The sequence below is a fragment of the Eriocheir sinensis genome, chromosome 32 (assembly GCF_024679095.1).
Source record: "Eriocheir sinensis breed Jianghai 21 chromosome 32, ASM2467909v1, whole genome shotgun sequence".
NCBI lineage: Eukaryota > Metazoa > Arthropoda > Malacostraca > Decapoda > Varunidae > Eriocheir > Eriocheir sinensis.
This window is the reverse complement of record NC_066540.1, coordinates 13,359,300-13,419,299: the sequence shown is the minus strand read 5'-3', so window position 1 is coordinate 13,419,299 and position 60,000 is coordinate 13,359,300. Positions and strand designations below refer to the sequence as shown.

Here is a 60,000-nt window from a genome sequence, read left to right as displayed (position 1 = left end):
TAGGCTTGTTTGGAGGGGCCTGATGGTATGGCCCAGCCCGTTGTGGCGCAGGCAAGTGTTTATAGTGGCGCCATCTTGCATTGGCTCATGCTGCCCTCCCGGAGCTCATCGTTAATCCTAGAATCTAGAGTCCGGGTTGATAGGTGGTCTTCTGGACAGCATGTGGGTAGTCTTAAGCCACTCGGCGGCGGCTGAAAAATCCCACCTTAGTGTCACCGGGCGGGGCGCGAACTCGCGTCGTCCTGAACGCGGCGCCGTCACGCTATCCACTCAGCCACCGCCTTTTAGCGGTTGGTGGGGGGAGGGGGGCTAAGGCGAATGTCGACCTAACGAGTTGATTAGAAGCTGAAAATATAGAATAGCGAGGGAACAGACAGTGAGAACGAAGATACATCGGCAAAAAAAAAAAAAAAAAAAAAATCATCTGAAAAAGAATGACTAGGCGGAGGAAAAAGAGAAGGTCACGGCTTAAACTAATTAGTGAGCCGCAGTAATTGATGAGAAAATCTTGCCTCAGTGTGGGAAGAAAAGGAAAATGTTGCTGAAAGAAAAATTGTCCCTAAGAGGAAGAGGAAAAAAAAAGTTAACAAGACGAGAGAGAAATTACAAGGGTAGGAATGAGAGCAGGACGCTGAGAGTTAGAGGTCTTCTGTTTATGTATTTCTGTCGTTATTCTTTTATGCCACTATACAGTACAAAGGATTCTATGTCTTCTCTAAAACGGAAAGGTTTCGTATATCATATCTCAAGAAGCGTAAACTACTTGTGTGTGTGTGTGTGTGTGTATTTACCTAGTTGTATTTACCTATGTGTGTGTGTGTGTGTGTGTGTATTTACCTAGTTGTATTTACCTAGTTGTAGCTTTACAGGGCCTGGGCTTACGCTCGTGTGGTCCCGTCTCCGTATCTGTATTTGTCCAACTTTTCCTTAATGTGTGTGTGTGTGTGTATGTGTGTGTGTGTGTGTGTGTGTGTGTGTGTGTGTGTGTGTGTTTCATTTCTAGCAAGTATGAAAACTGGAAGCTATTAGGCAGGTCGTCGTGAGTCTCGGCGAGGTTAGGGGGACGGGTGAGGCATTCCCAGCACTGCCTGACGGACGTAAATACCTTCCGCTACAAAGGGCTACATTGGGTTGGAGCAAGGAGGTTAGATTTAATCAACAAAAATATAGCAGGAAACGGGTAAAAAATCATCAGCATCAACGAAAGATCAGCTAAAATCATTATCAAGCTAAACAAAATATATATACACACACACACACACACACACACAATAAGGAAAAGTTGGACAAATACAGATACGGAGACGGGACCACACGAGCGTAAGCCCAGGCCCTGTAAAGCTACAACTAGGTAAATACAACTAAGTAAATACACACACACACACACACACACACACACACACACACACACACACACACACACACACACACACACACACACACACACACAAGTAGTTTACACTTCTTGAGATATGATATACGAAACCTTTCCGTTTTAGAGAAGACATAGAATCCTTTGTACCCACTTGAAAGACTTCAAGCTTATTAATCCATTTCAACTTGGAGTCTTGGAGACTTTAACGCCAAGGTCAGTGAAACATCAGTTGGCCACCATTGATGCATCATTAATTCACTAAAGAGGCACTATAAAAGACTTAAGGCATTACCACCCAATTAGTTTTGTCACTGCAACCTGCAAACTCTTCATTAAGTCATCAGTTCTAACTGCAACGCTATAATATAAAAGCAAACCATCCAAGGTAGTGGTAGTAAATACTGACCACTCCTCGCCATTCATCAAGCTGTCGAAAAATCTACTGAGTACAATAAACTGCTGTGCATGGCTTTCGTAGACTGTGAGGAAGCATTCGACTGACTTAAAGCCTCAGTACTCATGCAGGGACTCAGAATGCAGGGCGTGGATAATCCGTGCATGAATGCGTTGGAAGATACAGATAGAGACAAACTACCAACCATTAAATTTGAGAAGAAAAGCGAGAAAATTTCTATAAAGAATGGCACTACGGAGATGCATACAAGGGTTGAAGATAATTTATTGACTAATATGTAAAGTGATGAATGGACTTGGGCAGGTCATATGCGTAGAGCTGAAAACGGATGGACAACGAAAATACCAGAGAAGCAACCCAGAAATTTTAGAAGTCAGGGCAGACAGGGGGTGGAGACACTGAATTAGAGCATTTGCCGTGGCAAGGGGAGTATAGTAACGTCAGGCAGAGAGAGGTGGATACTGTTAAGAAAGGTCTTTGGTTGGTATTCTCAGATGCTTTCGTTTCTTATCAACTATTTTCAAAGGCCGAAAATGAAATCAGTCGGGTTCTAATGAGTTTTGTTTTAAATTCATGGTCCAGAGGAAGGGTCAAAGTATACCACCAGGGTCATAAAACTACCCCTTGAAATGCCCAAAACTCCTACGAAAGCCTTGTCAATATTTATGTTTGGGCACCGAATTATTTAAGAGTATGACACTTTGTCTTGCGATGGACTAATAATGGCTGCAGATGATGTAAGTCAGGCGAGATATGAAGGTGAACCGCTGAGCTGCACAGCGTCGAAGGAGCGGGTTAATCAGTCCTTCATTTCACGGCCACATGCTCTCGTCAGCGATTATCGTGTGTCGTGGTCGCTCTCGTAGAAGCTCCAGAAACACGCATTCCAAACTCAATACACGCGTCTTTCAAGTGTTGTTGCTAATGCCAAAGTCTAATCATAACAAGTCTGTTCACGCGCAGGAGAGGCGTGGCAAAGAGGTGGCGTCATACTGTCTCGGTAGGTCCGAGGCATGGAGGTAGAATTGGTGGAGTCGACATGGCCCGCTAATCCCATTCATTGTGGTGAAGCCGCCGAACTGTCATTTATAAGGGAAGGGTAAAGGAAGGAAAGAAAAGGGAAGGGAAGGGGAGGGGAGGGAAAGGAAAAGAAAGGAAAAAAAAAAGTGAAGGGAAAGGGAAGGGAAGGGAAAAGGAAGGGAAGGCAAGGATTTCTTCTCTTCCCCTTGTATTTCATTTCCTTTCCCTTGTCTTTCGTCCACAATTTCCCTTCCGATTCCTCCCCTTCTCAACGCCTTCAGGTCCTGCCCACATCTTTCTCTCCCCTTCCTTATCTCACTTCCTGTCTCTCGCCGGTCCATTCTCTGCCTTTATCTTTACAGCTTAAGGCGCCCGTTCCACATTATCTGTACTATTTCTTCTTCATTATATCCTTCTCCCCTCTTTTGTTGCGTAATCTTAACTGACCACACACACACCACGTCAGTATCTCATAATATTCGTTGTCTCCCAAAATAGTGACACCATGGGGCAGCAGGCATTTCAAATCGACCGCGAAGTAAAGATGTCAGATGAAAGGTTGGACCACGCTGGGGCAAATCACGGCTCTCATATTTTCCACGAAGATAATAATATTGGTGTTTTATTCTCTCAGTTCTATTTTTTCACGAAGATAATATTAGCGCTTTTTTTTATTTCTCAGTGTAAAAGGAAATTATTATAGCGACGCCTCGTTTCAGACATCTTTCAGACATTTTTTCCTTCCATTTCCAATTTTTCACGAAGATAATATAAGCGCTTTTTTTATTTTTTATTTCTCAGTGTAAAAGCAAATGATTATAGCGACGCCTCGTTTCAGACATCTTTCAGACATTTCTTCCTTCCATTTCCAATTTTTCACGATGACAATATTAGCGCTCTTTTTTATTTCTCAGTGTAAAAGCAAATGATTATAGCGACGCCTCGTTTCAGACATCTTTCAGACATTTCTTCCTTCCATTTCCTATTTTTCACGAAGATAATATTAGCGCTCTTTTTTATTTCTCAGTGTAAAAGCAAGTGATTATAGCGACGCCTCGTTCCAGACATTTTTCAGACATTTCTTCCTTTCATTTCTATTTTTTCACGAAGATAATATAAGCGCTCTTTTTTATTTTTCTGTGTAAAAGCAAATTATTATAGCGACGCCTCGTTTCAGACATCTTTCAGACATTTTTTCCTTCCATTTCTGCTTTTTCACGAAGATAATATAAGCGCTTTTTTTTTTTATTTCTCAGTGTAAAAGCAAATGATTATAGCGACGCCTCGTTTCAGACATCTTTCAGACATTTTTTTCTTCCATTTCTATTTTTTCATGATGATAATATTAGCGCTTTTTTTTATTTCTCAGTGTAAAAGCAAATGATTATAGCGACGCCTCGTTTCAGACATCTTTCAGACATTTTTTCCTTCCATTTCTGCTTTTTCACGAAGATAATTTTAGCGCTCTTTTTTATTTCTCAGTGTAAAAGCAAATGATTATAGCGACGCCTCGTTTCTGACATCTTTCAGACATTTCTTCCTTCCATTTCCAATTTTTCACGATGATAATTTTAACGCTCTTTTTTATTTCTCAGTGTAAAAGCAAACGATTATAGCGACGCCTCGTTTCTGACATCTTTCAGACATTTCTTCCTTCCATTTCTATTTTTTCACGAAGATAATTTTAACGCTCTTTTTTATTTCTCAGTGTAAAAGCAAATGATTATAGCGACGCCTCGTTTCAGACATCTTTCAGACATTTTTTCCTTCCATTTCTATTTTTTCACAATGATAATTTTAACGCTCTTTTTTATTTCTCAGTGTAAAAGCAAATGATTATAGCGACGCCTCGTTTCAGACATCTTTCAGACATTTTTTCCTTCCATTTCTATTTTTTCACAATGATAATTTTAACGCTCTTTTTTATTTCTCAGTGTAAAAGCAAATGATTATAGCGACGCCTCGTTTCTGACATCTTTCAGACATTTCTTCCTTCCATTTCTATTTTTTCACAATGATAATTTTAGCGCTCTTTTTTATTTCTCAGTGTAAAAGCAAACGATTATAGCGACGCCTCGTTTCTGACATCTTTCAGACATTTCTTCCTTCCATTTCTATTTTTTCACGAAGATAATTTTAACGCTCTTTTTTATTTCTCAGTGTAAAAGCAAATGATTATAGCGACGCCTCGTTTCAGACATCTTTCAGACATTTTTTCCTTCCATTTCTGCTTTTTCACGAAGATAATATAAGCGCTCTTTTTTTATTTCTCAGTGTAAAAGCAAATGATTATAGCGACGCCTCGTTTCAGACATCTTTCAGACATTTTTTCCTTCCATTTCCATTTTTTCACGATGACAATATTAGCGCTCTTTTTTATTTCTCAGTGTAAAAGCAAATGATTATAGCGACGCCTCGTTTCAGACATCTTTCAGACATTTCTTCCTTCCATTTCTGCTTTTTCACGAAGATAATATTAGCGCTCTTTTTTATTTCTCATTGTAAAAGCAAATGATTATAGCGACGCCTCGTTTCAGACATATTTCAGACATTTTTTCCTTCCATTTCCAATTTTTCACGATGATAATATAAGCGCTTTTCTTTATTTCTCAGTGTAAAAGCAAATGATTATAGCGACGCCTCTTTTCAGACATCTTTCAGACATTTCTTCCTATTTTTTCACGATGACAATATAAGCGCTTTTTTTTATTTCTCAGTGTAAAAGCAAATGATTATAGCGACGCCTCGTTCCAGACATTTTTCAGACATTTTTTCCTTCCATTTCCATTTTTTCATGATGACAATATTAGCGCTCTTTTTTTCTCTCTCTGTGGAAAAGGAACTGATTATGGTGACGCCTCGTGCCGGACATCTTTTTAATTCAGTCGGGTGTGCAGTGAGGCCGTGAGGTAAGAGAGATTGGGCGGTAGTGGCGTGCGCAATGTGATGTATTATAATTATTAGCGGCGGATAAGTCCACTCCTCGCCTCTAATAACGATGTCGCCGCGGAGGTACGAGGGAGAGTGTGCGTGGGAAAATTACCTACCGAGAGAAGTGTGAGACAGGGTTGGCTTGGCTGACTTGTGCTTGTCTCAGAGTAAATTTTAGGTGCATAAGTAGAGGGAGAATGCACAGTGAAGGAAAATAGTAATAAGTATGAGGAGGAGGAGGAGGAGATGGAGAAGGAGGAGGAGGAGAGTAGTCTATGATTGGTATTATAAGACACTCGGTTCTCACATCAGCCATTTCTAAAGGTCAAAGAGGGGGTCAGTCGGGTTCCAGTGAGTGTTTCTTCAGGTTCATGGTACAGAAGAAGACTCACACTACCACCAGGGTCATAAAACTACCCCTGGAAATGCCCACAACTCCTACGAAAGCCTTGTCAAATATGTGTTTCTTCAGGTTCATGGTACAGAAGAAGACTCACACTACCACCAGGGTCATAAAACTACCCCTGGAAATGCCCACAACTCCTACGAAAGCCTTGTCAAATATGTGTTTCTTCAGGTTCATGGTACGGAAGAAGACTCACACTACCACCAGGGTCATAAAACTACCCCTGGAAATGCCCACAACTCCTACGAAAGCCTTGTCAAATATGTGTTTCTTCAGGTTCATGGTACGGAAGAAGACTCACACTACCACCAGGGTCATAAAACTACCCCTGGAAATGCCCACAACTCCTACGAAAGCCTTGTCAAATATGTGTTTCTTCAGGTTCATGGTACGGAAGAAGACTCACACTACCACCAGGGTCATAAAACTACCCCTGGAAATGCCCACAACTCCTACGAAAGCCTTGTCAAATATGTGTTTCTTCAGGTTCATGGTACGGAAGAAGACTCACACTACCACCAGGGTCATAAAACTACCCCTGGAAATGCCCACAACTCCTACGAAAGCCTTGTCAAATATGTGTTTCTTCAGGTTCATGGTACGGAAGAAGACTCACACTACCGCCAGGGTCATAAAACTACCCCTGGAAATGCCCACAACTCCTACGAAAGCCTTGTCAAATATATGCACTTGGGCTGCGATATGTCTTGTAATACAATCCTAGGCTAGTAGGTATTTTCGACTTTCGCTGCGACCTCTTGAAGGGAACCGCGGCAGCTCAGGAGTCATCGTTTTCTGCAGCAGGTCACAGGGGAAGCCCAGTTCGCTGCTCGGTCCTGGCAGATACCCGAACTACTCTGAGGGAGCCTTGGCGAAACTAATCGAGAAGAGAATCCGTTTTTTCTTTCTCCCCCGTCTGTAACTTGTCGAAAATGCCCCACCAAGGAGTAGTAGTAGTAATAGTAGTAGTAGAAATAATAATAGTAAGGGAAAACAGCATTATTAATTTCCCATCCAGTCCTCCTTTCTCGCTGAAGCTAATGATCTCGACGGAAGAAGGCGTGAAAAAGCGAGGAAATGGATAGACGACCCAGAAAGAGAGAGAGAAGTGTATGAATTAGTTATTATGGAGATGTGAAACCCTCCCCATTACCTTGGTCCTCCTCTCTCTTTTTTTTTTTTTTTATTTAAACATGTTCATTACATTAGTACATGGCAGTATTATTTGTCTATGCTAAAGTTCCCCGACCGTTGGGGAGCTATTTAAAGCTTCTGCCGATTATATTATACAATTATATACATGTTTACGGTGGGTGTAGGAGTAGCCACCTGTGGGACGCAACCTTCATCTGCTGAGTGGACAGTTGTGTCACATCCACATCAGCAGTGAGGTTGTTCCCACACCACCGCTGCGATGGAGAAGGCACGTTGGTGGGTGCTGGAGCGGGCCATTGGCACTTCCAGGAGGAGGCGTTGCTCAGCACCGTTCTCGTGCTGCGCTCAGACCTCCTCCAGGTAGCCCTCAGGTCCGTCAGGTGGGGCACTAGGCCCACTTGTGCCTTGTGTAGCACCGTCAGGGCAGCGACGCGGCGACGGTGCTCCAGGCTATTCAGCTGGTTCGTGGCTGGTCTTGCCCTTCCTTCGTGTGGGTGTTGTTGTTGTTGTTGTCGCTGTGTCTCCCACTGGCTCGGTCGGTGGTGCTGGGTGCCGTTGATGAGGCGTTCGGCCCTCCTCTGCACCTTGTCTAGCAGGTTGAGGTGGCAGCGGGCGCTGGCCATCCAGGTGAGCGGTGCATACTCCATCACTGGACGGACTTGTGCCTTATAGAGGGTGTTCAGGCCTTCAGCATCGAGGAGGTTCTTCATGCGGCGCAGGAGGTTCACCTTCTGGGAGGCTTTGTGCGCCACCCTTTCAAGGTGACGGTCAAACCGCAGCTGGGAGTCCACCTCCACGCCCAGGATGTCGACGCTGGACTGCAGAGGGATGATGTCATTCCCGAATCTCAGTCTGCCGTGGAGTTGCCTCGCGTCCTCCCGAGAACGTGATATTACCATGGCCTGGGTTTTGTCAGGGGCAAACCTGCTCTCTCTCTCTCTCTCTCTCTCTCTCTCTCTCTCTCTCTCTCTCTCTCTCTCTCTCTCTCTCTCTCTCTCTCTCTCTCTCTCTCTCTCTCTCTCTCTCTCTCTCTCTCTCTCTCTCTCTCTCACACACACACACACACACACACACACACACACTATTGGGTGATATGTAAGTTGTTAATATCTTTTACTTTCTTTTTCTAGGTAATGTAAGACACGAATTGTTACAAGTGCAGATAGGCAACACAGGCGGACAGGTTGGAGCACATTACAGGCTTGAAACGAACACAAACAAACAAACAAACAAGCAGACAGCGGATCACCTGTGCACACCTTTCCTCACAGTAAGTACTCCGTATAGAACACATATCAATATAACAAAAAAAAATATGTGCGAATCCATAATAAGGAAAAAAATACAGGTGTGTGTGTGTGTGTGTGTGTGTGTGTGTGTGTGTGTGTGTGTGTGTGTTAGTACTAGTGTTAGGGTGAGTGTGTTTGTTTACTTGCTTATTAGTTGGCTGATTAGTTTGTTAGTTTGTTGGTGTTTGTATAATTCACGATCTAATCACACGCTGGACTCGCGGACTCCACCCAGCCAGTACCCTCTTCGTTATAATCTTGGCGCTTCATATTAACGGGTGTATGGGTGTTGCCGGGACCCCACACTCCACGCACCCCGTTCCCCACGTTTAAAGGGAGACAGTACCCGCGTCATGTCATATGCATAGGGGAGATAGTAATCGTGGTCGTAATGCTGAGGTGGAGGTGATGGTGGAGCTGATAATTTGCTGGTGGTGAATGGTGGTAATTTGATGGAGGTGATAACTTGCTGGTGGTGGTAGTGGTGGTGGTGGTAGTGGTGGTGGTGGTAATTTGGTGGTGGTGGTGGTGGGATTATCCTGATGAGGCGTGTTGGCTAAGCTGCTACGAGTATTTAGCTCTTGAAACGCATTTGTATTAATTAATTGATGGGTAAGCTTCTCAACAATTCCTTCACATCCTGCCAGGTGCGTGTGTGTGTGTGTGTGTGTGTGTGTGTGTGTGTGTGTGTCTGAGGTGGGACTGGAAGGAAGGGAGAGGGGAGGAGGAAAGAAGGAAGGAAGGAAGGAAGGAAGGAAGGAAATTTGAGAAAGGAAAGAAGAAAGGAATATATAGATAAGGAGTGAAGGAAGGAAGGAAAGGAAGGAATAAAGTAAGAAGGAAAAGAAGGAAGGAAGGTATGCTTAAGTTACAATGTGTGTGTGTGTGTGTGTGTGTGTGTGTGTGTGTTTATGGGAAAAGAGACAACCAAGTGGAAATAGAATATAATGAAAATGGAGAAAAAAAAAATGTTCGCAACTAGATATAAAAAAAAGACTATTACCCCGCTTCTGAGGTGTCTACACACACACACACACACACACACACACACACACACACACACACACACACTTCCACCACCCCCTCCTCCCCTCCCTCCCACACACAAGTAGCGTATCCTTTGTGAGGGCGTTGGAACAGTGCAGGTTTGGGGGATCTCCGCTGGCAGCTCAGACCTCAGGAACGACAGCTATGCGGCGAGTGTGCTCAGGCTTTGTGTGGCGCGGACAGCCTGTCATGCGAGGAGGGGGTGGGGGTGGGGGGTGGGGGGGGTGGGGGGAGAGAGAGAGAGAGAGAGAGAGAGAGAGAGAGAGAGAGAGAGAGAGAGAGAGAGAGAGAGAGAGAGAGAGAGAGAGAGAGAGAGAGAAGAGAGAGAGAGAGGCTTCTTGCAGACTCCTTATGTTCTTATGTCTCATGTCCTTTGGTTAGTGGAACATGTGAGCGTTGTGCTGCAGGAAGGGTTGGTTGTCTTTCCTCTCAACATGAACCTTGGCCTTTTCACTGGAGGCGCCCTGGACAAGTGTGACCACAACCCAACATTTGCTGATGCACATAACTTTCCATGGAACTAGCATATCACTCTTCCTGTTTCCAACTGAAGAAATACCTTGAACTGACGGAGTTGTAATGTTGCTGGACTCAGTTGCACCCATTGAAGGCCACGGCAAGTCTGCACTGCTCCCAGATGCTTACACAGATGCCCCACGCAGAAAAGGCCTCCACCAAGCATCATCCTCGGCCTGAAGTAGCCAGTCTTCAAGATGAAATGCTCTATGAGGAAGTGAGACGCATCGTTAGTAACATAAATAAATAAATATATAAATAAATAAATAAAAGGCCAACCCAACAGATTCTCTCTCTCTCTCTCTCTCTCTCTCTCTCTCTCTCTCTCTCTCTCTCTCTCTCTCTCTCTCTCTCTCTCTCTCTCTCTCTCTCTCTCTCCACTCTTCGTCATGAGGTTGTTTCTGAGGCGAGTATCGGGTTGGTTCGGTAATCATGAGGGTCGGCTCTGGCTTTGTGCGCTCGCCGGGTGACCTTTTTGAAGCGTCACATGAGTTCGCTTTTTTCTCTTTGCCTCGTTTACACTCCTTTGCTTGCCTCCATGGTCATTAAAATCGATATTCCTGATACTTGCCTGCTTTGTGCCCACTCGCCGCCCGCCACTCGGATGCAAATGACTCGGTTGCCTCGTCTTGAAATTAGGTTACGCTTTTTTCTCTGTGCCTCGTTTACACTCCTTTGCTTGCCTCCATCGTCATTAAAATCGATATTCCTGATACTTGCTTGCTTTGTGCCTACTCGCCGCCCGCCACTGGGATGCAAATCGAAATGCACAAACAATTAGCTCGAAAACGGAAAGTAAGAATATTTTAAAAGATCTATAATGTTGGCTCCAAAAGTATCATGATTTTCTTGTTTTAAAAGAGAAATGATAGGCGTCGGGAGGTCCGGTCAGTTTTTACAAGCGAGAAAGGTGAAAAATGTAACAGAAAATAGAAGGATGTAAGGAAATTTTAAAAGACAGGTCATACATGCTCCGTAAATGATCAGGACACCTCTCCTCCCGAAATTGACCCCTCTTTCGGCCACCTCTTTGGAATCTTTTTAGGAGCAGCGAGTAGCGGGCTTTTTTTTATTATTGTTTCCTTTTTTTTTGTGCCCTTGAGCTGTCTCCTTTGTTGTAAAAAAAAAATTGAATGAATGAATGAATGAATGAATCAGCCAGTCAGTTAGTCAGTCTAGCAACGAAGCACTTATTATCGGGGAAGGTGAGTGTCGTTGAGGTATTTTTCTTTTTAAATCAAAATGCAGCACAAACAATTAGCTCGAGAACAGGGAAAGTAAGAACATTTTAAAAGATATATAATGTTGGCTCCAAAAGTATCATGATTTTCTTGGAGGGGGAAAAGGGGGAAGAGGAGGAGGAGCAGAAGGAGGGCGAAAAGGGGGAAGAGGAGGAGGGAGGAGGAGGAGGAGGAGGAAGAGGAGGAGAAGGAGAAGGAAGGGGAAAAGGGGGGAAGAGGAAGAGGAGGAGGAGGAGGAGAAGGAAGGGGAAAAGGGGGGAAGAGGAGGAGGAGGAGCAGGAGGAGGAGGAAGAGTAGAAGGGGAGAGAGAGAGAGAGAGAGAGAGAGAGAGAGAGAGAGAGAGAGAGAGAGAGAGAGAGAGAGAGAGAGAGAGAGAGAGAGAGAGAGAGAGAAATGGGAGGCGAGGAGGCGAGAAATCGGAAAAAGCATAAGAGAAAGGGAAAGAGAAAAAAAGGAGAAAAAGGAGGAGGAAGAGGGAAAACATCATCATCATCAGCATCAGCAGTAGAGGCGGATATGCTGGCTATAGACATTTATTGGTAAGAGGATTCCTGCTATTTTTCTGCCCCGGCGGGACGCGAGCCTACGCACTCAACCTAGGCACATTGTCCTAAGCCGCGCCGAGGCAAACAAGCGTCCACCAGGATGTAGGTAATGAATTGATCTAGACGACCTCCTTAGACTTTATTTTTAACTCAAGGGGACCAAGAGTTTCAAGGATGATATACGGATTTGTGGATGAGATACGGTTTTGTGGATGAGATACGGTTTTGTGGATGATATACGGTTTTGTGGATGATATATTTGTGGATGATATACGGTTTTGTGGATGAGATACGGTTTTGTGGATGATATACGATTTTGTGGATGATATACGGTTTTGTGGATGATATACGGTTTTGTGGATGAGATACGGTTTTGTGGATGAGATACGGTTTTGTGGATGAGATACGGTTTTGTGGATGAGATACGGTTTTGTGGATGAGATACGGTTTTGTGGATGAGATACGGTTTTGTGGATGAGATACGGTTTTGTGGATGAGATACGGTTTTGTGGATGATATACGGTTTTGTGGATGATATACGGTTTTGTGGATGAGATACGGTTTTGTGGATGATATACGGTTTTGTGGATGATATACGGTTTTGTGGATGATATACGGTTTTGTGGATGATATACGGTTTTGTGGATGAGATACGGTTTTGTGGATGAGATACGGTTTTGTGGATGATATACGGTTTTGTGGATGAGATACGGTTTTGTGGATGATATACGATTTTGTGGATGATATACGATTTTGTGGATGATATACGATTTTGTGCTGGTGAATAAGAAGCTCTGTGGTCGGGCGTGTATATATTTGACTTGCGGAAATCCAGCTTTGTGTTGATCCGTGTTTAGCAAAGTTAGCATAAAATCAGCAAGGTGACCATATGTGTTTATTTAATTGCCAGAAGACCAGTTTTGTGACCAGCAGTGTGTACGTAGGTTGTCCGAAAATCAGTATTGGATCAAGGTGTGTGTGTGTGTGTGTGTGTGTGTGTGTGTGTGTGTGTGTGTGTGTGTCCCTTCCCTTCCTTCCCTTCCTTCCTTCCCTTTCTTTCCTTTCTTCCTTCTCTTCCTTCCCTTCCTTCCACCCTTTCCTTCCTTCCTTCCTTTCTTCCTTCCTTATGTGTGTGTGTGTGTGTGTGTGTGTGTGTGTGTGTGTGTGTGTGTGTGTGTGTGTGTGTGTGTGCAACTATAAAAAAAAACACATCCCATTGGTTGCTTGTTATTATTTTGTTTCTCGAAGCGCCGGCTAATAATTTGTTTCCACATTTCAAGATTGGGAAGGAAAGATTAGAAAGTGTTTGAACTGGAAAAAAATCGTGAGAAAATGGGTGGAAGATATGAATCAATAATAATAATAATAACAATAAAAAAATATATATAAAAGGTAGGAGTAAATGATGAATTAAAAGAAGAAAATAAGAACAGGAAGAGGAGGAGAAGAAGGATGAGAGTGGTTGTTGACAGGAAGGAGAGAGATTTTTACGACTCCTTAACTCCTTGACTGCGGATTTCCTACAAGAAGACATCGCCAAGCTACAGGAATGGATCAAAAAGTGGCTGCTTCAATTCAGTGAAGAAAAGTATAAAGTCATGTACCTTGGGAGGGGAATCCAGCATACCAATACCACATGGGAAACACTCCACTATCCACCACAGAGGCAGAGAAAGACCTGGGAGTGTATGTTACCAGACTACCAGTGAAGGGATATCCAGCATACCAATACCACATGGGAAACACTCCACTATCCACCACAGAGGCAGAGAAAGACCTGGGAGTGTATGTTACCAGACTACCAGTGAAGGGATATCCAGCATACCAATACCACATGGGAAACACTCCACTATCCACCACAGAGGTAGAGAAAGACCTGGGAGTTTATGTTACCAGACTACCAGTGAAGGGATATCCAGCATACCAATACCACATGGGAAGCACTCCACTATCCACCATAGAGGCAGAGAAAGACCTGGGAGTGTATGTTACCAGGCTACCAGTGAAGGGATATCCAGCATACCAATACCACATGGGAAACACTCCACTATCCACCACAGAGGCAGAGAAAGACCTGGGAGTTTGTTACCAGGCTACCAGTGAAAGCCAAATCCGTGCCAATCGCAGCGGACGGGTTAAAGCCAGCGTTGTCAAATTATCGTACTCATCGCATTGCATTTTCGTAGTTTCTGACCAACAACGAATGCAAAAACAAACAAACAAACATCAATAAATAGGAGCTTTAACGCTAACTTCAATTTTCTATCGTTATTTGTGTAGGTACGAGAGTTTGAGGCTTAAAAGTAATAAAGACGAAGTGGTGAATACGATAATCTGGCAACGCTGGTTAAAGCTTGAGCGGCGTCCCTTACCGATGTCTGCTGCTTATCGTGGACTCTCATATTATCGTGCAAGGAAACACCGTGTAAGTAAATTGTCGTTCAGTTTTATTTGGTATGGTTTAAAAATCAAAGTACAGTATTTTACATCACATTGAAAATTGGAGTAGCATCGTAACACCTCGAGAAGAAAAAAAATAGGCTTTAGTTTCCTTAATTTATTTCGTACAGCTGATGGCTACCCACGTGTTGCCGAGGAGAGCGTTGCTGGCGCGCCTCTGCCGAATGGGTCTACAAATATAATTCTCGCGGCCAGCCAGGTGGAGGGGAGGAGCAGGTGCGCGGCTCCTCAGGTACACAGAAGCTCAGAAAGAAGGGAGAGGATAATCATATATAGACTCCATTAAAGCCTTTCCAGCGTAACACAGGATAATCCTTCCACCAGATACAACATAATGCGCAAAAGAGGAGACATTTCAGAAATAACAAAACCCCCCACCACAGTTATAATCTCACGCGGAGAGAGATAGAGAGCGCTAGACAGACAGATATTTCGAGAGTGGAACATAATGATTCTTCCTCCCTTCTCTTTCTCTCTCTTGACGACGATAGCTGCTGGCATTGTTCATGTTGGTGTCTTGATGTCGGTGTTGTAGCTGGCAGTAGTGGTGGAGGTGGTGGTGGGGGCGGGGGTGGAGGAGGAGCGTCACTGGAACGTCACCCCGCTGGTCAACTACTGCTGGGACCGTCCGAAGCGGAGGAACACGTGGTCGAGGTCCTGCCGTTTGACCTCTGGCTCGTTGACTCCCATGCTGTTCTTGATGGCTGCGAAGAGAGAAGGAATGCGTTAGTAATGGTCTACAACAGGGGTCCTCCAACGCCGGGTCGCTGAAAGAATGGATGAGAGTTTGAACCTTAGTCAGTCATTATTGGTCGTACTAAGGATAAAAAGTATTGCCATAGGATTGATACTAGATTGTTGGTCTTAAAAGGAAGTATCCGTGTTGTTTTTATTCCTGTGAGGGATGTAGGAGTAGTGAATAGCGTTTTTTTTGCTCTTGGACTGTTTCCTCTACTGTAAACAACAACAACAACAACAAAAAAAAACAAACAGATGGATGCTTCGAAAGATTGGATGGTCATAGAGTGAATTAGGGAGGGCAGAGTTATTTCTTAGTCGTAAACACTGAAGAAGAGACGTCGAGTGGTTGAAAGATGGAAGAGTTGACGGGCATCGGAGCTCACAGTTATTTGTACGTCTGTTACGGTAAAGCATGAACGCAATGAGTAAATGAAGATGAAAATAAAGAAAGAAAAATAAAGATAATTCTACCTTACTGTTCGCATTAACATAACAACCATGATATAATAACCGGTTTGTTTCGCTAAAAAGACACTACTGCATCAATATGGTTTTAGGCTGTTTCGCTAAAAGAACATTGGATCGTTAATAGGATATATAGCAATGCACAGTGCTTAAATGGTATCAGTTTGTTTGGTTTGACATTTACTACCGTGTATAGATGAACTAACTATTGTTTTATGTTCTCTCTCTCTCTCTCTCTCTCTCTCTCTCTCTCTCTCTCTCTCTCTCTCTCTCTCTCTCTCTCTCTCTCTCTCTTTCGTTTTCTTTTCTACCTGAGTTTTATTAATTAGTTTCGTCCCGCCTTCACCTTCGTCTCCTCAGGTGCGCTCTCTTCATTCTTATTCAGTTCCGTGATTATTTTTTTTTATGACATTTACCTTTTTTTTTTTTCATTGCGTTGTGAATCTTTTGCTATTTTCATTCTCATCCAACTTTTTCTTTTTTTTTCCTTCTCCTTTTTCCTCTCCTTTCTCCCTTCCTCTTTTTTCCTCCTCCTTCTCCTTCTTCTTCACTTCCTTCTCCATTTTTTGCTTCTTCTTTTCCATCCTTCCTCTTTTTATCTCCCCCTCGTCCTCCTCCTTCTTTTCCTTCCCCTTTTCCTCTTCGTCTTTCTTTTCCTCCTCCTCCTTCTTCTTCTCCCCCTCTTCCTCTTTCTCCTCCTCTTCCTCCTTTTCCTTCCCCTGTTCCTCTTCTTCTTTCTCCTCCTCCTTCTTTTCCTTCCCCCTCTTCCTCTTCCTCTTTCTCCTCCTCTTCCTCCTCCTCCTTCCCCTGTTCCTCTTCTTCTTTCTCCTCCTCCTTCTTTTCCTTCCCCCTTTCCTCTTCCTCTTTCTCCTCCTCTTCCTCCTTCTCCTTCCCCTGTTCCTCTTCTTCTTTCTCCTCCGTCCTTCTTCTTCTTCTTCCTTCTCCAAGTCTTGCTTCTTAATATCCTTTACTTTTTCATTTTTTTCCTCCTTCTCCTCCTCCTCCTCCTTCTCCTCCTCCTCCTCCTCCTCTTCCTCCTCTTCCCTCCTTTATCAGCCTGTCTGTGCACTGCCATGGCCTGTCAGATTGGTCCATGTGGAGATTCCGGATCAGCCAACACAGAGCTCCAATATACCGTTAGGGAAGTGCATGCAACCTCCTCCTTCTCCTCGTCCTCGTCCTCGTCCTCGTCCTCGTCCTCCTCCTCCTCCTCGTCCTCGTCCTCGTCCTCGTCCTCGTCCTCGTCCTCCTCGTCCTCGTCCTCGTCCTCCTCCTCCTCCTCTTCTTCCTCTTCTTCTTGGTTCTTCGTTCTTTCTCCGTCTTCTTCTTCTTCTTGTTGTTCGTTTTGTTTTCCACCTGTTTCGTTTTTCTTCTTTTTTGGGCGTTCGTTTTGTTGTTTTTGTTTATTGTTGTTGTTGTTGGTGGTGGTGGTGGTGATGGTGGAGTTGTTGTTGTTGTTGTTGTTGTCCTTTGTATCTTCCTCATCCTCCTCTGTCCCATACACACACACACACACACACACACACACACACACACACACACACACACACACACACACACACACACACACACACACACACACACACACACACACACACACATATCCAATCACTCTTGCAAGTCTTCCCAGCAATAATATAATCAATTGGCTCTTATTATTGTTATTATGAGATGCCGAGAAAATCAAGGTAAAATGTTTTCAGTTAAAGGAAATTACTGAGAAAGAAAATAAAAGGTTTCGGCAATTAATTCACGCTTGTTTAGAATCAACGCCAAGATTAGGTTTTTGTTGTGTTTACCCTTACAGCAGTTTTTATGGTAGTAGTAGTAGTAATAGTAGTAGAAGTAGTAGTAGTGGTAGTAGTAGTAGTAGTAGTAGTAGTATGCAATAACATTATAAAGGACATATTTTCTTAACTATATACGTGACTGATTGGGTATTTAAACCAGACTGAGGCATTATTTGAATGTAAAAGAAATTAAATGATTATCCGTTAAAAAAAAATGCAGCGTGTGTGTGTGTGTGTGTGTGTGTGTGTGTGTGTGTGTGTGTGTGTGCCGTGGAAAAGCGAGACCCAACGACAAGGCCTGCACTGAACCCCGGGAGAGATGGATGGAAAAAACACGATAAAACAACAACAACAACAACAACAACAACAACAACAATCCACTTTATATATATTTACGTGCACGCCGACCGCCGCCAAATGGTCTACACAGCGATTCAGCGTTAAGGGGCTCTTTCACTGGGCAAATTTTCCGTGGATCTTTAGTCAAACCACGATTTCCGCTGGCGTGGTTCTCATATTTCCGTGGTTTTCTGACGGGTCCACGATCTTCCAAAGCCACGGTAGATTTCACTGAAGGACGACGGTATTACTCATCATCTTCATCAGCAGCAATAGCAACAAACAACTGAGAACCACGTTAGCGGAAATCGTGGTTTGACTGAAGATCCACAGAAAATTTGCCCAGTGAAAGAGCCCCTTAACGCTGAATCGCTGTGTAGACCATTTGGCGGCGGTCGGCGTGCACGTAAATATATATAAAGTGGATTGTTGTTGTTGTTGTTGTTGTTGTTGTTGTTTTATCGTGTTTTTTCCATCCATCTCTCCCGGGGTTCAGTGCAGGCCTTGTCGTTAAGGCGGTGTCACACTAGCACTTTTTCCGTCGATTAATGCGATTTCCGTCGATTTTCCATCGTTCCGCATGAACTTATCGCATGAATTTGTCAGACGATCAGGATCGTTTCCGCCTGCAAATTTCCGCCTTTGTTTACATTTCCAAGACCAAGACCGAGACTTTCCGCGTGGCTTCAACCTGTCTCAAACGCTCTCCTGCAGTGACAGGTTTCCTCATCCTGGTGTCACTTCTGGCAATGAGAGGTGTCACTAACGCCAGAAGTCTGTGGTACTGGCTCTTGTCCAACCTGATCCAATTCTTCAGAGTCTCATGATCCTCTAAACTCAGCTCTTTTAACAGCCTGTGGTACACATTTTCTCTTTCCCGACGAGCCAACCATGAGCGCATCCATGCACGCTTTTTGGCTTGTTTAGCTCGTCTAAGTCTCACAATACACAGTATTAGGTTCAGAGCAGCGTATCTTTGCCGCAGCGTGGACTCCATGTTTGTTTACACTCCTTGGTCTGTGCCGACGGAAAGTTTCAGACGAAACACCGTTTGTGTGTGACAGGCCGCAGCCAAGATATCGACGATTTTCAGAAAAACGACGGAAAAAGTTGACGGAAAAAGTGCTAGTGTGACACCGCCTTTAGTCAGCCCGCATCGAAAGTCTGAACTCGCCGCTTCGCCTCACGCCGCGCCGCAATGGAATACAGAACAATGGTGATCCGCTTAGATTCCCGGCCGCTGGATGGGATGAAGAGGAAGCGAGCCAGCCAGCCAGCGAGTCAACACGTGTAGCCTCAATCTGTCGAGCCACGCCTTAACCGAAAGCTAACACATAAAAGCTCTCCGCCACCGTAAAAGCGAAGTGTCCGTTGAGGATAGCACCTGAGTATAAACTTTGCTCTTCAGTCTACACGCGAAACTTTCCTAGTGCTGAGAAGCCTGAGATTCGCCAACGGTATATAAAACACATCAATGCTGTCTCTCCGCTACCATAAAAGCTCTCCACTACCTTCGGATGCTTGCGTTCGTTGATGATAGATAGCACCGGAAGTCTAATCTATGCAACGGAATGGAAATAAACTACCCGTAATAATGAGGTGGCCTTTCTCTTTGTGTAATTAACTAAATCCATCCACACTGCATATTAGTTTTAAGGGGATCAGCTCATTCTCTGCATAGCTTGAAACACTTGAAACACTTGAAACACTAAATGAAACGCTAAATGAAACGCTAAATCTCCACCAGTGTAATGCATAGAGGCCCCGACGGACGATTAAATTTTCTTCGATTCACGACTGATCCAGGAGACTGATATGGGCGTACTTGCATCTCGTAGAACAGTTAGTATCTAAGGTAATGCTCTCGTTCTCTGGGGCAGCGTAGCCGTTCACTCCCCTACCCCCACCCACACCCCACCCACACCCACTCCCTTCCACATCCACCCGCACTCTCACACCTACCCACACACCCACACCTACACACACACCCATACACCCACATCCACATGAATTCACCCCCCCTCGTCCCCCCATCCCCCCCCCCCCACACACACACGAGTCACACCAAGTCAGCCTGAATTATAAGTCGCCTTTGTTTCTGCGCCCAATGTGTCGTGTGTTGTGGCACTTGCAGTCGAGTGCCGGCGCTAACACAGACACTCCGCCCCGCACACACAGACACAAGTGCTCGGCTTATTGTCTCCGCCGACACCCGATGTTCAATGCAGACCTCCAAGCTGTTCTCCCTCCCCCCTTGCCCTGCCTATCCCTTCCCTCTCTCCTCTCCCCTCCTGTACCTTCCTTCCCTTTCTCCCGCCCTCTCCTGCTTTCCTTCCCCTTTCCCTGTGCTGTCCCCTCCCTTTCCCTCGCCCCCTTCCCCTCTCCTCTCCCCTCCTGTACCTTCCCTTTCTCTCGCCCTCTCCTGCTTTCCTTCCCCTTTCCCTGTGCTGTCCCCTCCCTTTCCCTCGCCCCCTTCCCATCCCTCCCTTTCCTCTGCTGTCCCTTCCCTTTCTCTCGCCCTCTCCTGCTTCCCTTTCCCTTCCCTTCTTTCCTCTCCCGTGCTGTCCCCTCCCTTTCCCTAGCCCTTTCCGTTTTTCCCTCTCCCCTCCTCCCCCACACCAAGAAACAACCTCATCCCCCCTCCCACAGGCACTCACACATGGGACGTAGCAGCGTTGCTAAACTGTCGTACTCTGAACACTTCATTTACCGTTTTTATGCTCCAAGATTGTCGTAAGCACACAAATAACGACAGAAAATTAAAGTTATCGTTAAAACGGTTAAATACAGATGGTTTTCGTTCTTTTTGCTAGTTATAATCGGTCAGAAACGACGGAAATGGGATGCGATGTGTACGATAATTTGCCAACGCTGGGGAGTAGTAGGGAGCAGGTAGGGGGGGGAGGGGTTGTCTGGGCGGGTGGGGTGGGGGGGGGGGTCCTACCTGTGCCTGCCTATCCCTACCTGCCCACCTGCCGCAACTCTTGATTAGCAAAGCCGTCAATTTCCTGCGATTGGACCACTAATCGGACACGGGAGGAACGACCAATTTTGTCAATTTCTCCTTTCAGCCGACGCCACTTTATTCCACATCCTCCACACCCTCCTCCTCCTCCTCCTCCTCTTCCTCCCCTTCCTCCTCCTCCGTTCTTCCGCTCCTCCTTGCCTCATAATTAACACATTTCCCAAACGTTGCGTGGTCATAGATTTATTGGTTCGTCTGAGGTCGGATTATTATTTTGTTTGTGTTTGTTTTTTCTCCTTCCAACCTGACACATTCGCTCTACCTGCTTGGCTGTTAATGTGTTGATGCTTTCTGTTAACCCCTTGAATGCGGATTTCCTACAGTTAGACCTCACCAAACTTCTGGAATGGAGCAAAAAGTGGCTGTTACAATTCAATGAAGAAAAATGTAAAGTCCTGCACCATGGGAGGGGATATCCAGCACACCAATACCACATGGGAAACACTCCACTATCCACCACAGAGGCAGAGAAAGACCTGGGAGTATGTTACCAGGCTACCAGTGAAGGGATATCCAGCATACCAATACCACATGGGAAACACTCCACTATCCACCACAGAGGCAGAGAAAGACCTGGGAGTATGTTACCAGGCTACCAGTGAAGGGATATCCAACATACCAATAACACATGGGAAACACTCCACTATCCACCACAGAGGCAGAGAAAGACCTGGGAGTATGTTACCAGGCTACCAGTGAAGGGATATCCAGCATACCAATACCACATGGGAAACACTCCACTATCCACCACAGAGGCAGAGAAAGACCTGGGAATATGTTACCAGGCTACCAGTGAAGGGATATCCAGCATACCAATACCACATGGGAAACACTTCACTATCCACCACAGAGGCAGAGAAAGACCTGGGAGTATGTTACCAGGCTACCAGTGAAGGGATATCCAGCATACCAATACCACATGGGAAACACTCCACTATCCACCACAGAGGCAGAGAAAGACCTGGGAGTATGTTACCAGGCTACCAGTGAAGGGATATCCAGCATACCAATACTACATGGGAAACACTCCACTATCCACCACAGAGGCAGAGAAAGACCTGGAAGTATGTTACCAGGCTACCAGTGAAGGGATACCCAGCATACCAATACCACATGGGAAACACTCCACTATCCACCACAGAGGCAGAGAAAGACCTGGGAGTATATGTTACCAGGCTACCAGGGAAGGCCAGATCCGTGCCAATCGCAGCGGACGGGTTAAGGCCTAGCGAAGCGCCTCCGTGGTGTAGTGACTAACACGCCTAATTACGAATCCGCAGACCCGGGTTCAATCTTGACTTGGGTAGTCGGCGCGCAGCTACGCAGTTATTCATACTCTCGTTCGGGATGGTCGAGAAATGGGCTTCTCTATATTTCTGTGTCTGAGCTGGAGACATGTTTGAACTTGTTACATAAGGGTCTCTATTTGTGGTAACCCAGATGCTACAGTTAATTTGTTTTCCACACATTCCCGTGGTGCAGAGGTCAAACTTTTGGCATCCCGGTAGGCCGAGGGATGGGGTGAGGTGGTGTGTGAGCAACGTTGCCAGATTATCGTACTCTGCCACTTATATCGTACTCAGCCACTTATATCGTACTCAGCCACTTATATCGTACTCAGCCACTTATATCGTACTCAGCCACTTATATCGTACTCAGCCACTTATATCGTACTCAGCCACTTATATCGTACTCAGCCACTTATATCGTACTCAGCCACTTATATCGTACTCAGCCACTTATATCGTACTCAGCCACTTATATCGTACTCAGCCACTTATATCGTACTCTGCCACTTATATCGTACTCAGCCACTTATATCGTACTCAGCCACTTATATCGTACTCAGCCACTTATATCGTACTTAGCCACTTATGTTTGCCGATTTCCGACCCCAAAACTGTCTCCTCCACCCCTGTAACTGGCTTCCTATATAGTTATTGTAAGATGGTTAATTACTGGTGTTTCTTGGGAACAGTTATGTCAGAAACTGGTAAATACGATGCTCTGGGTACGACAATCTGGCAACGGTGTGTGTGAGGTCCCAGATTTGACCACGGGTAGGCTAACGAGTCCCAAAGCTCTTCGGGAGGGTAGTGGCTGGCAATCACGAGTCTAACACGTGAAGGCCCCGTGAGTGAATTACACATTTTTTCTTGTGTGAATAAGGTAATGTGTGTGCCACTCGTGTATGGACAGGACGTGGGACTGAATGAAGCATGTATCATCGTTGTTTGGAGCTTCGAATCGCGGCGTCGCCCCAGGGATCACGGCCATGGTCTCGCGCCGCTGTATACTGGCATCAGCACAGCGTTGCCAAATTATCGTACTCACCGCATTCCATTTTCGTAGTTTCTGACCGATAACTATAGCAAAAAACATAAACGTCGATAAATAGCAGTTTTAATGCTAACTTTGATGATTTTCTGTCGATATTTGTGTAGGTACGAGAGTTTGAGCCTAAAAAAATGATAAATACGTTGTGGTGAATACGATAATCTGGCATCGCTGCATCAGCATAACACGGAGAAGATGGGGGGTGGGGAGGAAGGCTTCGAGAATTTTTCCAACGCTGAATCTTTCCAAGAAATACCTTCTCTCTCTCCACCCACGGACAAATTTCCTCTTCATCTCTATTGACGTTTTTGATTAGGGCAACTTGAGGCCCTTTTGTGTGTGTGTCTGTAGGGAGGGGGGGGGGCAACATATTTATTCTTTAAAACATAAGGCCTATTTGATACTAACTCAACTAACGTATGTTCAGCAGTGGGATTTAGCAACACTGTCACTGCTGTTTCATAATCTAAGATAATCTAATTACCTTATGCAAATACAGGAAGGTTACATTAAGGACCCGACACATAATCCCGTTCACGGCACTTGGGAGGCTGACAGCTGCTTCGTTCCCCCCTTACTGTGTGTGTGGGCGGGCGGCGAGCAGCATTGCCAAATTATCGTACTCATCGCATTTCATTTTCGTAGTTGCTGACCGATAACTATAACAACAAAGAACGAAAAACATCAATATTCAACAGTTTTATCACTAACTTTGATTTTCTCACGTTACTTGTGTAGGTACGAGAGTTTAAGGCATAAAAATGATAGATACGATATGTGGTTAATACGATAATTTGGCAACGCTGGCGGCGAGGGCTCCCCCCGTCCCCCGCTTCCCGCCCTCCGTCCTCCCCGCCCCCAGTCCCCCGTCCCCCGTCATCCTCTTCCCCGCACTGGGTTTACGCTGATTCCCAGGATTAATTAAAAGGGGATCTTTGTATTTCGCTCACGCCCTCCTCCCACGCCATTGTTTCTTGGGCTAAAGCTGTAGAGGTCTTGAACGGTTTGTTTTCTCGTCTGATCCAGGCATTGTTATCGAGCAAGATTACCATACAAGGGCAGCTGAAATGAGGGAAAGGGCGCTGTATACGAAGGGGAGTGTTAGCCATGTACGTCAATTAAGATTTACCGTACAACAGCGGCTGAAGTGAGGGAAAGTGAACAAAAAAAGGAAGAAAAATAGAAAAGAGAAAAGTAAAGACAAAAGTAAGAAAGGAAAAGAGAAATGTAAAGATGAAAAGGAAGAAAGGAAAAAAAGAAAAATAAAGACAGGAAGAAAGAAAGAAAGGAAAAACAAAATCCAGTCAGCAAGTTTAGACAAGAAGATAAAAAAAATGAAGATAGAAAATAGAGGCCCTTATGTATCAAGTCCAAACATGTCTCCGGCTCAGACACAGAAATATAGAGAGGGAAATTAGGCGTGCAGGTGGCCATACTTTTTTATACCGAGGACCGTCCATAATTATAAGACCCGTACTCTTATACCCTTTCAGCTCCAACAATAACTATTTCCTAAAGCCACAAATGGGACAAATCGAGTTCCTATGAGTTGTATTTCACGTCCCCGGCGCAGAAGCCTTGTCAAACTATCCCTTGGCACATAAAACTACCCATGGCAATACTAATACCACCCCAACGAAAGCCTTGCCAAATATGCGTGTGTAAGCCTTGAAATGTTATATAATATGAACCCAGATGAGGAGCGAAGGGGTGAGGTGAGTAAAGGTCTCATCTCTCTCTCTCTCTCTCTCTCTCTCTCTCTCTCTCTCTCTCTTTTAACGCCTCATGGACACTTATTACGGGCTGGGTCTGTTAGCCGGTTGGTTGGTTGGGTCTGTATAAAGTCACTGGTGGTGGTGGTTGTGGTGGTGGTGGTGGTGGTGGTGGTGGTGGTTCATTATGCATGTGTTAAAGAAAATGAAAGTTTGTTTGTTTTTGTTTGTTTGTTTGTATGTGTTTGATTTTTTTTGTTTGTATGTTATTGTGATGCATGAGAGAGAGAGAGAGAGAGAGAGAGAGAGAGAGAGAGAGAGAGAGAGAGAGATATGCTACGGGGTTAAAAATTTGGACGTCTTTTTTTATTTTACTTTCTTTCATAAATATACTAAAGCCTAAACTCTTTCTGCCTCTCAAAAGGAAAAAAAGAAAAGAAAATGTGTATGTTTGTATTAGCCAATCCTGAAATATCAATTAATCATTCTTCTCTCTCTCTCTCTCTCTCTCTCTCTCTCTCTCTCTCTCTCTCTCTCACACACACACACACACACATTGGGGACAGCTCGGTTGGGTAATTACGTCCTCAGTGTAATTTATGACACGACTTTGTATTTAAACCTCGCAAGGGGGAAACTGATGAATATGGAAACTGATATAAGCAAGACACGTAGATATTTGGATAATGAGGAGAAAGGGTAAGCAGTAAGGTAAATTGATAGATAATTGGACATCTAAACAAACAGATAACAGACAGATAGATAATTAGACTGACATAGACAGATAGATAGGCGATTTTTTTCTCTCGGCTCCTCCATCCCTCAGTTGCTTACACACACACACACACACACACACACACACTCTCTCTCTCTCTCTCTCTCTCTCTCTCTCTCTCTCTCTCTCTCTCTCTCAGGGTTCATCAAAATCAGAATCAGAATAAAAAAGCGTAACATGTAAATATAGTTCTTAATCGTTGTGCTTGGAGAGAGAGAGAGAGAGAGAGAGAGAGAGAGAGAGAGAGAGAGAGAGAGAGAGAGAGCGCTGGAGGGTCTATCACATATTAAAATCGCGTATACCAAAGCTGTTTTCCCTCACCCTCCGTTTAATATTCCCCTAATTTTTGTTTTTCGCTCGCTCATTTGTGCCGTTTATGTGTTTGATATCATTTTCCGGCTGGTTGAACTTGTGGGGTGCAGGGACCAGCTCGGGCGGACACCATTCCTGTAATACTTCTTGTCATGTTTATTACCCTCTACTCTTGGGTCCGTTTTCTCAGACGCTTTCGGCTCCCACAATAATGAACTATTTATCGAAGGCACAGAGTAGCTTAGTCGGGTCCTCATTAGTGTTGTTTTTTACGTTCATGGTTCAGACACCTTGTCAAAGTATCCCTAGGTTCATAAAACTACCCCTGGGAACACTAATATAACATCTGTGGAAGCCTTGTCCAACTATCACCAGGCTCGTACAACTACCCATGGTGATACTAATATAACCTCTGCGGAAGCCTTGCCCAGCTATCACTATACTCATAAAAAAAAACCTGGAAACATTAATATAACCTCTCTTGCATCGAACTGACAACTGAGGCTTCGGGGTGAGGGTTCGAGACCGGTTTAGAGGAAGTGACGTCATCAGCGGTGCATCAGTGTTACCAGATCGCCGTACTCAGATGATACTGTCGTACCTACACAAATCAAGATATTCAAGTTAATGTTAAAGTCGTCACTTATTGATGTCTTTTGCAATAGTTGTAGGTCAACAGCCGGAAAATACAAAGTGCTGAGTACCTACATTCAAGAGGGAAGCATCAAGACACTTCTTCCGAAACTGACCTCTCTTTCGGCCACCCATTTCTACATTTTTTTTTTACAGGAGAGTATAGTGGACTTAAGTATTTTTATTTATTTTTGCCTGCCCTACGCGGCTCTTGTACCGATAGATCTTTATGAATTGTGTATACTGCATCAACTTGCTTCCTGTTTTAGTGTGTGTGTGTGTGTGTGTGTGTGTGTGTGTGTGTATTGTTAAACCAGTTGCATTTGCTAAAAATTGTTTTGTCTGACGCTATTGCGCAATAAATTTATCAAACAACAAGAACCTTCCTTTACTGTAAAAACAAACATAACTATTATCTGGTAACGCTGGTCTCATCCTACGCAATCGAGACGTCACTTAGCACTCAACAATGTGTTCTTCCGCCAGTGGCAGTTTGTGTGTTGTGACCTTATAGGCTGATCACTGGATTCTGGACGTTCTTTTACCCTATTATAAAGTATGTTCAGCGTGCTTGTGTTAGAAGGATGAAAACCGCCCAAGTACAGTGTGGGGGTGACCTTTCCCCTTCATTAACCAACACTGGGCCTCACCTCAGCACGGTAATTGTTCTCTTAATGACTAACTCTTTACCCTATTATAAAGTATGTTCAGCGTGCTTGTGTTAGAAGGATGAAAACCGCCCAAGTACAGTGTGGGGGTGACCTTTTCCCTTCATTAACCAACACTCGGCCTCACCTCAGCACGGTAATTGTTCTCTTAATGACTAACTCTTTACCCTATTATAAAGTATGTTCAGCGTGCTTGTGTTAGAAGGATGAAAACCGCCCAAGTACAGTGTGGGGGTGACCTTTCCCCTTCATTAACCAACACTCGGGATCACCTCAGCACGGTAATTGTTCTCTTAATGACTAACTCTACCGTATTATAAAGTATGTTCAGCTTGCTTGTGTTAGAAGGATGAAAACCATCCCAGTACAGTGTGGGGGTGACCTTTCCCCTTCATTAACTAACACTGGGCCTCACCTCAGCACGGTAATTGTTCTCTTAATGACTAATTCCTTTCCTCTCCTCACCAGCCATTATCAGGAAGCAAAGTACAGATATTATTACCCATTTTGAGTGCCCTGACGACTTAAATCATTATAGCAATAGCCTAATGAATATATAAATAAATAAGTTAATACAAACAAAAAAACAACAACTAGATAAACAGAAAACAGCAATAGCCTATTCTAAGCAAATCTAGCAAGCGTCAAAAAATTAAGTATAGCCTATTCAATATTCATGTGATAGGCTTCCATTCTCAAGTCCAGATTATAGCTATAGCCTAATGAATGAATGTATAAATAAATAGGCTAATACAAACAAAAAAGAAACTAAAATGAGAAACAGAAAATAGCAATAGCCTACTTTAAGCAAATCCAGCAAGCGTCAAAAAAATAAAGTATAGTCTATTCAAAATTCATGTGATAGGCTCCGCTCTCAAGTCCAGATTATAGCTATAGCCTAATGAATATATAAATAAATAAGTTAATACAAACAAAAAAGAAACTAGATAACAAACAGAAAACAACAATAGCCTACTTTAAACAAATCTAGCAAGCGTCAAAAAATATAAAAAAGTATAGCCTATTCAAAATTCATGTCCAGATTATAGCTATAGCCTAATAAATGAATGTATAAATAAATAGGTTAATGCAAATAAGAAGAAACTAGATGAGAAATAGAAAACATCAGCCTACTTTAAGCAAATCTAGCAAGCTTAAAAATAAAAAGTATAGCCTATTCAAAATTCATGTGATAGGCTCCGTTCTCAAGTCCAGATTATAACTATAGCCTAATGAATGAATGTATAAATAAATAGGTTAAGGCAAACAAAAAAGAAGCTAAATGAGAAACAGAAAACAGCAATAACCTACTTTAAGCAAATCTAGCAAGCGTCAAAATAAAAAGTATAGCCTATTCAAAATTCATGTGATAGGCTCTGTTCTCAAGTCCAGATTATAGCTATAGCCTAATGAATGAATGTATAAATAAATAGGTTAATGCAAATAAGAAGAAACTAGATGAGAAGTAGAAAACATCAGCCAACTTTAAGCAAATCTAGCAAGCTTAAAAATAAAAAGTATAGCCTATTCAAAATTCATGTGATAGGTCCCGTTCTCAAGTTCAGATTAGAGCAATTTATTCAACATTATTTACACACATAAATTTCCGGGGGCCAGTAATGCAGTTATGTAAATGGAATCGTACTCAAGAAAAAAAAAATAATTGCTCTCATGTAGCCTAGTACCTTCCACGCACGCCTAAGTTAATTATTTCAGTTACGAGAATGTTGTAATGGCCACTATATATATGATTTGCATGAAGTGCTTTGTTATGTGTGAAGATTATGTAATTCTATATTTTTTAAGCAAATGTAGGTAGAAAACTGTAGAAGGAACTCTGCAATTTTGTTTATAGCCTACTTGTGGGTTTGTTATGTAGTAATACGTATTTATATATTATTTTTGGTAAGCGGAGAGAGAGAGAGAGAGAGAGAGAGAGAGAGAGAGAGAGAGAGAGCCAGACACAGACACAGACAGACAGACAGAGACACACACAGACAAACAGAGACACACACACACACACACACACACACACACACACACACACATAGACGTAGAACAATAAAATAACAACCAATAAACAATCATGATGGGAGACTGAAATAACTGAGAATCACGCACGAAAACCAGCGTATGAATAAAGGAAGCAGAGCAGAGGAGAGGAGAGGAGAGCCGTAGATACGTCTAAAGAACACTTAATTAATGATTGGTGATTTGAAAGGAGGGCGAGGGATGGCGAGGGAGCGAGGAAACAATATATCCATGACTGGCTGGCGGTGGCGAACTGGCGAAAGTGGCGATAGTGTAATGATGGAGTGACGTGGGTTTGTTTCAATGGCGGGGGGGCGAGGAGTTGGAAGCAGCGGAGGGATGATGAAGTATCAGAAAGGAAGGATAGGAGGGTGGAAGGGGAACTTGCACCGTTGCCAGATTATCGTACTCAGAGCCGCGTATTTACCGGTTTCTGGCCAATAACTGTTGCCAAGAAGCACCAATAAATAATTAACCATTTAAACGATAACCATATATGAAGGTAGTTATATGGGTGATGAAACCAGTTTTTGGGTCGGAAATCGGCAAACATGAGAGGCAGAGTACGACAATCTGGCAACGTTGAGGGGAAGGAGTGAGAGGGAGAGAGATAAAGGGAGGGAGAGAGAGAGAGAGAGAGTTGTGTAATGAAGATGATGGTGATAAGAGGTGAAGTTGATGATGCGGGTTGAATATAAGAGAGAGAGAGAGAGACTTGTAAATTGCAGCGCAAAGGAGGTTAGTGTTTGTACCCAATAAGTTCTTGTCCGTGTCTTGTAGCTGTGTGTGTGTGTGTGTGTGTGTGTGTGTGTGTGTCCTAAACAGTAGAGAAAAGAGCAGGGAAAGTTGTTGTACATGTTGAGACAAGGAGGAGTACAGACAGACACGGAGACAGATAGAACACCTTACCTCCCGCTCGCAAGAAACAGAAATAGACACAGACAGACAAAGGGACAGAAAAAAACACCTCTAGTCCAACCACTAAGATACAAAATTATCGAGACATCCAAAGTAACAGGTCGACAGACAAACAAAAGAAGGAACACTGAGACTGGATGGAACACAATGAAGAACGATTTTTGGCTATCTGGAAAAATGAACAACTTTGAGGGACATAACAACTAACTAATAACAATTTAGAGAAAAGTGACGGACATGGAGAGAGACAAAAAACAACTAATTACGACTATCTAGAGAGAGGAAACGAGGCAGACAGAATGGGAACAGCTAACTTGACAATCTGGAGAAAGGAACAGCCATAGACAGGAACTGACAGAAGAACAGACACAGACACAGACAGTAAAACGGCTTACCATATGCATCTTGGGAAAAGCAAACACAGACAGATAGTAAAAGGGCTCATCATGCATGTGTATCAAAATAACTAAAGCAGGAACTTGTACCTCGGTATTATAAGACATTGTCGCTTTTCATATCAGCTATTTCTAAAGGTCAAAGAAAAGGTTAATCAGGTTCTAATGAATGTTTCTTTAGGTTCACGGTACAGAATAGGGATCAAACTACCACCTGGCCCATAAAACTAATTCTGGAAATGTCCCAAACTCCTGCGAAAGCCTTGTCAAATATGTGAACTTGGTCGACGAAATGTCACCGGCACAGACAGCAGAGCGTACATCGAGCACCTAGAGAGAAGGATATACACACGGGGAAGGACAGAAAGAACGTCAGTCAGCTCACCTTGGGCGTCTAGGTATTCCTCCATTGCTCGTGAGAATCTGGAGATGTCGTTAAGGGCGGCGCAGAGCCTCCGGGCGTAGGGCGTGAGGGCCAGCTTCTGGTTGTAGCAGAGGGGTGGGGGGATGGCCTCGCCCACGCCTGCACACATGCCGAGCACCACCACCACGCCCACCACCAGCAGGGAACACCACGGTTGGAGGCGGAACACCATTGTCTGAGGGGCAAGATGAGACGCGTCTAATTAGTCCCAAAGTTTGTCAGGTAACATGGAGTTTAGTATCACCTGTGGAGGTGTAGCTCGCCCCATCGCCGCCCCCTCGCTTTACACCGTACACTAACTGTCCCGAAGGCCTCAGGGATGGGGAAGTTCAGCCTTTGTGCCTTACTTCGAACTTGTATGGAGATAAGTTGAGCGGCTTACAAATAATGTTTTCTACGTCTTGCAACGTGTAACATAATAATGAACCAGAAGCTTTTATCACATAATACATATGAATTTTCTTTCCTTATAAGTTAAGGCCTTAAGGCTTTAGACTTCACATAAATTGGAAAAATATAAAGATATGTAATAATGTTTCTATTCTAAATTATTCACGAGTCACTTGATCGTTCCCACATTCTCCTTCATTCATCACGATAGCTAACCTTGGTGATCTACGAATGCTCGGGGGAAGGAGTTTTGTACATGAGGATCACGGGAACGCAAAAGTGATATGTGTGTTGAGGTGCGTGTTCCTTGCCATGCCGCTGTATAGTTGCGACATTGCTGCTCAGATAATTATCCCAAGTGGCTATAATAGGTTGAGAGTGGATAATGGTAGCAGACAGACACCTCATTAACATGCCGGAAATCCATTTAAACGCCAGGAACTATCTTAGGGAAGTGACATACTGGTGAACTTCGCAAAGAGAGTGGGAGTCCTCTTTTACCCTTGCTGCAACATGCGCCTAACTACGCCGTCTACAGTCTCTCTCTCTCTCTCTCTCTCTCTCTCTCTCTCTCTCTCTCTCTCTCTCTCTCTCTCTCTCTCTCTCTCTCTCTCTCTCTCTCTCTCTCTCTCTCTCTCTCTCTCTCTCTCTCTCTCTCTCTCTCTCTCTCTCTCTCTCTCTCTCTCTCTCTCTCTCTCTCTCTCTCTCTCTCTCTCTCTCTCTCTCTCTCTCTCTCTCTCTCTCTCTCTCTCTCTCTCTCTCTCTCTCTCTCTTTTTACAACAAAGGAGACAGCTCAAGGGCACAAAAAAGGAAACAATAATAAAAAAAGCCCGCTACTCGCTGCTCCTAAAAAAAAAAAAAAATCAAAAGAGGCGGCCGAAAGAGAGGTCAATTTCGGGGGGAGAGGTGTCTTGATACCCTTGCAGCGAAGTTAACGACAAAAAGGACTCTACACAGTGTTTGCGCCAGTCTCTAACCCGATAAGTCGCTCGGTGTGATGCGTGAAGCCCTTAAGCCTGCATGGTAGTAAAGAACCCCGCAGTAACCTCGAGATACGAGGCTAACTTACACAACTATAGTTCCCGACATTTAACCCGGGCAAGGTTTCCCCGTCAGCGCTCAGGAAGGGAGGGTGAACAGCCGTGCGCTCAGGAAGGGGTTATGTAATGTTGTACTTATCTTTCTATGTATTGTGTGTACGTATTCTGTGTATGTATTAAACTTGTGAGCTCGTGCCTAAGATGTATATTTCATGTGTTATGTATCGGAAAATGTATCTGGTTTAAAATGAAAGATGCAAATTCGTTTTTTTTTGTTATAAGATGGAAGTTTGAGAAAAAGGGAAGACGTTTGTGTGTGTGTGCGTGTGTGTGTGTGCGAGAGAGAGAGAGAGAGAGAGAGAGAGAGAGAGAGAGAGAGTTGGCAAGTAAATAGATAGATAGGTGGATAGATAGGTAGAAAAATAGAGATAGATAGATAGCTGGATAGATAGAAAGAGAGAGAGAGAGAGACGGGGTGGGTGGGGGGGGACGGAAGACAGGCCTTTTATCTCTTCGTCTCAGGTGATCTCAGGTGTGCAATAAACCTGGTCGCGGAGGGGAGAAATCCGGGCCCCTTTTTCTCTTTTTTTTCCTCTCTTTTCCTCCATTCATCCCTCTATCCCATTTCCTCCCTCCTCCGCTTGTCTCCCTTCCTCCCTCCATCTCCCCTTCTCTTCTCCTGTCAGTCTTTTCTCCCACCTGTTCTCTCCTTTCCTTAACCTCTTTCCTTTCTCCACCTCCCTTTTATCCTTCTCTTTATTTTTCTCCTTTCCTTCACCATTCCTTCCTTTCCTCCATCTTCTCTCTCTTTCCTCCTTTCTCTCACCACTTTCTCCCATCTCTTGTTTCCCTTCCCTTAATCACTCCTTCCCTTTCTCCTTCCTAGACCAATCCCTTCTTTCCTCCGTCTTTCATTCTCTCCTTTTCTCCATTTTGTCTCTACTTCCACCTCTCCTTCCTTCATCTTCCCTTTCCTCCTTTTCTGCTACCCTCCTCATTCATCTATACATTCATCCATCTATCCTTTCTCCTTCCCTTTCTCCTTTCCCTTTATTTCAGCATCCCTTCATCAGTTCATTCTCCCCTTTATCCTCTTTCCGTTTAACCTTTTATCCCTCCCTCTTCCAGTCCCTTGCCGCCTCTTGCCGTCACATATAAATCCTTCTACCCTTTCTACTTGAGTCTGCCTAGCTAAAGCCTTCCACTCCTCCCTCCATCCCCTCCTCCCCCTCCATACTCTCTCTCCCTCTTTGTTTCTCTCTCCCTGCGTATGTAGTACTTGTTTTGAGCCTCTACACTCAACCTTCCTTCTCGAGTATCTTCCTTCCAGTATTGTCTCTCTGTCTGTCTGTCTGTCTCTCTGTCTGTCTGTCTGTCTGTCTGTCTGTCTGTCTTTCTCTATCTCTATCTTTTTTCTTTAATTTTTCTTTCTTTTTCTTTTTCTTTCTTTCGTTTTTCTTTCTTTCTTTTTCTTTCTTTCTTTCTTTCTCTAATTCTCTCTCTCTCTCTCTCTCTCTCTCTCTCTCTCTCTCTCTCTCTCTCTCTCTCTCTCTCTCTCTCTCTCTCTCTCTCTCTCTCTCTCTCTCTCTCTCTCTCTCTCTCTCTCTCTCTCTCTCTCTCTCTCTCTCTCTCTCTCTCTCTCTCTCGTGTAAGTGGAGAGTTAAGTGGATGGGTAACACGATCACTCCCTTCCTGTACGCCTATTTTACTTCTATGGCTTCGTTTTTTCCTGGAGATTTCATTTATTACCAACAAAACCCCCCCCCCCCCCCACACACACACACAATGGTAGCTTTCACGTATTGCCAACTCGAAAATCAACGACACCTTCCAAATTGTTTTCCATGTTTCCAGGAGTCACGTATTACCAACTCAGAAAAAAATAACAACGCTGACTTAAACTGTTTTTCGTCTCCTTCGAATGTGACCGTATTCCAAGAGATTGCACCTAATAACAACTCCAAAACCAACAACAGAGACTAATGAACTGCTCTTTTTTCGTCTTCGTTGAATTTCACGTAACTTCTTCTAATTACCTTGTAGCTGGTTTGTTGGCACCTCATTAACAGTACCGAAAATGGAAACTAATCATGCTGGCTGTGGCTCAGTGAAAGCTTGTAGGGTTGTAAGGAACGGGGTCTGGCTTGGCGATATTGTTGAAAATGGAGTGAGGAGGGGAATAGGTAAGATAGATTGATAGATAGATAGATAGATAAAAAAACATAGATAGATAGAGATAGGTAGATAGATAGATAGATAGATAGATTGATAGATAGAATGATAGAGATAAATCCTCCTCCACCTCCTCCTCCTCACCTTCATTTTTTTTTCATTGCCTTCTCATTCATTCACCATAAAATTCTGTTACAAAACTCAAATTCCTCACACTCTCCTTCCTTGAATCCAGTCGTCTCTCTCTCTCTCTCTCTCTCTCTCTCTCTCTCTCTCTCTCTCTCTCTCTCTCTCTCTCTCTCTCTCTCTCTCTCTCTCTCTCTCTCTCTCTCTCTCTCTCTCTCTCTCTCTCTCTCTCTCTCTCTCTCTCTCTCTCTCTCTCTCTCTCTCTCTCTCTCTCTCTCTCTCTCTCTCTCTTGTCTGTCTGTCTGTCTGTTTGCCTGTCTTTTCTCTCTCATATACTCTCATTCTCTATTTTTCTCTTTTCCTCTCTCTATCTCTCCATCTCCCCCTCCCTCCCTCTGTTTATGTACCAAGCTACCCTTCACGTATAGTAATTCATCTCCGTCTCCGTGTGTGTTGACCCTTCACGATAAGCACTCCCGCAAGGCTTGAATTAGTAAGGCTTACACGGAATCGGCTTCTTTTCAACCTAAACTACAGTGTGTGGTCCCGAGTGTGTGTGTGTGTGTGTGGTGGTGGTGGTGGGGAGAAAGGGGAGGTGTGTGTGTGTGTGTGTGTGTGTGTGTGTGTGTGTGTGTGTGTGTGCGCGCTTGTGCGTGTTTGTGTGCGTTCGTGTGTGTTGGTAGTGCCTATCATGTGTGAGTTATACCTTTACACACACACACACACACACACACACACACACACACACACACACACACACACACACTCGTAAATCGTGACCATCTTCGGGCTGTGTCAACGGAATAAAATCCTTGAGTTATTTCGTAATCCTGCTGAGCTTCGTGTTCGTCCAGCTGAGCGCCCGCCTCAGCGTGATGTTTGAGCAGCTAAATGGTGAACGTTTCTTTATATTTGTCCGACTACATCTCTTTTCTCTTTTTCTTTTTGCCCGTCTGTCATCATTTACCTTTCCCTCCCGCTCCCTCCCCGGCTGGTCCGCTCGTCCCTCAGCCCAGTAACGGTGTACGGGACAATTCTAGCTCTGTTAACCGTCCTTCTGGCGCCCTGGCCGTGTTAGTCAGGCCTCTCCTGATTGGCTGGACTCCTTTCTCTCTGTCAGGGTAGTGTCAATCTTACATGCTATTTTGTTCGCCTTAGCTCAACTGTCATGCAAGATGCACAGTACTGGTTGACACCGTCAGACTCAGCAGTGATTATAGAAAATACAGTGACACTTTCTCCATTTACTTTATAAACTATGTAATTGAAAGATGAAGTGAAAGTATGTGGAGAAAGTGTATAGAACATACCATCAATGCAAATCAGGTAGTAGTAGTAGTAGTAGTAGTAGTAATAGTAGTAGTCGGAACAGACAAATTGAATGTTACCCAGCACCGGAATCGAACCAATGTGTTGGCGCCGTTGTCCGCCTCGCCACCCGAGGGTGGTGAGGCGGACATAAACATTATTATTCAATATTTATTATTATTATTATTATTATTATTATTATTATTATTATTATTATTATTATTATTATTATTATTATTATTATTATTATTATTATTATTATTATTATTATTATTATTATTATTATTATTATTATTATTATTATAAGTAGTACTTGTAGTAGAAGTCTCTCGTCCTTTGAATGACTGTATTTAGCTACAAAACAATATTGCTGTTTGCTATACAAAGTTTCCAACACTTTTCTGGAGCCTACGTAACAAATTCTGTGTTATATGTAAAATGTTAACATTTAGCTCAGAAACACATTCTCAAGAGATCTGCAACATTTAGCAGCAGCAAACTGATTAACAAAATGTTTTTCAACAAGATTTTCATCATGTTGCCACCAAATTTTCAATGCCTGCAAGACGAACAGTGTATTCGGGACGGAGCATTACGTATGTATTAACAGGGAAAACTCTACGGACACAGCCTGCCATGTTTACATTACTTAACGCCTCCCATGCTGGACAATACCAACACACAGGGGCGTCAGCACATACCATTGCCCAGACTCATTCACTTAATTTCGTTCCTGAGTCGTTCCCAATAAAAATCAATGGACCCATCATGTGACATGGTTCAAGTACAGTACATACCTACATCTATTTTTTTCCCTCGCTGCACCAACTAAAGATATATTTATTCTACGTAACTTTATCGGTCACATGTTAGCAGGATGAGAAATGGGCACGCTACTCGTTCTTTGTATTGCAATAAGCTCTTTCTTCTTTCCTTCGCCATCACTCATTCCTCCCCGCTCCCTGCAAAACATTTAACATTACCTTGTATCATATAATTTCCGTTAGTTCTGGATTAGTTACCGAATTAGCGTAACTTAAAAAAAATAGGAGAAGCAGTGATTGAGAAGGCTACTGTAAATAAATAAGTGATTGTTTTTGGAAATATTGAGATCTTGAATTTACGGCGTAGTATGGGGGTGTTCCTATGTATGACTCAAATTTCCTCGTATATCGCATTTTATATATCATCTGGTTTACTAAAAAGAACACTTCCGCCGTCTTCATAACTAATACCACCACCATTTCCACCTCCACGGCCACCACCACCACCAAACATAGCAGCACCATCACCACACCACCACCATCACCACCAACAACAACCATATTCACCATTACCACTATCGCAACCTCCACCAAAACGAACAATAACAACAACAACACTAACAACATCAACACTCAGCACGTCTATAAAAACAAGGTGATGAATGCGATCGGCTTTGCATTGAGCTAAATCCTATCATGTCACCTTTTTGCGGTCGTGTGGTATTGGAAACTTTGCGGTGAGTGCCACTTTTACGCTCATTCAGGCGGGGTGGGTGGGTGGCGGGGTGTGATGGTGGTGATGATGAGGGGGTGGGGGGAGGGGGGGTGTTGCTGCATGATAAAAGAAATAATGGTATTGATAACACGGCGATTATGATACACGCTGCTGCTGTGGTGGGCGTTGCAAAGAATGGTGGTGGTGGTGGTTGTGGTGGAGTCGTGGAAATTTATCCTTCTAATTTCACTGTGTTTATTTTTCTCCTCTTTTTTTTTTTCGGTTGTTCAGTTTCGTAGTGGGTGGAAGAGGAGGAAGAGGAGGAGGAGGAGGAGGAGGAGGTGATGATGGAGGGGGAAGTGGAAGTGAAGGCATGTGGAAATGAAAATAAGTAAAAGGATAAGAAAAAAGAGCAAAGGGCAAAACGTAGAACATGAAAAAAGAGAAGAAAAAGAAGATGAAGAAAAAAAGCAGAAGAAAGAGAAACAAGAAGAAAAAGAAGAGAAGAAACAAAATAGGATGAAGAGGAGGAGGAGGAGGAAAAAGAAATATGAGGAAAAGATAAAGAAGATGATGAGTAAATGATGAAGAACAACATTAGGAAAAGATCAATGAAAAAAAGTGTTAAAGTTAAAAGAGGATGAGGAAGAAGAAAAGGAGAGGACGAAATAGCAAGAAAGATAAGCATAGATATGGGAGGAAGACGAGGAGGAGGAGGAGGAGGAGGGGGAGAAGGAGAAGGAGAAGGTGGAGGAGGATGAGGAAGAAGAAAAGAAGAGGACGAAATAGCAAGAAAGATAAGTATAGATATGGGAGGAAGACGACGAGGAGGAGGAGGAGGAGGAGGAGGAGGATGAAGAAGGAGAAAAAGAGGAGGAAGAAAAAGAAGTGGATGAATCATGTTTTTGTAATGAATTGTTCTTATATCAAGTAATTTTTTAGACGAACGTTAAGTACTTTTCCAGCGACTTATTTTTGTGTGTGATGTTACTGGTACTTTCTCCTTCAGCCTTCATTCTTTTAAGGTCAAATTATTCGCGTGTTTCTTTCTTTAATTTATGTTTTCGAGTAGTGAGTTGATTTTTCTTTGATGTTTGTTTTCTAATTCTCTTTTTTATATTTTACATTAACGATTTATTTTTCTCTTTGTTATTGATGACTTCGGGGGATAGATAGACAGATAGATGGATACAGAAATAGATAGATTTATAGAGAGAAATCATACTAAAGATCAATTTTTTTTCAATTCGCCGATAATAACCAGTAACAATTTTTTTTAGATCATGCATTGTTTTTTCCTTAATCTGAATATCCGCTTCTATCAATTTTTCGTTTATACACACAAAAGAAAAAGGAAAAAAAGACCGCAGAGGGGGAGGGGGGGGTTGGAGGCAGGGGGCAATCAGACAGGGCGGCGGCGGGTTAAGGGCTTTAAAAAACAAACAAAACAAACAAAAAAACGAAGAAAAAAATGGGAAGAAAAAAACCAAAATCTCACCACCGCCCCCGAAGGAAAAAGTTAAGTGGAAAGCCGAAGGAGTAATCAACTTCAATTTTTTTCTAGACGGGATCCGATATTAGGCGGCTTATGAAGATAATTGTGGTGGTGGTGGTGATGATGGTGGTGGTGTTGATGGTGTTGATGGTGGTGGTGGTGGTAACGCGTTTTGGCTATGGTGTGGTGTGTGTACTTGTGGTTCGCTTTGGTGGTGGTGGTAACGCGTTTTGGCTATGGTGTGGTGTGTGTACTTGTGGTTCGCTTTGGTGGTGGTGGTAACGCGTTTTGGCTATGGTGTGGTGTGTGTACTTGTGGTTCGCTTTCGTGGTGGTGACGGTTGCTGTGGTTTGTTTTGGTTGTGGTGTTGGTGATGGTGGTGGTGATGGTTGTTGTGGTGTGTCGTAGTTTTGGTACTGCTGAGATTTACTTGGGGAGGAGGAGGAAGATGATTAGGAGGAGGAGGAGGAGGAGGAGGAGGTGGAGGAGGAGGTGTGAAGTAGGGAAGCGAGGAGGAGGAGGAAGAAGAAGAAGAAGAAGAAGAAGAAGAAGAAGAAGAAGAAGAAGAAGAAGAAGAAGAAGAAGAAGAAGAAGGAGGAGGAGGAGGAGGAGGAGGAGGAGGAGGAGGAGGAGGAGGAAAAAAAGAAAAGAAAAGGAAGAATAATAAAGGATGAAAAAAGATGAAGCAGAAGAATAAGAAAAAAATTAATAACCATTCATAAAATAATAATAATAATAATAATAATAATAATAATAATAATAATAATGAGGATAATTAGAAGAAGGAAAGGAAGTCTGGAAACATGAAAGAGCAGTCTACATAGAGCTTGTTGGCTTAAAAGACTCCCTCCGCTTGCTTTAATGATTTACTCTATGCGATAGCCACTTCAGTGTCCTACAGAGCCGATCATTGGACTTTCTATACAATCGCTGGGGAACGTTCAATTAACTTTAGTCACATCGAAGTAAAAGTAAGTGTCAATTTTGAATGTTTATAGTTTGAATGTCTAGTGTTATTTTGAATGTTTACGTTTATTGTTTTCGCACTAAATGCTACAGGAAGTTTACTGCAAAATATGAAATTGTTCAAACCAAGAAACGCCAACCAAGGTGTGTGTTGCATCGCCGTGGGTGGATTATCAGTCCGTCATTTTCGAGTAACTGGCTTATTCGGAGCAAGAAGAGGTTAAGTCGTTTAAGTCGTACGGATTCAAAAGGCTGTGACGTCATTGATGGTATACTGATTACGTGGCGTGTCGCTGTAACTCGAGGAGGAGGAGAGAGGATGAAGAGGAGGAAGGGACAGAGAGATGGAGTTTAAGAAAAATTTGAAAGAAAAGGAAGAGAGAGAAAAGTGGGAAGGAGGAGAGAAGGAGGAGGTAGGGACGGAGAGAAGGAGTGTACGGAAAATTTGGAAGAAACGGAAGAGAGAGAAAAGTGGGAAGGAGGAGAGAAGGAGGAGGAGGAAGGGACGGAGAGAAGGAGTTGAAGGAAAATTTGGAAGAAACGGAGGAGAGAGAAGTGTGGGAAGGAGGAGAGGAGGAGGAGGAGGAGGAGGAGGAGGAGGAGTAGGAGTAGGAGGAGAAGGAGGAGGAAGAAGAGGAGGAGGAGGAGGAGGAGAAAAAGAGAAGGTGGAGGAGAAAGATTGTAAAATTTTTCAGCGCCTCACAAGTGGGCTCGTAACAAACACCCGCTACTCGCGTGTGTGTGTGTGTGTGTGTGTGTGTGTGTGTGTGTGTGTGTGTGTGTGTGTGTGTGTGTGTGTGTGTGTGTGTGTGTATCAAATAATAGAATCTTCCAAGGTGCCTCGCTTTTCCTCCGGCCGTGCTCTACTTTCCTCCTTTTCCTCCCTCCTCCTCTCGCTACGGCTTGCCTTACACATCCGTTTCCTCCCTCCTCCACCACCCCTCCTTCCCTCCATCTCTCTGCGCCGTGTTACCTCCCTTTCTCTCTCTCTCTCTCTCTCTCTCTCTCTCTCTCTCTCTCTCTCTCTCTCTCTCTCTCTCTTTCTCTCTCCATTCCGCTTGTTTTTCTCACCTCCCTTTTTTCTTAAACATTCTACCTTGTTTTTTTTTTTCTTCCACTCGTTAACCTTTCCATTTCTCTCCTTTTCTCCTCTTCCACTGCAACTTTTTATTTCCTCCTTTCTTCTCTTCTCTCCTTCCCTATCTCCCTCCTATTATTTCGTAGCTCTATCACCTCATTTTTTTCCCCTTAGCATTCTACCGTTTTTTCCTGCTCTCGTTAACCTTTACAATTTTTCCTTTTCGTCAATTCTCTTAAAGTTTTTCATCTCATTTTTTTCTATCCTCTCTTTCCTTCCCCCCTTCATTCCTCGCCTACTTCTCATCTTCTTTTTCTCTTCAGCGTTTCTCTCGTTTTTTCCACTCAGTTTCTTTCCCTCCTCACATTTCTCTCCTTTTTGCTATTTTCCTTCCAATTTTTCATCTCTTTTCTTCTATTTCCTTCTATCTTTTTCTTTCCAGTTCTCTCTTTGTTCTTTTACCTCGTTTTTTATCCCACTGTATTTCTATTCTCTCCTTTTTGCTGTATCCCTTTCAACTTTTCATTTATTTTCTTCTATTTTCTACTCTTATTTTCTTTCCAATTTCCTCTATGTTCCCTTACCCCTATTTTTATCCAACTGTATTTCTCTCGTTGTTTTTTACTCTTTTTTTTTTTTTTTACCTCTCCTTCACATTTCCCTCCTTTTTCCCGCTTCCCTTCCAACTTTTCATCTTTTCCTATCTTCTCTCCTCCCTTTCTCTTTCTTCCTCCATTCCTCTCGTACTTTTCTCATTTTAATTTTTTCTTCTTTTCCTTTTTTTCCACTTTCGTTATCTGTCACTCACATTTCCCTCCTTTTGGCTACTTTCCTTCCATCTTTTCCTCTTCCTCTTTCCTCTCTCCTCTACTCTCTCCTCCCTTTCTCTTTCTTCCTCCATTCCTCTCGTACTTCTCTCATCTTCATTTTTTCTTCTTTTCCTTTTTTTCCACTTTCGTTATCTGTCACTCACATTTCCCTCCTTTTCCCTACTTTCCTTCCATCTTTTCCTCTTCCTCTTTCCTCTTTCCTCTACTCTTTCTCCCTCCAATTCTCTCTCTTGTTCTCTTACCTCTTTTTTTTACCTTCCGCATTTCTCTTGTTTTATTCAAAGCTTTATCATTCCCTTATTTTCTCTATGTGATTTATCTTCCAGCTTTCTATCTCCCCTCTTCTCTCTTCTCCTCTCTTCCCTTTCTCCCTCCATTCCTCTTCTTTTTCCTTCAGCATTTCTCCCGTCTTTTCTTCTCGTTTCCTTTCACCTTTCTCTCATTTTCACTACTCTTTAAACTTTTCATCTCCTTACTTTTATCCTCTTCTCTCCTCCTTTTGTTCCTCCTCCACGCCGCGCTCCCTCCACCCGCCCACTCATCCACTCTTTAAATCCTGTTAAAGTTCCACAGCAAATTTAAAAGTCCGAGTCCTCTTTTCCAGTTGTCTAAAAGATGCGATAGTTGTGTTTTTATTTATCAGCCTGAAGTGACGGGGAGCTGTGTTTTAAAGATATGTTGATTTTCTTTTACTTTCTTTTATTTTGAGTATAGTTTTTAAATCATTCTGTTCTCCTCGCCTTTGTTTATAACTCTGCTATTTATCCTCTCCCGACACAGATGCCGCTTCCGCCTGCCCTCTGCCGGCTTGGGTATGAAACGATTTGTCTGTCGAGGATGCTGGGAGGTACGAAAAGGCAACCGATGTAAGTACCAGATAGTAGTTTACCCAGAAGTATAGAATAAGAGAGTCTGGTCAGTTTCATTGCAGGCGCCGTGTTGTCAACCAGAGAGCCTCGCGAAATTCGAATCGATGATGATACGATACTGTTTTCTGTGTTCTATGTAAACTTTAAACTATTAGCGGGAAGAAAAGAACACGATAATTAGTTCCTTTACAAAAATAAGAAGAGAAACTTTTAAATACTTAACGATAAGAAATTGTGGTAATGGCGATGATAAACTAATTAACAGGAAGAAAAGAGCACGTGACTGAGACTTAGTTCCTCTACAAAAATAAGAAGATAAATTTTTAACTACTTAACGATAAGAAATTGTGGTAATGGAGACGATAAACTAATTTACAGGAAGAAAAGACCACATGACTGAGACTTAGTTCCTCTACAATAATAAGAAGATAAATTTTTAACTACTTTACGATAAGAAATTGTGGTAATGGAGATGATAAACTACTTAACAGGAAGAAAAGACCACATGACTGAGACTTAGTTCCTCTACAAAAATAAGAAGATAAACTTTTAACTACTTTACGATAAGAAATTGTGGTAATGGAGATGATAAACTACTTAACAGGAAGAAAAGACCACATGACTGAGACTTAGTTCCTTTACAAAAATAAGAAGATAAACTTTTAACTACTTTACGATAAGAAATTGTGGCAAGGGAAATGGTAAACTACTTAGCGAGACCCAGGGCGCAAATAAAACCGACTATTGTATCAGTATCATTTTGAATTTCCCGCGTCTCTTTTGGGAACATGTCTCCTGTGAGTAGGTTGGTCAAACTCTCCTATTGTATGGCTTTGGTAGCGCCTTTACTCTTTATACGATTAGTACTGATCTTCAAAATACAGTATACGCTTTGAATGTGGAGGCGGCGGAGAAAATGCTCGGATAATGCCAGCCAGCTAATGACTTTACCCTTTGTGCGATTACTGCCTTAGGGCCGCTTTCACAGTCACCTTGTTTGTTTTGATCGTTACCAATGGCGGCGATCGACGCTATAGTTTTCCACGTTAAACTGGCCTATGGGGTAGTGGCGGCTGCAGAGGAGGCGAGAGGTGTTGAGAGTGTGTGGTAAGGTGCGGTGCTAGGCTAACCCCGCAGCCAAATACATACCTTAATTTTGTAAAGCTGACGAAGAAAAAAAAACAAAAGAAAAAAAAACAACAAAAAAAAACAGAAGCGACCCGCGTAAATACCAGCCAACCAGACTCTACCTTTACCTACACAGACCTTGATCATATCTACACCATGCAGTTACTATACGGAAATGCAGTTCAGTGTGGGACTTAGAGGAGTTACGCCATCAAAGCTTCAATACATAAAGTGAAATAAGGTCGTTAGGTTATGCTACTACCCCTGTGTGTAATATTTTTTTTTTCTTTCATTCGTTATTTTATAAGATTTCGCTTTTATGATTATTTTTTTGCTGTACGGTTTATGAATTATTGCAAGAAAGTAAAGGAAGAAGAGGAGGAGGAGGAGGAGGAGGAGGAAAGGTAAACAAGAGAATGAGGAACGAAAGCCAATATGATCACGCATCTCTCTTTACTCATCAAACAATCTTCTGAAATGAAAACAAGACGATGGTTATGTTGTTGTTGTTGTTGTTGTTGTTGTTGTTGTTGTTGTTGTTGTTGTTGTTGTTGGCATATATAGTGAGGGTGAGGGTGTTGGTAGTGATAAATATACTAGTCATCTTATTAAACTACGAAAAATCACTAAGAACAACAGTGACTGAGATTTCTTTGTGTCTCTACTTTCTAATCATGTCGTTTCCTTGACTTATTAAAAAGCAATAAACGTGGAATGAAGGAGGAATAGTTTACTCAGTATTAGCGTTTCTCATTCTTCCTCTAGCTTTCGTTTACTTTATTTTGGTTTTTACAGCAGAGGGGACAGTGCAAGGGCGTAAAAAAAAGAAAAAGAAAAGAAAACAATAAAAAAAAGTCCGCTGCTTATTACTGCTCCTGAATAGAGTAGAGTGGCTAAAAAGAGAAATCATTGTCGGGAGGAGAGGTGTCCTGATGCTCTTTGTGCTGTGGGGTTTGGTGCACACTCACAAACGCACACAAAGTAACTGAATGAAGTAAGAAAGCAATGCAAAGTTGGAGGCATAAGCTGTACGTTCCGTTGGGGCTTATGTCTGTCATCTCTTCTCTTGAGCGGGTAAGAATAATCGATCTGGGACAGGGCGAGTGTGACATCGGGCTACCACAGTTAACCTTCCCCTGTTTACCCAAGATACCCATTTCTCGATCAGCCTGAAGGAGATAATGGTTGGTATTATAAGGCACTCTCGCTTCTCACATCAGCCATTTCTAAAGGTCAAAGAGGGGGTCAGTCGGGTTCCAATGGGTGTTTCTTCAGGTTCATGGTACAGAAGAAGACTCACACTACCACCATGGTCATAAAACTACCCCTGGAAATGCCCACAACTCCTACGAAAGCCTTGTCAAATATGTGTAAAGGTCAAAGAGAGGGTCAGTCGGGTTCCAATGGGTGTTTCTTCAGGTTCATGGTACAGAAGAAGACTCACACTACCACCATGGTCATAAAACTACCCCTGGAAATGCCCACAACTCCTACGAAAGCCTTGTCAAATATGTGTAAAGGTCAAAGAGAGGGTCAGTCGAGTTGCAATGGGTGTTTCTTCAGGTTCATGGTACAGAAGAAGACTCACACTACCACCAGGGTCATAAAACTACCCCTGGAAATGCCCACAACTCCTACGAGAGCCTTGTCAAATATGTAAAGGTCAAAGAGCAATGGGTGTTTCTTCAGGTTCATGGTACAGAAGAAGAAAATGCCCACAACTCCTACGAGAGCCTTGTCAAATATGTTTTCTTGGGCGGCGATGTGTCTTGTAATACGACCCAATGAACCTAGGATGGGATCGAACCTTGATCTTCAGAATCATAGCTATGCGTACTAACCATTACACCAGTGAGGGGAAATAACAAAGCTCCTTCCAATACCACCGTTACATAGGGAAAAGAGGAGAAAAAGCCGCCTGGGAGTCTTATGACCTCACCCTTTTATAACACCCCGGTAAACGCGTGCTAATGTTCTCCCTATAATCAGCCAAGGAAAATAATGCAATGAGTTCCGCGATGGTGCGTTGCGGCCGGCGATAAAAACTGGAAATATCAACTTTTATTTTTCTTTCTCGGCGCGGTAAAAGAATGTTGAGCTGATATCCGCCTCGCTTCCTCGCGCCGAATGGGTATCTTTTCAGACCCACGCTTATCGCTTTTTACCTCACGCCATTGGTTATGTTAGTTTTGCGCTTAATTAATTACGGTTACAGTTTTTTTATTAGTTTTATTGTTTTTTTTTAATAGTCTACAGTTTTTCAATATCCTGTAATGTTTCTCTTCACGGTCGAGAGGTTACAGCAGGATTTCACGATTTCAACCTTTCTTCACGCTAAGTAATTCATTTTTTTTATTAGTTTTATTGTGTTTTTTAATAGTCTGCATTTTTTTCTTGTCCTGTAATGTTTCTCTTCACGGTCGAGAGGTTACAGCAGGATTTCACTATTTCAACCTTTCTTCACGCTAAGTAATTTAGTTATTTTATTAGTTTTATTGTGTTTTTTAATAGTCTGCATTTTTTTCTTGTCCTGTAATGTTTCTCTTCACGGTCGAGAGGTTACAACAGGATTTCACGATTTCAACCTTTCTTCACGCTAAGTAATTTAGTTATTTTATTAGTTTTATTGTGTTTTTTAATAGTTTGCATTTTTTTCTTGTCCTGTAATGTTTCTGTTCACGCTGGAGAGGTTACAGCAGGATTTCACGATTTCAACCTTTCTTCACGCTAAGTAGTTTAAGTTTGCCACAATTTCTTATCGTAAAGTAATTAAAAGTTTCCCTTCTTATTTTTGTAAAGGAACTTATTCTCAGTCATGTGTTACTTTCTTCCCGCTAATTAGTTTATCATCTTCATTAGCAAAATTTCTTATCGTAAAGTAGTAAAAAATTTATCTTCTTATTTTTGTAAAGGAACTAATTATCAGTCACGTGTTCTTTTCTTTCCCTTAATTAGTTTATCATCTTCATTACCACAATATCTTATCGCAAAATAGTTTAAAGTTTGTCTAATGTGTTTTGTTGAGGAATAATAAGTCTCATTCTTTCCTTCATTTTTAGTTAGTTTATCATTCCCTTATCACGATTTCTGACAGCAAAATACATTATAACTACGCTATGAATGTGGAGGAGGTGGAGAAAAATGCTCGAAAAATGCCAGCTAATAACTTTACCCTTTACACGATTACTGCCTTAGAATATTAATACATACCTTAAGAACCCAAGTCATTAGTCACGTATTTCTATTCCTATTATATATTATCGTAAAGTTTAAAGTTTGTCTAATGTGTTTTGTTGAGGAATAACTCATAAATGTCACTCGTTTCTTCATTTTTAGGTAGTTTATCATTCCCTTATCACGATTTCTGACAGCAAAATAGCTTAAAGTCTCTCTATTTTATTGTTAAGAACCCAAGGCATTAGTCACGTATTTCTATTCCTATTATATATTATCGCAAAGTTTAAAGTTTGTCTAATGTGTTTTGTTGAGGAGTAATAAGTCTCATTCGTTCCTTCATTTTTAGTTAGTTTATCGTTCCCTTATCACGATTTCTGACAGCAAAATAGCTTAAAGTCTCTCTATTTTATTGTTAAGAACCCAAGGCATTAGTCACGTATTCCTATTTTCACGCTAAGTAGTTTATCATTCCCATATCACAATTTCTTATCGTAAAGTTTAAAGTTTGTATTTTTTTTTGCCAAGGAACAGAGTCTGAGTCGTGTGTTCCATCCGATTTTTTTTTATCTCCTTACCCATCACTATTTTTTCTTCAGATGCGCAGGTGTTGTTTTATTCCTAATTATTTCCATTTTCGTTCGACTAAAAGCCTCTTCTATTTTTTACTCTTTTCTTCCATCCCTCTATCTCTTTTTTGTTTCAGCTGCGCAGTTTTTGTTGTTGTTTTGTTCCTATTACGTTACTTTTCCCTTCTCCTCCTCTCCCTTTGCTCCTCCTCCACACCGCCCTTCACTCACCACCCACCCATCCACTCTTACCACCCACCCATCCACTTTCCACTCTTTAACCTGGTAGCAGCGACGGGTCAAATTTGTGGCTTTACCGTGTAGCAGCGACCGGCCAAATTTGTGCCACGATTTAAACCCCCCAAAATAGATGATATATAAACTGACCACAAATGCTTCGATATATATTATGAAATGGTTTGTGTGGGTGATGATTTTTTCTCATTTTTCTTGCTTAGAGGGACCATTAAGAAACATGATCCCCGCTGCTACCCGGTTAAATCTGTCGGAGTAATGTGTTTCGCTGTGCTGACGAGGCGCTGGAAGAGAGGTAGGGAAAAAGCGGTTTAGATGCACACCGTCGCTCTCCTTTTACCGATGAGTGGCTTCCAATGGCCGCAGATCCCCGACGCGATGGGAAAAACGTTGATCTGTGTAATACCGCTCCTCGATATCTATTTTTTTTTTCGCTTGGTTTTGCAGGGAACGGCTACTCGAACCAAGCCTTGTTGTGGGCGTCTGTGTATTGCGTGGCCGTGGGCGCACCATAATAAAGCAAATTGACCCCTCTTTCGGCCACCTCTTTTGATTCTTTTTTAGGAGCAGCGAGTAACGGGCTTCTTTTTATTATTGTTTCCTTTTTTTGTGCCCTTGAGCTGTCTCCTTTGTTGTAAAAAAAAAAAAAAAAAAAATCTCGCTCTGAAAACAAATAATAATATAAAAATAGATAAAATCGCTCTGAAACTTTCGCTCTAAAAATACATCTTGCTCAGATTAGCACAGATTTTCCGTAGAGTGGTTAGTGCTCTGTGGTTTCTTACTGGGAGCAAACTTTCTATAACGTGTGTGTTGATCAAGATGACGTTAGTCGTTCTGTGTAAGCGTATGAGTGTGAGTTTTACATTTCTTTTCCTGTATATGAGAGTGAAAAGGACAACTTGAGGAGGTGTTAGTGATTGCAAAATAAATGAGTGTTGATCAAGATGACTTTAGCCGTTCTATGTAAGAGTATGAGTGTGAAGACATTTCTTTTACGGTATATGAGAGTGAAAAGGACAACTTGAGGAGAGGTGTTAGTGATTGCAAAATAAATGAGTGTTGATCAAGATGACTTTAGCCGTTCTGTGTAAGCGTATGAGTGTGAGTTTTACATTTCTTTTCCTGTATATGAGAGTGAAAAGGACAACTTGAGGAGAGGTGTTAGTGGCTGCAAAATAAATGCGAATTCATCACGGTGGAGTTGGCATTTCTTTACAAGAGCACGAGTTTACGTTTTGCATTTTTTACGGTATTAGAAACAGTGAAAAGGACGGAGAAATATATGGTTAAGAAAATTCCTGAAAGATTCTAAGAAGGAAAACTTACACAATAGCTCCGTAGTGCGTGGGCAGTGTATCGATTCAACGTCGCTTCACATACAGATACACAAAGCTATAAGAAGACTTCGAGGGACCAGACCGCCTACACATGGCCGCTTCTCGGAGTGGGCTGTTCACCAATTCCCTTCCCATTCACAAATATATCTAACCTCTATTTAAAGCTAAAAAAATCACCCCTCACACAAACCATTTCATAACATATATCAAAGCATTTGTGATCAGATTATGTATCATCTATTTTTTGGGATTTATATCATGGCACAAATTTGGCCCGTCGCTGCAACACGGTAAAGCCACAAATTTGGCCCGTCGCTGCTACACGGTAAAGCCACAAATTTGGCCCGTCGCTGCTACCAGGTTAAAGCTTTCGATTGTGTTTCCCTCAACTACATACCCGCTAATTTTGTTCCACCCATCCACCAGCCTGTTCGTGAACCAGTCCTTGCCTGTGTCCCTCCTGAACCTGAATGTATCCAACTTATACCCGTTGCTGCGTGGTCTGATATTCATTTTTAATATAAGTACTCATTTAATCTAAAACGCCTTTATTTATCTCCTTAACCCATTAAAGACTTCCATTATCACGTCGCAATCTACCTATTTCCAAAGAATGCAAGTTAATTTTTATTATTATTTTTTTAAATACGGTAAGTTCCCAAGTCCTTGCGTCATTGTAGTCATTCTTCTCTGCACTGATTCGAGATCATTAATCTGCTTTCTACCCACCTCAAAACTTTGACTTCTATCCAACGGGCTTACAGTTTAGTTAAAAGTTAATGGTGAGGCACTTTGTCGAATACTTTATTAAAATCCCTATCTGCCGTTTCGTAAACCTTTCTGTAAAATAACAAAAGCTTAGTGAGACAAGATTTACTCCTAATGAACCCACGGTGGGAGCCTTGATCAGGTTGTGCTTCTCTAGATCGTCACGGATATTTTTAGTTATAATAAATTCAAACATTTTTTCCATAACCCACGTCGGATTAATTGGGCGTTAACTTGACATTACTGGTTTATTCCACTTCATAAATATTGGCACATCATTGGCCTGTCTGTATACTGACGGTACTACTCCGCTGTTAAGAGATTTCCCTAAGATGCTGGCAAGTGGTTCCGAAATTATGGTTGGTATTGTTAGACACATTCGCTCTCATATACCGTAAAAAAAAAATTAAAACTCACACTCATACTCTTTCACAGAACGGCTAACGTCATCTTTTTTTGCTTAAAAAAAGAAAGAAAAAAAGGTAAAAAAAGTCCAAAATCAGAGGTTAATTTCAAGAGTTAAAGGAGTTTCTCCTCTTAAGGAGTTTAATCACAAGGCAGTGTCCTGAGAAATGAAAGGAGAATGAGTTCAAAGTCAACATAAGGAGGAGGGAAAGAGTGAAGAGAAGAGTTTGGAGTTACTTAGGGCGAAGGGATCTGGAAAAGAATGGGATAACCATAGCAAGAAAGGAAAGCAGAGAGGATGAAGTGTTCGGGGAGGGGGTCAGTGGAGGCAGGGAGAAGAGCATTAAAGGGAGCAAGAGCAGTCAAATAGAAATGACATGAGAAGAAATGAAGAGAAGTAGAAGACTAAGAGAAGGAGAAGAAGACAGAGGAAGAGGAGAGAAAGGAAGAGAGAGCTCTGAGGAAGAAGCCTGTCTGTGGCCCTAGCCCCACATGAGAACACATAGACATGTGGACAAGGCCCTCAAGGACCAGGCATTATGGGGCGGACCAGAGAAAGAAGCTGCAGAACACTGAACAACGCCGGAAGATGCCGAAGTGAGCAAGATGAGAGAGATTCTCGATTTTGAAGAGTTGAGAAGAGAAAGTGATGAGAGGATGTGAGAGGAGGTTGACAGGATAGGACGAAGAATAGGGGGTGTGATTTGAAGTTGTCAAGGAGTAGAAAGGTGGAGAGATTGTGTTTGTGGTGTGTGTGTAGTGGAGAAACTTCTTGTTGCCTTGAATTTTCGGACCAATTTCTCTTCGCTGAGCCCGTCGCTCGCTTATGAAGTTGTGAGACTTCTGAGTCCCAGCCTGAAGGTTTAAGTTGTCTTCTAGTAAGGAAATGAGAGTGGAATCAGATAAATAATAATGAATCAGTGGTGGCCAATTTAAGGGAAGTTCGTTTTTAGTCGAAATCAAAAGAAGAAGGAAATAGAACAAGTGTGAAGAGGGGTGAGATAGACTTCAATGAAAACAGGTGAAGGCAATAGAGAAATAGAACTGAATAGAAAGGAACTGGAGATAAAGGTAGGAGAGAAAGTGAGAAAAGAAAGATAGAAGAAGTTTAGAAAGAAAAGATTTGTTCAGAATATCAAAACCAGAAACATATAAAACCAAATCTAAAAGAGAGGATGATAAGATTAAGAGAGTAGGAGAAAAGACTAAGACCTCTCAAGAGACAGAGAAGAAGAGCAGAAAATAGATAGAATACATCAGAAGGTGCTTTCTGTGGAAGTGCTAATGATTATCTTAGCTGAAGGATTGATTCAAAGTTTTAGATAGACAAAGCAGTAGCTAACAGGATTAGAGGATAGGATGGTTATCTTGAGAGCTGGTTAGGTACATACAAGCATGAAAGAAGCAAAGGCAAAGAGGAAAAGACAGCTGACAGGCAGAGGCGCATTTGAGGGAGCAGGGTGAGACAGGCACAGAGGCACAGTTTTAATAGCACTCCATAGAGTCACCCATCAGCCTTCCACTCTGAGAGGCAGGGCAGAGAGGGAAGAAAAAACTGCACAGAGAATCTTATAGAAATAATAAAGGATAAAGAGGGGGAGAGGAGGAGGAGAGAGGAATAATCATCCAGAGAATCGGAGAGTTTTTTTGAAAGTTTGAAGAGAAGAGTTAGAGCTAGAGATAGATGAGACGGCAGTGTTGCCGTCAGGACTGAGGAGTGGAGGGAAAGATGAAGAAGTGAAGTTGGAGGAGATGTTTTTGGCTAGATGCCAGAACTCAACACATATATTTTGCAACCACTAACTCGCATTTATTTTGCAGCCACTAACACCTCTCCTCAAGTTGTCCTTTTCACTCTCATATACCGTAAAAAGATGTAAAACTCACACTCATACGCTTACATAGAAAGGCTAACGTCATCTTGATCAACACTCATTTATTTTGCAACCACAAACACCTCTCCTCAAGTTGTCCTTTTCACTCTCATATACCGTAAAAAGATGTAAAACTCATACTCATACTCTTACACAGAACGGCTAACGTCATCTTGATCAACACTCATTTATTTTGCAACCACAAACACCTCTCCTCAAGTTCCCCCTTTCACTGTCCTTTCACTGTAACTTATATCGTAAACAAATGTAAAGCTTATATTCATGCTCTTCTGTCGAACTACTAACGCCACCTTGATCAACACTCACTTATTTTGCAGCCCCCAACATCTTCCCTCAAGCTGTTTGGTCTGATGCGTGGCCAAAAACAACTCCCTAATGGACTGACCCGCAATGTTGGGGCCGGCTCACCAGCATTCCGTGGGCGTGAAAGAAGGCGTAAGCGAAGCAATGCAGTGAGAGGATGTGCAAAGAAAGAAAAACATGAACACACATTAACCGCGCGTGATGAAATAAATAAAAGAGAGAGAGAGAGGGAGAGGGAGGAAGGCGGGGGAGAACTACATCTTAAGGAAAGCAAGCATGAAGTGGGAAAAGAGGGATTGGAGCCACGAAATCTTGAGATAACATGAAAAAATGAATTAGTAACGAAGGGAACGTTAGGGAAAAGACGACACTTAGGAAAGAACACATAAAAAATATTGCTTTACTTTGACCGGGAAGAGAGAGAGAGAGAGAGAGAGAGAGAGAGAGAGAGAGAGAGAGAGAGAGAGAGAGAGAGAGAGAGAGAGAGAGAGAGAGAGAGAGAGAGAGAGAGAGAGAGAGAGAGAGAGAGAGAGAGAGAGAGAGAGAGAGAGAGAGAGAGAGAGAGAGAGAGAGAGAGAGAGAGAGAGAGAGAGAGAGAGAGAGAGAGAGAGAGAGAGAAAAGATACCATGTCTGCTGTTCCCAATTTAATTAAAGGGATTTAATTTAAGATATCACGTAATTAAGTCTCAGGTTGTTGCTTGCCCTGTTTTAATACAGTCGTAATTTCGCCTTCAGCTGAGATGCATGAGGCGAAGTATTAAAAGTAAAGTAGGATGGTCGGATGATATAGAAGGCAGACTGAACACATGGACGAGGCTGAGAAAAAAGAAGTGGATGAGATGGATGAACGGGATATTGTTTTAGTTGATATGGATGAGCATGCCAGGAAAGACTAACTGGATGTGAGGTTATTGGGTGAGGGTTAAACAGATGTGGTAGTTTAGATTGAACGGGTGGATGAGGCTCAGAAAAATAAGTGGATGAGATGGATGAACTGGAGGCTGTTTTAGTTAGTGTGGATGAGCATGCTAGGAAAGAGTAACTGGATGTGAGGTTATTGGGTGAGGGTTAAACAGATGTGGAAGTCAAGATTGAACGGGTGGATGAGGCTGAGAAAAAGAAGTGGATGAGATGGATGAACTGGAGGCTGTTTTAAGTGGTGTGGATGAACATAACAAGAAAGAATGATTAGATAGACGTGAGGTCAATGGGTGAGGGTTAAACATGTGGAAGTCAAGATTGAACGGGTGGATGAAGCTGAGAAAAAAGAAGTGGATGAGATGGATGATTAGGTGTGGAGTCAGTGAGTGAGGGTAAATGAAAACGGAGGAATGATAAGTGGATAAAATATTTGGTTTGTCTATATTAAAGGCATCTATTTTACCTCTCAAAATATCGTGCTTTTTGTTCCCTGGCTGCCTTTTTGTGTTGTAATTTTACGCTCAAGAACTGGAAAAAAGATCAAGGTAAATAAAAGAATCTACGTAATATATCCTGTCGCTCTATCAACATCATCTGTATAACTCTTGGACTAGTACGTATGTTTGTTGGTTCTCTTAGTCTTTTTTTATGATTTTACGTTCGGGGGGAAAAAACATTAGAAGAATAAATTAAAAAAAGATGAAATGAAAGGATAGAATATTTGTACGTCTTTGCCATTATGAGAGGATCTAATTTAACCTTCTTTTTGTAATTTTTTTGTAACCTTTTTTTATGGTTTTACGTTCGGGGGACAAAAAACATTAGAAGAATAAATTTAAAAAAGATGAAATGAAAGGATAGGATATTTGTACGTCTTTGCCATTATGAGAGGATCTAATTTAACTTTTTTTTTTTTTCTTGTAGCCTTTTTTACGATTTTACGTTCGGGAAAAAAAAACATTAGAAGAATAAAGTTAAAAAAGATGAAATGAAAGGATAGAATATTTGTACGTCGTTGCCATTATGAGAGCATCTAATTTAACTTTCTTTTTGTAATTTTTTTGTCACCTTTTTTTATGATTTTGCGTTCTGGGGACAAAAAACATTAGAAGAATAAATTTAAAAAAGATGAAATGAAAGGATTGAATATTTGTACGTCTCTGCCATTATGAGAGCATCTAATTTAACTTTCTTTTTGTTAGTTTATTTTCTTGTAGCCTTTTTTTATGATTTTACGTTCTGGGGAAAAACATTAGAAGAATAAAGTTAAAAAAGATGAAATGAAAGGATTGAATATTTGTACGTCGTTGCCTTTATGAGAGGATCTAATTTTACCTTCTTTTTGTAATTTTTTTGTAGCCTTTTTTTATGATTTTACGTTCTGGGAAAAAAAAAAACATTAGAAGAATAAATTTAAAAAAAGATGAAATGAAAGGATAGAATATTTGTACGTCGTTGCCATTATGAGAGCATCTAATTTAACTTTCTTTTTGTTATTTTATTTTCTTGTAGCCTTTTTTATGATTTTACGTTCTGGGGAACAAAAAACATTAGAAGAATAAAGTTAAAAAAGATGAAATGAAAGGATAGAATATTTATACGTCTTTGCCATTATGAAAGCATCTATTTAAACACTCATTTTTGTCAACTGTTCTCAGGAATTTTTTTTTTATGATTTTACTCTCGGGGAAGAACATAAGATGAATCAAGTAAAAAACAACAACAAAAAGATAAAGTAGAAAATTTGCCTTCGCTGCCATTACGAAAGCCTCTATTTAAACACTCTTTTTGTTAACTGTTCTCAGGTAGCTTTTTTTTATGATTTTACTTTCGGGGAAGAACATAAGATGAATCGAGGCAAACATCAACAACAAAAAGAAAAAGTAGAAAGTTTGCCTTCGCTGCCATTATGAAAGCATCTATTTAAACACGCTTTTTGTTAACTGTTCTGAGGTAACTTTTTTTTATGATTTTACTTTCGGGGAAGAACGTGAGATGACTCGAGACAAACATCAACAACGAAATGAAAAATATAGAAAATTTGCCGTCGCTGTCATTATGAAGGCATCTATTTAAACACACTTTTTGTTAACTGTTCTGAGGTAGCCTTTTTTTTTTATTTTACTTTCGGGGAAGAACGTAAGATGAATCGAGGCAAAAAACAACGAAATGAATAGGAAGAAAATTTGCCTTCGTTGCCATTACGAAAGCATCTATTTAAACAGTCATTTTTTGTTAACTGTTCTCAGGTAACTTTTTTTTATGATTTTACTTTCGGGGAAGAACGTAAGATGAATCGAGACAAACATCACCAACAAAATGAAAAATATAGAAAATTTGCCTTCGCTGTCATTATGAAAGCATCTATTTAAACACTCATTTTTGTTAACTGTTCTCAGGTAGCTTTTTTTTATGATTTTACTCTCGGGGAAGAACATAAGATGACTCGAGGCAAACATCAACAACGAAATGAAAAGGTAGAAAATTTGCCTTCGCTGCCATTACGAAAGCCTCTATTTAAACACTCATTTTTTGTTAACTGTTCTCAGGTAGCTTTTTTTTATGATTTTACTCTCGGAGAAGAACATAAGATGAATCAAGTAAAAAACAACAACAAAAAGATTAAAAGGTAGAAAATTTGCCTTCGCTGCCATATTGAAAGCATCTATTTAAACACGCTTTTTGTTAACTGTTCGGAGGTAGCCTTCTTTTATGATTTTACTTTCGGGGAAGAACATAAGATGAATCAAGTAAAAAAAACAACAACAAAATAAAAAGGTATAAAATTTGCCTTCGCCGCCATTATGCAAGCCTCTATTTTAACTCCCTCATTGTTGATTGTTCTCTCCCGTGCAGTCTTTTCTTGCGACTTTACGACACAATGGCGATCCGCTGAGGCAACTTGACCCACACAAAGCCGCGTATTGTCTGCGAGAGAAAATGACTGACGTAAAACTCGAGATCAAATAGCGAGGCATAAAACAGGGAGGACTTCTTTATCGCGACGCAGCGGGAGACAGATCAAAGCGGAGCAGCCCGTAAAATGAATGGAGAGGGAGGAGGAGGAGGAGGAGGAGGAGGAGGAGGAGGAGGAGGAGGAGGGGAAAATCTAGCTAAATGCCTCGGTCTCATATATTAAAAATGGGTGAGTCCGTAATGCAAAATCCTGTGTGTGCAGTTTGTTTTATGTAAGTGAGGGCGCGGCCTTGCTCGTGGAGGATTTGCGGTGGTGTGTTTTCACGGTCGGGTGGTCGCGCTGGCCCGTCCCGAGGCGAGTGCGGGAAAGGAAGGTATAAATATATGGTGATATCCGTATTATTATTATTTTTTATCTGTCAGTCAATGAGGAGTTCTGGAAAAAGGGGACACTACTCTGTTTGCTTATTCCTTCATTGGTTTTATTTCATTGCCTCGGTATTTTGAAGAGTTACTTTTTTTCTGACAGACAATGAGGAGTTCTGTAAAATAGGGGACATTACTTTTTTCTCTCGATTTGTTTATTCATTCATTGGTTTTATTTTACTGCCTTGGTATTTTGACGAGTTCTTTTTTTTCCTGACAGACAATGAGGAGTTCTGTAAAATAGGGGACATTACTTTTTTCTCTCGATTTGTTTATTTATTCATTGGTTTTATTTCATTGCCTTGGTATTTTGACGAGTACTATATCCTTGTTCGTGATATCTGTATTATTATTATTATTTCTTATCTGACAGTCAGTGAGGAGTTCTGTAAAATAGGGGACATTACTTTTTTATCTCGATTTGTTTATTCATTCATTGGTTTTATTTCATTGCCTTGGTATTTTGACGAGTACTATATCCTTGTTCGTGATATCTGTATTATTATTATTATTTCTTATCTGACAGTCAGTGAGGAGTTCTGTAAAATAGGGGACATTACTTTTTTCTCTCTATTTGTTTATTCATTCATTGGTTTTATTTCATTGCCTTGGTATTTTGACGAGTACTATATCCTTGTTCGTGATATCTGTATTATTATTATTATTTCTTATCTGACAGTCAGTGAGGAGTTCTGTAAAAAGGGGACATTGCCTTATCTCTCTATTTGCTTATTTATTCATTGGTTTTATTTCAATTCCTTGGGTGTTTTGACGAGTATATCCTTATCGTGGTGTTCGCCGATGTATTGATATTCACATTATTATTTTTTTGTGACAGGCAATGAGGAGTTCCGAAAAAAGGGTACATTAGTTTTTCTCTATTTGCTTATTCATTGATTTTATTTTATCGGATTGGGTTTTTAGAATGTGTCCATGTACTTTTTCTCTCTTTGTTTATTTGCTCATTGGTTTTATTTTCTCGCATTGCCATTTGACGATCATGTCCTTGTCGTGCTTCAGTTGCGTTATTTTCTGTAATAATGCGATTTTTTACGCACGTTTTTCTTTATCCGTTTCATAGCGCTTCGGAGGGTCTGTTTTTATAGTGATTTTTAAGGATGACACGTAAAGTTTTCGTAGACTTTTGAAAATAATTATAAATAGCGAAGCATTTGCATTATCTCCACAAAAAATGATAAACTCCCCCAAAAACCTATTATTTTCTAGGAAGTTTAACACAAAAAATAAACCCTGACAATAAGAGATGATTTATACACTCTTTTTATGGCTAATGGCTTCGTCAGTCGAGAGAAAAGGTAAAGTTTTTTTGCCCGTAGGGGGAAAAAGAATAATTTGAACTATTATGTATGTAAAGAAGGAAGGGCGCGGAGGGTCTGGAAAAGGTGGGAGGTGGGTGCTGGGGTGCGGGGGCGAGTTGGTACACACACACACTGGGCGAGGAGAGACGGGGACCGGAAAAACGTTGATTGAGACAGGTGGAGTGCCGGCAGGAGGGGGAGAGGGCGACTGGTTTGCTGGAGGAGCGGTAAACAAGAAGAGGAGGAACAGATACACAAGGTAGAATGAACCGAGGAGGAACATGTCGAGAAGTAGAACGTTGATTGAAATAGGTGGAGTGGCGGCAGGAGTGGGGAGGAGAGGGACCTTAGCCTTGGGTGGAGGGCGACTGGCTAAACAAGAAGAGGAGGAACAGATACACGAGGTAGAATGAACCGAGGAGGAACATGTCGAGAAGTAGAACGTTGATTAGAACAGGTGGAGTGGCGAATGAGAGAATGAGAGAATGAGATAAAAACGAGATGAGAACGAGACGAGAATGAGACGAGAGAATGGGATAAAAATGAGATGAGAACGAGACGAGAATGAGACGAGAATGAGATAAAAACGAGACGAGAAAACAACGAAAATGAGAAAATAACGAGACGAGAATGAGATCAATATGAGACGAGTGAGCGATAAAAATGAAGAGAAACAGAGGCATATGGTAAATTGAACACCTTGAAAATGGGACAGGTAGGGAGGGACGTGAAGGCGAGGTGCAACAACAGGTAGGAGTGGAAAATTACCAGTCTGATGAGGTAGATACGAGCTGAAGAAAGAATAATTGAGCGGGAGGCGGCAATATGTGAGGGGCATTAGCATGAGGAGAAGGGATGGCTGTAGGATTTAATGAGGTGGATATGAACGTCAAAATAGAAGGTAAGGCTGAGCGGAAACTGGCAGAGTGAGGATTGGCGTAAGAAGAGAGGATGGGTGTGGGGTTTAATGAGGCAGATAAGCAAATTAGGACAAAAATGACTACTCTATTTAGGAGCAGTAAGTAGTAGCGTTTTTTTTTTTTCATTTTTTTTTCTTTATTTTTTACGCTGTTGCACTGTCTCCTCTGCTGTAAAAAAAACACACACACACACTCACACACACACACACAAAACCGGATAGAGAAACAGCGGAAGAGTTCATCACACACACCAAATCACATGAGTTAGGGTGAACATATATAAGTCGGTAGGAGGTGGTTTATGGCAGGGTGGATAAGGATGAGAGGGAGTGGAGGAGAATGAGGATAGGGTGAAAGGGATGCAGGAGTGAGAATTGGCCGGGGAGCAGCAGGACCTTTAACAGTGTGTGAATAAGTTAGTCCGTCGCTGTAAATACCGAAACACTGGGGGGAAAGGAAGGAGGGAGTGACGTCATGGTGCCCTGCTGTTAACTCATTAGGGATTGGTTATATACTCCCAATTTTTATTCCTCTCCTTTTTTTTTTTACAACAAAGGAGACAGCTCAAGGGCACACAAAAAAGGAAACAATAATACAAAAACCGCTACTCGCTGCTCCTAAAAAAAAAGAATCAAAAGAGGTGGCCGAAAGAGAGGTCAATTTCGGGAGGAGAGGTGTCCTGATACCCTCCTTACTTAACTCTCACGGCATATCTTCTTTTATGTTGTCTTATCTAACCTTATCTGACCTCTCACTGTCTCTCTATATTTCACATCCATGTCTGCTAACCGAGGGGACTTGCTATGGTTTTTTTTTGGGGGGGGGTCAACATCCAACTGACTATTTGCCTTCTGTTTGTTTTTTTCCAGTTTTCGGCCGCCGTGCGCTTCAGGAGATACTAATTAAGAAGCAGGTCTCTTTCATGTTATTATGTTAGTCAT

General features: G+C 42.1%; 1 protein-coding gene across 1 annotated transcript; it reads right to left on the bottom strand.

Moving 5' to 3' along the window:
• Positions 1–14,370: 14,370 nt before the first annotated feature.
• On the bottom strand, positions 14,371–31,140 carry LOC127006169 (myosuppressin-like). The gene is made up of 2 exons (XM_050875713.1): positions 30,927–31,140; positions 14,371–15,104 (listed from the first exon to the last, which is right to left on the bottom strand). The coding sequence occupies exons 1-2, from the start codon at positions 31,135–31,137 to the stop codon at positions 15,013–15,015; spliced, it is 303 nt and encodes a 100-aa protein (XP_050731670.1). The 5' UTR covers positions 31,138–31,140; the 3' UTR covers positions 14,371–15,012.
• Positions 31,141–60,000: the final 28,860 nt, after the last annotated feature.

What these genes read in the sequence shown, in the direction of transcription:
- LOC127006169 (XM_050875713.1), bottom strand. Translation starts at nt 31,137, where the DNA reads ATGGTGTTCCGCCTCCAACCGTGGTGTTCCCTGCTGGTGGTGGGCGTG. An exon ending in GGAATACCTAGACGCCCAAG is followed by an intron (nt 15,105 to 30,926) that starts GTGAGCTGACTG and finishes CTCTCTTCGCAG; the next exon opens with CCATCAAGAACAGCATGGGA.